A 53,628-nucleotide genomic window follows, 5' to 3' on the forward strand; every position below is an offset into this window, starting at 1 on the left:
AAACTGGATTTGCCTAATTAAAAATAGTTAACTTCGAGACTAGTTAAAATACTGGATGTTAGAACACCATGGGAAGAGTACATCTACAATGTATTTTGCTCTGTTATTCAAGTTTTTTCTTAAAAAAGGTCTTTATGATTGGATGTGATGTTAACTATAGAACACAGAGCCTCCTGAAGCAAGTCTAATTTAACAGTTCAAATGGGATGCGTTGTGCATTTTAGCCACAAATTATTTTAAGAAGTGGTTTGATACTACTGTTTTTCAAAGACGCATCAAGGTGAGTGCAACAGAAGTTAATTTTAAGAAAGTTAGTCTGTCATAATCCAAACTGACTAGAATGCAAAAACATGAAATGATGTATTGTTGAAATTTAATTTTTTCCTAAGAACCTCAACCTATGACTTTAAAAGTTATGCGACCTGCCCACCCTGAATTTGAAAATACTGCCTTGAAAACATGCTGCCTGAGATCCTTAATATTGAGGCTTTTTAAAAAAAAACCCCACATGCATAAAATCAAAGGGATTATAAAGTTAGAACAGTAAAGGAGAAGCTATACTGGATATACTATAATCTAGAAATACTATTTATCTTTTTTTCCTTGAAAAAAGCTGGTGCAGAGAATACTGCTGTTTTTATCCTGACTGTTTAATAATGGCTAAGAATAATCACTTATTTATAATAAATTAGGTCTGCAATATAAATGAACATATGAACCTTTCAAAAGAGACATACTGTTGTTACTTTTAGAGTATCTAAAATGGATTTAAACTTTTTCAAGATTCATTTAATCACTTGCAATTTATATTACTTTAAGAATCTTCTATACAGCAAGTCGAACAGATAAAAGCAAACATTCTAACAGCCCCTTTTCCCTAGAACAATTTTCATATAAGATAGTTTTAAATAGTTATTTTAGCGCATTTGCACGTGCTCTCTCTCCCCCTTTTTCTACAGGCAGCACAGCCAAAAGACAATGCAAGAACTGGCATTTGTTGACTGGCTGATAAAGATAAGGGGAAGACAGAGACTTGAGACAGAATGCCCCAAAATGGAAAATGTGAACTTGATGTTTACTTTGCCAAATCTCCAGGGATTTTGTTCTTTTCCTTGGTTATAGTTGACAAAAACCACTTGGCTCTGTGTCTGCATGTCACTCTGTGTTCAGTTACAAAAAGTTTTCAATTTCAGCTGCAGATGAATTTGTTTTGAAGCTTCCATTTTGCTTCACTGAACACAGTGCACACCAAGGCAAGAAACTTCAGTAAAATCCAAACAGGAGTTCCCATTAAGAATATTTATGAGCAGCATTTTATGTATTCTGTTTTCTACTGTCCTTATTCTGGTGAGGAAGAATCCTCATCTTCATCCTCTTCATCTTCATCATTGAATGAGCATGGAGTTTCTCCACGTGATTCAGAGTAGCGTGATGTTGCACTGCTGGACTGTTGACTGCTGGGGGCAAGAAACTGCCCAGTTGCTAAGGCCACTTCAGCATCCAAACACAACCCTGGATTCTCACTATCAAAACAACAGAAATGTTGAAGTTTAGAGGATTTCTTATGAAGTTTTAAGCTTTCTTTTTGGCCTCAGCTTTTCCTGTAGTTAAAGTAATGCTACTAACCAGGAAAAATCCAAAACTTTACATTTAACACAGGCTAATAGTTATGAAAACTGCTAAAATATTTGAAAGTTGCATTAAAAAGATTATTGGGTGGCTTTTTTCTTTTCATAATCAACTAGCAGAATTGCTCAAGCCAAAGAAAGCTTAAAGAAGAATAAATCCATCACAGTTTTGTCAATATACAGAAATGTTTGCAATATGAAATTAAGCTATTAAATGCCATGAAGAAGAACCTGTTCCAGAATAATCCCTCCTTCCACTTTTTAAGGTACAGGTAACCTCCAAGCAAAGTATGGCTGTTGAGGCGTTTTTTGGATTGGGTTTTTGTTGGTGGTGGTTATTTTTTGTTTGTTTGGTTGGTTTTTAATTTAAAATTATGATTAGACTGTGTGGACTAAACTTCTTTTGTGAGAGCTTAAGCAGTAGTGCATTCAGACACCAAATATTCTTTTTGTGTTCTTCAGAAGTATTATCAGCCTTTTTTCCACATGTACTTACCTATTTGTAGTCCATGTCCAGGCAGGAATTTAAGGTTAATCAGGAAAACTCTGTCCTTACAATAAGGGTTTGGAAGTGATTCTATTCTTTTGAAACACAGATACAAAATAGCTAGTATGTTCAAAATTCAAAGCATGTTGATTTGACCTTTCAACTATAATTACCAAGGAAGACAGAATAACAGACTTTTTCACAATCAAAAATCAACTATAATAGAAATCAACTCATTTCCTGCACGTAAATGGTATGAAATAGTGAGGTTACTGAAAGTACCACAAGCATATATCACTATCCTTGAATAAAAAATGATTTTATTTACCTTGATTTAGTGTCAGAAGTGCCTCCTGCTACCTCTAAATGTGAAATTGCTTGTGCTGAACTTGAAAGTAACCCTTGGTTTATCCATGAAAATCCTGAAGACATATCTAGAAGAAAGCATAATTGTATTTATGATAGTTACTTAATTTTTTTCTTCCTATTACAATCTTAAACTTTGTGTTCTCTTTGCAGTTAGGATTCCTTAGTTTAGAAGAGAAGGTACCAGTAGCTCAAGTTGATTTTATACTGTAGATGTGTCCTGTTTAATCAAGATGAAATTTTATATTTTTATATATATAGCCTTTGCTGTTGTACTTTGTGAAGGTATAAATGGAACTGTACTTGTCAGAATTGGAGATACTGCAATGAAGCCACCACGGCAGTACGTGTTTCAGTCGTGTGTGTTCTGATGGCCAGAGGCAGTTTCGTCTCGGTGGTCTCCTAGCTGGCTGTAACACAGCCTCCTAACCCATTCTGATGCTGAATAGAAAGACAGCAATCAGCTGTGGACATGAACAGAGCATGCCAAAGTCTTGTGCTGAGAGTATGAAAGCACGTGTGAGGTGTAAGTCAGTCTCCTCCCTAGGGATGGAAACGTTAGGATTAAAATGGTCTTGCAATAATGCTGAATTCTTCGAGGTAATTTGTTAAAAGCCCTCTGAGGGACGTGAATGGGTTGGTTACTTACAACCCTCATCATAGTACTTGTTTTCAAATTCCCTAAAAAAACAAGTAATGCCTGTCAGTTGTTTCTAGTTACGCACGTTTCTGCCAAGAAAATCAGCAAAACAAGTTCACTAACCCCATTAGATTTACAGGATTTTTTTTTTTTTTTTTTTTTTGGGGGGGGGGTAGTTGTTTTTAATTTCCTTCTTAGGTAAGGTGTTTCTACTGACCTACTCAAATTCCATCTCGACACAAGGTTAAAATCAAAATAAAGTTATCATCAGGACTGACTAGCTGTTTTTCATGGTGCTTGCATGTGGTTCCAGCTGGATGTATTAAAGCAGGAGTTACAGTCCTTATTATTATTTTCTATGCCTAACCAACCCTCTGTTCTGTAGAGCACAATGGCAGTAAAATGGGCTTGTGCTATTCATACTTTATCTAGAATTTTTCTGTAAAAGCAGGTAAGAGGAATAACAATGTGTTTGTTACATATGCTTTCTCATTTGTCCTGCATTCCTGTTAAGCTTTGGCTCCTTTAGATTTGACAGTGTACTGCCTAGCACATGGACTGTTTTAAGCAGGCTGTCACAGCCACGTTAACTGGCTCACCATCTACTAGGATTCACAGGCTACCTTGTTTTGTGCTGTGGAGACTTGTTAGCAGCGAGGTATTTAAATGACATGTTACAAAGCGAGGCTAGCAAGGTTGATGTTCCTGCCAGCAGTCTTTGGAACGTGACAGAAAACATTAGTAAGAAGTGGCAGCTTGAGGGTGATCTATGAGGATGGAATAGATGAGAATAGTTGAATATGGACATAGCTGGATGGCTTTCATTAAGATTGCCCTAAATGCAGGTTTGTCTTTACAGAGAACATGTTCTGACAGTCTTCTCCTGTCTTTGCAAGAGGAGGCTGAACCATTTGGAATGACTGCATTGTATGTAGAATAATAAAGTGGATTAGAGATGTATCATCAGTGTTGTTTCCTGATCTTTTGAAGGTGTGTACTTGTGTGTACATGCTTAATATTCCAGAAGACTAACAAGTCACTGCTAGTAGTCTTGTGTTTTATTAACATTTTGGGAAAATATCTAGTTAGCTTTTCTTTTTGAAGAGCAAGGTGAAGGAAAGTATGGACTTTATGCATAAGGCAGAAAGAAGGTTCATAGATGCACATCCCTGCCTTGTGCTTTGATTGCCTTGTATTTCTAAATTCTATTTTCCAGGGGGGTCTGAGGAGCCAGGGAAAAGAGGAAGTTTGTGAAAGATAGGGAGTTTAAGAAGCCATTTCCTGTCTGGAAAGGACTGTCAAAATAGAAGTTTGCCTACAATGAGAAGATTTACTACTTCTAGGAGAGTAGATACATTACCAATAGTTACGCTTATGAACCAGGGAAAGCAGCTTGGAAAAAACTTCCCAAGGTGGTACAGTGCAATCTAGGAGTGGCAACCTTAATATGAACTTGGCATATCTTGCAGGAAATATACTTGGTAGAAATTTGTACTTTACATGAGAAGGCTCTAAAAGAATACAGTCAATAGCCTTTAGTACTTAATCCAAAAGTAAAAGTGCTGCATAGGATTATTGTTGATAGCAGAACAAGCTCATTCATTCAATGGGTACTCTTCTCTCTTCAGTTCCAACTCCAGCCTGTTTTCCAGTCAAGGCTTGTTATGCAGGTAGATCGCAGAGCACTTCTTCATGCAGGGATGAATAAAGAAGTGTTGTAATCTAAAGGTCCGAAACTGCACCACGTCCTCTGCCCACTGCCTTAGTGAGATGGTGTTACCAGAACTATTAGTGCCTCAGAATTTTTATATTTCCTGCTTTTTCTATGTGTAGTCTCCTTTCTAGGAGTGAGGACTCAACTGACAAAGGCAGGACTTGGTTTTGCATTAACTGCCTGTAGTATATGCATGGCTTAAAAGGCACAGGATGTTACTTTGGGTATGGTTCTACAAGAGTTCATGCTTGTCTGAATCAGTGGTGTATTTCTGTTCATTCAGCAATCTCACTCCCTCCTTTACACTTGAACTGTTCTGATTTGAACCCTTAGCTAGATAGTTCTACATGCTAAATTGTCAGAAACTCCTCTGCCAGATAAAAAGCCTGCAGTTTAGTACCCTGAACCAGCTCAAGAAGAGGGCAGTTTTTTTGTCAATTTTAAATTTCTTTCATTGAAATTGTTTAGACTTGGATTCTTCCAACTGTTTCTTCAGTCCTATTAGCAAGCTTTATAATACGAACTATTGTTAGTGTTTGGAAGTCAGTAATTATCTGAAAAAAAGATTTGCTTTTCTTGTATAGCAGTAATTGAAGCCAATGAACTTAAAGGTGCCACTATGAGAGCTATGGAAGTAACCATGAATTCTAAAAACCAGTGATGAGCCTTCCATTTCACTACTCTTGCAGTGTAAGAAACAGTGTCTAAAGCGTAAAATGGGAAGTTATACTTAACTGAAAATATGTAATCAGGCAAATGCTGTTTTTTTTTTCCAAGTATTGTGCAAAACATTTAAATCTGTTTCCCTTATTTGTCAGTTACTGCCACCAGAAACCTCTACTATGCAATCCATACTCTTTAACTGTAGATTCGTGTTGTGTAATTAAGTAGCAAGCAACAGATAGAAGAAACCTTTATTTCAAAGGTACATACTCTAGTAACAACACTTCTGGACTAATTTTTTCAGAGGCTGAAACAGCTGAATGTAACCCATGTCTGAAGAGTACATTGCTTGCCTCAATGCATTTTGAGCAAAAAATAAAATCAATACATTTCTTATGATTAAAATTCTAGATAGGTTTCTGGCTGCTGGTCTGCTACTACGGAAATAACTCTAAATACAACATTCTTTAAGAATATGCCATCTTAGAATCTGGTTTTTTCTGTTTAATTTCTTTGAAACAGATTATTACTTGTTTCTCACTTGCACAGGAACATCACTGTTATTTTGCCTTTAATGCTTTCAGTAAAAAAAACCACCAGCAGTACATTAGTGTGACTGAATTTTTTTCAAAAGAAACTAAAAAGAACTACTAATCACTAGTTTAGACATGTAGTTTCATTGCTTAATCTTTAAAAGCTGGTTTTACTCAGTAAATAGTGTAACAACACAAGTTTTTTTGCAAATGTAAAAAAACCCTACTCTCTGAAGATAAATTAATGCAGGTTTAAAATGAAACAGAAATTTTAGTTTGCTCATCAATACATGGGAGCAATTAAGTAACTTTAAGACTGCAACTCTATTAAAAGATGTGGGTTCTGCTCCCTTCCCCTTTTTTTACATTGGTGGTAAAATCACGTAGTTGAATGAACCTGCAAGGAACACATCAAGATGTCTTTCAACTTCTTTTTGGCACCAGTGCAGCCTTATAAAGACTTGGTGTATAATTTCAAAATTGACCAAAATTAAAATATGAAATCTTAGTTTTAAAACCCACAGGACAAGGGGACCAGGAAAATGCAAACAAGTGTTGATAAACATAAGCACATTTGATGTAGTTTGAAATGTTAAGCCATTTAAAATGTACTAATTTTAGTGAATAACTGAATTCTAGTTTATATCCAGCAGTGTTTTGATGTCAACAATTTTAGGAAACTGTTTCATTCTAAATTCTCTCACATAGTAAAACCAAGAATACAAAACCACATGTTCAGCTTCCTGACCACTTAACTGTATTTTTCTTAGCAAAACAAAATAGCGTTTTTAATATAAAGCCTGCATTTAAAAGATCCTGACATGAAGATTAAATATTGCCAACAGAAGGGAATCAACTTCAGGAATGTTTTAAAAAAAATCAAGTCAAATGTTTGATGTTTACAACCTCCCTGTGTGAAAGACACACTTTTATACTACTATAATTTAAACAAGACCAAAGCCCAGTTAGTAGAGAAGTCAGGGCAGTAGCTTTGTTCCCCCTTTCCTCAAAAATGAAGGTCTCTATACAGTAATTCATTGGGGAACACTTCCTTTACAGATGAAGTGCCTCCAGAAACTTGAGAAAATGTTGGGCTGTTTTAGCTTTGGGTAGAGCAAGAAGAATGGCATCTGACTGTAACTAAAGGAAGTGATAACAAATTTTAGCAGCTCTAGTCCAATGATGCAACACTGAAGGAGATCTAGGTTTGAGTCTATTTTAAGTGTGACCTGTTCAAACAACATGACTAGGGGATGTAAAAGCCTCTGCAGGGGACACCTGTCCTGGAAGTCTGTGGAGCCTCTTGCTTTATTTTGAGAAGCTCGGTTTTCAGATGGCACCTGCTGGCCATGTGTTTTATCTAAGTATCACTGTTTTACATGTTAAGTAAGTGTGGAAATGACTGGACACAGGAAAGCCCACCATCCGTGTACTGAGAGTACACTGAGCATGTCTACACAGACAGAGATGAGGAGAATTCTTAGCAGAGCTCACCTACCTCAGGCAAAGTAAAGTGTGAATGCAGCTGGGTCACATTTGGATTATGCTGAACCAGTTCAAGTTGCTTTTTCTTTCCTTTTCCTCCTCAACTTGGGAAGAGCTGCCTTCTTCCAGTTTGCTCCTCCACACATCCACAGTTATTCAAAATTAACACTAACCCATGAAAATCTGTTCTTGGTGTCAATTTAGTTATTTAAGAAATAATTCCTTCATAATGCAGCTCACTAAGAAGTTTGTTGTTATAAATCAGTGTGAATTAAGTTTACAGTACCACTATGATAAGCCTTCCAAAATTAACGGTAAAACAACTCGTTTGTGTACCAACGCTACTAGCTTCCCTGTAACTTCAAACGTTACATACCTACGTAGGTTAATATCATTAAATTTGCTTCAGTTAACTAATGTTACGAATTTCATCAGGAACAAATATTTAAAAGTCTCATCTAACTTACCTGTGATGTAGCCTTCTAAAGCTTTTGGCACCAGTGATTTTGCAGTTCTTAGGTCCTCAGCTGAGCATTTGCCTGCCTCAAGCCCAAAGGACATTCCCATTCTCTTCAGCACCTCACTGTCATCATGAATCTCAAAAGTGTTATCGAAATTAAAGAGGTATTCAAATCTGTATGTAAAAAGTCAAAGTGAGATGGTTTTGAAAAGAGCACAGCTATGCTTTTTTTGACTATTTTTCCTTTTTTTTTTTTTGGTATGCTTCGTTATCTGTAAAGGGTTCTTAAGGAAAAAAAAAAGTGCAGCAAATGCTTTTTCTCTTCTGCTTCTGTGACTGGCATGCCTACAAGGTTTAAAATGGCACTTTCTCAATTAAAGTAACTTCACCAGTGCAGGAAGAAAGTCTAAAATTTTCTACCATATTAAACAGATTCAAAGGGGAAAAGGGAGGCCTTACTAAACAGGAACCTTCACTTGTACTAAATCCAATACTTTTAAGGGTCACCTGCAACCATGTCGCCAAAATAACTATTTTGGTTTTGCTTCTTCTACATTTCACTTTCTGTTCTCATGTGCAACACTCCTCCTGTGAACTGACCTATTTACCTTGGTATAACTTTGCTTTTTTTGGATATGTTTGGATGCAGCTAGCAAAGCAGTCTGTTCAGAATCCTGTATGTTCACAACCTACCATTTCTGCTGCAGGACTCTCAAAACGTTTTTCATTGCATATAAAAGTGGAAATAGTGATATAAACTTAATATAGCTTTAAGAAAAGCAGGGGCATCTAGACTGGCTTTATGCTGTGATCACAGGTTATTAAAAGCCTGGACAGTACTGGTCCAGGGATTACAATGTAAGGCTAGTTCCCAGTACCTCATTTTCTGCTGACAAAACCTTTATCCCTAGAAAAGCAACCCACCCATGAGATACGATTGTTAAAAAATAACTCACTTGTGGGTCTTCCATTAGCTCTCCAAGCTTGTGTCACATGTGGATTTTCCTGACAGCTCTTTTTAATACTCATTTTCTTATACCTGATCCAGTACGTTTGGAAAAGTTATGTCTTTTGTGTCTATACACAAAATTTTCATCTAGAAATCTACATGCTTTGTACTAGGTGTAATAGTCAGTTATAGGCATAATTTCTTTTGTGACTCATATGGTATTACTTGTAAAACATATTGTTTATGCAGCTATATTTATTTAAGCGTAACCACATTAAAGGAAGAATAAGATATGTCACTATACCTTTAATTGGTAGAATTACTTTACTGCTACCTAGGCTGGTGCAGCTAAAGTCACATAACTATGTTTACACAGAGGATGGGAGACCAGTGTCAGACCAAGTTACTACCAGCAAGCTGTGTAGTTAACTAAGTCATGACTGAATTCAGCTTTTATGGTATAGGGGTTAAAGGCTGTATTTATTGATAGCTCTGCATTGTGTTGTAGTCAAATATTGGATGCTAGAAAGGAGCGTTAACTCCTTTTTTTCCCCTGCAAGCTTCCAAACAAATAAACTTATGGTAGTATTTCTCCAGTATAGTTTCTAGCAGCCTGCAGCCTCTGTTGGAGCAAGTCCAGAGGAGGGCTATGAAAATCATCAGAGGGATGGAGCACCTCTCCTGTGAAGACAGGCTGAGAGAGTTGAGGTTTTGCAGCCTGGAGAAGAGAAGGCTCTGGGGAGACCTTATAGCAGCCTTCCAGTACCTGAAAGGGGCCTACAAGAAAGCTGGAGAGGGACTTTTTACAAGGGCATGTAAGTGATAGGACAAGGGGTAAGGGCTTTAAGCTGAAAGAGGACAGATTTAGATTAGGTATTAGGAAGAAATTCTTCCCCATGAGGGTGGTGAGGCACTGGAACAGGCTGCCCAGACAAGTTGTGGATGCCCCAAGCCTGGAAGCATTCAAGGCCAGGCTGGATGGGGCTTTGAGCAATCTGGTCTAGTGGAAGGTGTCCCTGCCTTGGGGATTGGAACTAGATGGTCTTTAAGGTCCCTTCCAACCCAAACGATTCTATGATTCTAAGACATAGGAAGTCCCTACACTTCTACCTCTGCCGTTAATAGCTATTTAGGGTTTTCTTTCAGGGACTTGACATGACCCCTTTCTGAACTTACGTAAACTCTTGGCATGAACAACATCAAACCCTACGATTTGCATAGACTGACTGTTACAAAGCCACTTACATTCTTTTTGTCTAAAACCTGTCACCTGGTATCTTCTCTTAATGTCTCTTAATTTTGACTTTAATAAGCAACTGTGCACACCTGTTGTCTGTGCACATTCCTCATGTCATCCATGATTTTATAGAAACCTGTGAAGCCACTGTCCTCTCTTTTCTAAGCCAAAGAGTCCATCTGTTCCTTCTGTGAAAGCCTTTTCATAGCTTCAGGCATTCTTCATGCCCTGTGTCTCTCTCCTGGTTATGGTATACTTTTTCCAAGAACAAGACAGCATATAGTATTCCAGATATAAAAGCACTATACATACCTGGTTTTGCACTGTATTTCTTACTGTTTTTCCTAATAACTCCCAGCATTATTTTGGCCATTATTGAGAAATCAACTTTTGTTCTAATAGAACGATCTACTGGGCTACAGTGCTAAAAGGTAGGTCCAGAGGCCAATACTGTGTATGGCAAAGTTTGGGTACTGTTCCTGTCCCTTTCCCATGGTAAGTGCAAATTTGATCAACAATGAATTTAATCTGGATTTTCTGCTCTTGCAGGCAATTCTTTCTCTAAGGGTACATTCCTACATGTTTTCTCTAGTGTATAGCATTGTACCTCCAATGGCAAAATCATCTGCATTTCCTATCAGGATAGAGATGTTCCCATTTTCCAAGTTTCTGATACATCTATTGTGTCTAAATGCTTATTTAAAACTAGGTATTCTGGTTCCTTTTTTTTTTTTTCTTTTTCCTAAGACCTACGGCATTTATATAGAAGCACCATAAACACTAAATACTTTTTTCCTGTTCAGGTGCCTCATCTTTTCAACGTAATTTTTAACTTCTTCCTTCTTATCTGAAAACTCTGCTTTTCTTTACTCCAACTTCAGAAATGTCATTCCCAGTATGCTGCTTGGCACCTACCTGCCTTCTCGAACTTTAAACAAAACTTGCCCAATAACCTCTTTGTTTTACACGTGAGAAATTTCATTCTGTTTTGCCTGGCTAAAGCCTGTTCTTGCATAGGAAAAAACTTAGAAGACACAAACCTACGTTCCTCATGATGCTAAATCGCCCTTATATGTACCATTTTTCCAAGCAATTATTTTCTTTTGGAAGATCCTCTGTAAATACAATTTTGAGTAGCTAACGCTGTGAGATTGGACTTCCTAACATCACCTGCTGTTGCATCATAAATACTGACCAACCAATGCTTTATATAAATGTTATTTGGGATAAGAAAGGAAAATGGAAGCCCATTACAACCGTGGGTTATTAACTGAGGTTGAAACCAAGTTGAAGGGCAAGCACTCAAGTTGACGAGTAATGGGGTTAGGCAGTGCAAACACTCTCCAATAAACTACAGAATTTGAATTCCCCCAAACTGAGTGACCACTTTTGCCAACTGCCTTACTTAGCAGATCAATGTAAAAGTGGTTTAAACACTAGCAGTTTCTGGCACTGTTTATCTACATACTGCTGCTGCAGTTGTAGTTGCATATTGCAACTAATCAGTTGCACAAATAATAACCACAGTGGAAAGCTTGTTTAATTTAGGTTGTACACTTAATGATTTCCAGATTACAGTAATACTGAAGTTGGGTTATATAAACTGAAATTTCAACAAATAATTTTGGTGTGCTCATTTTTAGTAGTCATGTTTTCTTACAATTTGAGATTGTAGAAGTATGTTACGCTTCTCTAGATCCCAAATGCCAGGTTAATCTCTGACAACTTCAAAGCAGCAGTTCTGAAGTTTCAGTATGAAATGGTTCAACTTTATATCGACTTTAAACCTGAATATAGAGGAGTGTTTAAAAGTGCAGTAAGAACTGTATAATATGCCTATAAAATAAGGGTATGGTTAAGCTAAATCAATATTGATCCTAAAATTCCCAGCTTGCTGAACTGCATTGCTGATGGGAGTATTCCAAAAGTTTTGTCACAGAATGTATTGGACTTCAGTCCAATTTTCTACAAAAATTCAACTTTTAATAGTATTGGTTTTTTGCATGTTGGTGCTTAGGTTACTAGAGACTGTCTATTTGTGCTGTATGTTAATTGACTTGAAGTGCAATATGGGATTTGTATACCACTGAGTGAAATCTGTAATCTACAGTATTAAAGCAAAGCCTGCTATTTTCAGCTAATAAACTAGTTGTGATCTGATTAACAGTTAACATAACAGTACCTCATACTTTCAGCCATATTTTCACAGGATGAAGAGCATAAGCACCCAAAAGTATGCAGGTGGAAGACCTTCAGATTAACGTAAGAGTGCAACTACAGCAGTTTGCTTACAAAGGCAGTATTTCAAATTTCTGTATAATTTCCTTCCCTTTTTTTTTTTTCCTTCAAAGAGCTAGGTGTAACCTTTTTGCTATTAAAAGACACTTTCAAAGTTGTTATTATCACCTCTAGGATGTTACTTTTGTGTTACATGGATCACCTTGTGTTTCTGACTAAACACATTTATGGCTTATTAGGAATAAGAATTCAGAAGCACTACCATATGGCTTCATTAAAAGCTAGTGCTGTCCTAGTATATAATTTCATTCAGTTATTTCTCCTGTGCAGTAACTGCTCTTTGAAATGTCAGTCTGAAGTGCCTTTTACAACAGTAAAAGTCAGCCTGTTTTAACTAGTCATTGTAAAGCAGTGTTGATAAACTTACTCCTATTACTACTGCAGTTGCATTAAATATTAAAAACACCCAAAACCTAAACCACCTACCTGAAGCGACAGCAGCAAATTTAAAAACATAATTACTTTCAGTAAACCAGAAAAATTTCTCATTTGTCCGAAGAAAAATTCCAGTCCACAAAGAAAATAAATTATAAAAATTGATTCCATAAAGACTCACTTATCACTTGATATGCTGCAGTCTATAACTGTTCTTTTGCTAGTGTTGACTATTAAGAAAGGCAGCTGTATTGTTGAGTTCAAAGCTGGAGGGCCTTGATTTTGTTGTTCATTTTGCTGATTTCTTTGTACCAAGTTTTTGAATGCGATTTGCTGTAGAAAGAAAGAAAGAAAAAACGATCACTGACAAGAAAAGAGAAGAAGACATCAGTGTTTCCAGGAAGTAGAACTTCATAGCTCTTATTTACCAACTCTCAATACCTCCAGTAATTTTCTGTCAAAAAGTAAGTTGTGGCCTAAGTTCCTCTTTGCATTAGTGAAGCTCACCAGGAACAGAATATAAACACAAATTTTTCACACATATCCTAATTGCTATGCCCCCCTCACAATCCCTGGAGAAGAAACAAGAAAGGAGCAATAAAGCTTGGTGGAGAACTGTTCCCCATTCCTTTTGAAAAGGCACTGGAGTCAGAGGTCTTCTCTGTTATTTTATATGCGTAATTATATCAGAATAGGAGTCTAGTTACACTGAAACAGAAGTTAACAGAAATTACAGCATTCCCCCACTTCCCATGATCCATATTCTCTTCCCCTTCTCATCCATCATCCTCTTTTCTCTCTCAAAAGAGTTAAGTTTTGGAAGTTTTTACACAGGTGCCGTTTGTGACACCACTCGCTCTCTACTGAATTCTTTTATCTGACTATCTATGTATGAAAATGTGTGTTTTTAGGAAATGTTATTTGAGGGATTGGAAGTCAGCGTACTTGCCCATGTTGAGGCACTACTTATTCCACTTAAGGGGAAGATGGGTAGACACAATCCCAAAGGACTGGTAAATCATTTGACAATGAATATAATCAAGGAAATAATGACAGTTGTAGATAGTAAAGGAGTGCAACACTGTCCTTTTTAGACTACTAGTTAAGAGGGCCTGAGTTGCCTTATTTTCACCAGGATAATTTCCTGTTACTCTTAGAGAAGGTGCTAATTTATTAGGTCAGACAGATAGAATCAGAATTATGCCCTAAGTAGAGAAACAGTTTTTGGTGATGAAAAAAGGAGAAGCATCAGATATTTAAAAATTTCAGTGCATATCTAATTACATGAAAATTGTATCAATATAGTTACACCAGGAAAAAAAAAAAAAATAGCCTTATTGCCTGTAACCTCATTAAAAAGTTTGACTGCGTTTAAATTACTGAAAGTCTGCACAGACTAAAACACTTAAGAATGCTCATAACTGTATTTATAAAATGTTACTTTAGAAGCAAAGAGGCATTTGCAATCTATTGCTGCAATCAAAGCAAAAACTCCAGTCATCTCAAAGGTGCATGTCAGAATGTAAAAGAACTGGATTTGCCAGCCTTCCATTCTTAGGATCCAGAAATGTCTATCGCCCCCAAAACAGCTCTGTACATATTTACACAAGTTCAGTTGTAAATTTCATAGCTTAGAATCAAAGAGAAATTTTCCAGTAAGAACTACTCAGAGAAGGTAACTCTGGGGCGACCTGGAGTCAACAAAGGGGACTCGTGAGTTGTTCCCATTCCCACTAATGTTGACAAAGCTTCAGCAGAACACTTACAAAAGCCTGTGGCATGCGGATGCACCATGCTGTTCTACAATAGGTAAAAATGAAGCAGAAAGTGAGGGTTAAGAAGTCCCCCTACTAGAATCCAGAAAAGGTCACAAGCATGAAACTTTTCTCCCTAGTATATCATAGCTGCTAAATAAATCTAGAAAGAACTTTGGAAATTCTAACATCTCGGATTTGCGCTTGATAATTTCATTTATAGAAGAAATAATTAAAATTAAATATACCTGCAGCAGCAGTTCTTGTAGCTGGGCTCGCTTCTGTTTTATCCTTTCAATCCGCTTCTGTTTTTCTATCTTAAAATATAAACATAAATGCATCAAGATAGTTACTTAGGTACCTTGTCTGTTCCATTATGCCAAACTGAACAGGCTTTAGAGCTACATCAGTGTGCTAGCACCATTACAAAAATCTATACTTCTTTTGTAAATGGTGGTGAATTCCATGGAACGGTAAGTAAATTGCACAAGTCTTCAGCCCTACCCACTTGCCATATATTTTCTTCTTTTTCAAACACACTAATCGCATAGTCATATGAGTTTCTCCGTAAAACAGGTCTGACAAACTGTAATTTCTCTCTTTGTCAACAATTTTAACTTCAGTAAACAATCAATTATTACAAGAGACTGTATTATTTCCCCACCCATTCCTCCTCTTTTGAATTGTGCACTGAGTGCCAGTTAGCACCAAATTAAACACTTGCTTGAGAGGGTGCTTTGGGTTGTTTTTTTTTTTTTTTTCCCCTCCTGAACTGCACTCTTTTGGAATTGTGCATCCCTTCCTCTGTTCTCCTAGCTGCAAGCTACTAGACATAAATGTGTGGAGACCTGGCTCAGGATCATCACCTGCATCTTTCCAGTGACCTCCACTTTTTAAATGAGTAGTCCAAACAAGAGTAGTTCATTAAACTAACAAGATTTCAGCAACAAAAAGGGGGTAGAGATAACATTTTCTACATGAGCACAGAATCCATTTCTTGCAACAGTTTTGTTAATGCCAGTTTATGGAGCAAAGCTATCTTCAACCTAAGTATGCAGTGTCTGGGACAGCAATAGTACTGGATGCCTACTGACACTGCAGATACAACCAACAGTATTTTCAATAGTGTCCTGGGACAAGGCTAAAGAACTGGACAGTAGTCATCATGTTTAAAAGGTATTTCTTCTCATCATCCTGTTGGTGCCAGCACTGTATCACTGCTCCCAAAAATATTAAACTCTTAAATTACCTTTTCATTACACCACTGAAACTAAATGACGCAGCCTTTTAAAACTTAGCGGGCCTAAACCCCCCATATTTTATTTACAATGTTGCTTTGCAGTGGTTCTCCCCCGCCGCTCCCTTTAATGTTTCAAATGCTTCCTTCAGAGCACAGTAGATGACTTTCTGTGCTAGGACAAATACAAGTTAACTCTTAAAACCAATAAACAGTACAGATATAATTTAGACATGGTTTCTATATGACAAGCTTTTTTGTACTGATTTCTCATTTTTGTACTGGTAATCTTATTATGGAATTACACTGTAAGAAGAGTATACAGCTTTAAAAGCAAAATTAATTCTGATTTTCACACCATGAAAATGCAGCTTTATTTTCTGTTCTTTTCTATTATGTCATAGGAAGGAACATTGTAAGAAAATGTGCATATGTAATTAGAGCCTTAAACAGTGAATAGCATATGATCATTGTAGATGACACAATGAAATTCAAGTTCCATATTTGTAACAATAACCTACACTGAAGATAATGCATTCACATGAATGCACGTAAAATGTGGATTTATCCATAATTTTTTTTAAAAAAGAATCCTGGAGTATAATGATTGAGCATATGCATACTCCTCGGGTGGAGGAGTTACTGTAATGGACAAGGATAGTAAAAGCATTTTTCTTACTACATCTAGAAAGACAATTGATGTAAATGAACCTGCACAAAAAAAAAAGTTTGTACTGGAGAGGCACCCTACCCACCTTTTAAGAGATTTAATGTCACAAGTATCACAAATATAATACATATTAAGATGTATTTAGAGACAGTCATTACAGCACTCTGCACTAAATACAGTAACTTGTGCTTTTTATTTATAGAGCATTTGGCCTGAAGGACAAGCAACATTTGTGCATGTAAATTCTGGCATCCCTGCAAAAACATGGTAACTCTTAACCTGCTGGAAAAATAATGGAAATAACCATTAAGTAAAAACTACTTCCCCCCATCCCCCCCACCAGTTCATAACTAGTATTTGACATCCTAGTAGGAATTATTTCTCAATTTAATTTCCTTTGAACAGAATTTCCAAATACAGACATTAATAGAAAATTGGTCTTCTTTCAAATGTATACCATTTTGTAAGCATAATTGCATCATAAATTCTTTTGACTTTCTTCTGGTTAAGTCAGGCTACTACAGACTTTAATCTTAAAAGTAATCCCTGATTCAATCAATGTCCATTTTTGTAAGGTAAACAGTTTTGTTTTATAAACTTCATGTAATGTATACTAAATAAAACTGAACAAAGCATACATAAACATATCCTTTCAGTTTACTCAAATATCAAAAGTTGTATTTTCATAGTGTGCAACAATCAAACCCAATCAGGTTCAAATTGAGAAAAAACCCTCTTCTAAAGTAGAGCAGCTCCATTACCACAACCTGTGAACTAGGCAGAATTTCCCATCTACCTCACTTTACCTCTAGATTCTGACACTCCTGAGCCGAGTTTGTAGGAAGGCCGATCCATCTTATCTCCTTCTTCTCCTTTGAAATGATGTTCATTGCCATCAGGACATTAAGGGCATCATAAACTCTCCGTCTAATATTTTTCTGATCATAAGCCTGCTAAGAAAGCAATGCAGCATTAATTACAACAAAAGCATTAAGAAGGAAAAAAAGATTGAACACATCCTTCATAGATATGTAGAAGATAAAAAGCCAAAATGGTAATTCAAGTCAGAGTGGTATTAAAACACGATGCCTTCATCTGTGCTAGGACCTGGATACCACCGGAGCGTGTTTGGTGGCAAATGGAAGCTTCAGACCTGCTTGAAGCCTCTCTGCAGCAAATTCCCCTCACGGCAAGTCTGTTAGAGTTGAAAAGCCTGGCAAGACCACATATGGTGGATGCAAGAGTAGCCTTTTTTGAAAGATAATTCTTCTGGCAGACTTCTCTATTTTTTTTTTTTTATAATTTAGAGGGAGTTCAATTTTTCATTTTAATTCTGTATTTTTCAATTTCAGAGGGCAAGTCTTTATATTTGGGAAGTAGTTAAGCAAGTGAAGGAATGTATGGATGTATGGAGTGTGGCAGAAAACAATGCAAAAAGAGAAGGGTTAGAATTCTGTGATAAACCAGACAATTTTGTAAAGGTATAACAAATTTCAACACATATTTGCTTACCGAATCTGTAGCTAGGTGGCTGTTAGAATTTGTGAATTCTGATACCAGCTCATCAGCGACTTCATTGTATGAAGTTGTTCCTTTACGTTGAACTTTTTCACATACTTTCATTGAAAAATGCCTCAGACCCTTCCCATTTTTATCTCCTTTTTTGCTTCTCTTACTGGAAGGAGAAAAGTCATTATTTTAATACATGGAATGTTGATAAGCTACTTTGTTACACAGCAAAAGGTCTACCTTTTGCAACAGGAATCAGGACTCAAGACATTATGCGCTACCTAAATAAAAAATAAAACTGTTCTGCTTTTTTGAATCAGTTTCTGGTTTCTTACAAGTTGGCAAAAAAGTACACTGGAGCCTTTTCCCCTTTCTCAGCGATTTCTACATGGATAGTATTTGAATGCATGCTGCTGGGCAGATGCTTAAAAACCTAGATATGTAATTCACCTCCAGGTAGTTTCACAAAAGAGCAAACAAAAAAAAAAAAAGGAGAAAACGTCACAGGGTGTTTATATGTGCCTAGAAGCCAGATTTACAGGGAACTCTCATGTTTGTGCTTAAAATAGAAAGGCTCAGACATCCCTATTTACAATACAGCAGAAGATACCTTAATTCTCCTAACAACCAAGTTTAATACCTGGTGCCATCATAGTTAAGACTGAGATACAATAATCTCTTTTGTAGAGAGTAAGTATGTATTCATTGGTTTTTATGGTGCCAAATTAATAACTGGCAACTGTCAGGGTTATTCCATTCACCTTCTTCCTCCAGAAAAGCAAGAGCTTAGAAAACGGTAATGGAAAAAACAGGAGCAATTGGTTTTATCACACAAGCTAGATTTGGAGGCATATTTCAACAGAAGCCTTTAAAAAGCTCAGCTGTGTTGTTGTTTGTTTTTTTTTTAATTACAGTTTTACAAGTTGGTTTGATAATATGTTTCAGGGAGATCTATTATTTTACAGAAAAAAGCCTAGTTCTGTCAACAGTAACAAGCTAAGGAAAACACTAAAAAGCAAGAATGCTTTTCAAAATTTTGAATGTATTTAAGAAAACAGCACACTGGAAAAAAGGACAGAAGAAAAGGAAGAGTGGAAAGCAACACCACAAGATTTAAAAAAACCCAACACTCCTAATCCCTATGCAGTTACACAATTTGAGTAACCTCTGATAGGTAAACAAATAAAACCACCTTGAATGAATTCAAAGAAGTTTTGGAAACACAGGAAAAGATCATCTGTTTACAAGTATTTGTCACACTGAAAACTAGAACAATCCTGTTTCTGAAGATGCGTTGTGTCTGTTTTTCACAACTCCCAGTACCATCTGTAATAGCAAATGTATTTATCTGGAAGTGATAAAGCAAAGAGTAATGAATTATAACTACAAGGAATAACATACAACATAGCTTTTACATGGAGTGAAAACTGCTGAAAATGGGAACTGGACACCCACCTCTGAAGGGCAGATCTGAAGAAGTAAAACAGGTATGACCATATACATGAAATATATATATATACACATGTTCAATAATACTCACCTTTCTGAAAAATCTGATTCTATAAATTCTCGAGTCCGCTTTCTGTCCCTAAGAAAAGACAATTCAAACTTAGATGATAATAGTAATATACATTTAGACCAACAAAATCAATGTATTTGGGGCCTGGCTGGGTACTAATGTTTGCTGTTACGTGTTTACCGAAAGGGGAAAACAGCACACAGATAGAGCTTGACAAAATTCGGGAGAAGGTGGTTAGGACTTTGGAGGTTGTCTGAGCTCACTGCCAGACAATTTCTATACCCAATTTTACCATGCTTTGCCCGTATGATTTTAGGGAAGTCACTTCATCTGGAACTATAGGAAGTGCTGATGTGAGCTAGATAACCAAATCCCATCAAAAAGGAGAAGCTGTGCTCCTTTGAAAAATCCTATTTAAAATTCCTCCATGTGGAAGAAAAATGCCTTTCAACAGCACGTAAGATATATCCTGTTTCAGAACATTGAAAGTTTTGGTATCTTTAAACAAAAACCAAGGTAAAACACTAAACATGTTCATATTAGGGCTGATGCATATAGAGCTGAAGAGAGATACTCTGAAGAAGCAGTTGACGTGAATTTTGCCTAGAAGTAGCAGTCACCAATCATTGTCAGTTTCCTTATTGTTCTGTTTATTAGCTACAGCAAGCAGACTTCGGAAGTTGTATTCCAAACTCGTCTTTTATTCTTGCAGCTGATACAATGCACATCGCTTGAGAACTGTCGGTAAATTACTTCACATTGTTACCCTGCCGTTTACAAAACCAGGGCTCCGATACTTACGTAGCTAACAACCTGACAATGTTATGAGGGGAGCTGAACAAAAATGATAGATTTGAAGACCTGTGCCGTGAAAGCCTGCATGTATTTGGTTGTGCGATCCAGAACCCATCAGCAGACATCTCCCTCGGCAGCAAGAGCGGGATTTTTGTCTTTGGCAGTCCCTGTCCATGGTGCTTAACCGCGCACGCTGCGCAGCTGGGGCTCCAAATGCAGCATTGCTGGGGCGGGGGGCGGGAATGGCAGTGAATGGAGAGCTGTCCCCTGGCCTGTAAGCCCTGCTGACGGAGGTTGTATGGAGCCCTGAGAATGAATATATGCTCTCGTCTCATTTGATTTTGGAAACAACTTGGAATCCGTGAAGAGGAGTAAACAACAGGTAAAGCGAGGAGCCTGGACTTGCAATCCTCTGGAACAGTCTTCAGCAAGGGCTTGCCGATGAGGTTCAGCAACACCACAGACCCTTCCTCACCTCTGTTCTGCAGATGAAAATATGACCTATCGTATAAGCTTCTGCAGGGAACAATATTGACCGGCCAATCTGGAGAACATCTTGCTCCTTTTTATGGGCGAAACAATAGGCTCATTGGAAATACTGTGTCTAGGTTTTGACGGTATACAACGGAAGGATGGTGCTTCTCCTTGGTGGTGGCGGTTGATGCACTGCAACCAGGCTTGTCTCTGGGACTTTACATCACCTGGGTTGGATGAAGCTTAAGAAAGCGAATGGGCATTGATTCTCTGGTTTAGCAAGTTGTGAACAGACACTATAGCTTTTCCCTCCTCTGGGTACTGAAAGAACTTCTGCCTGGCCTCCACATTTCACAAAATTTGCGGAAACAAAGTAATCTTTGACAACTCCTTTTTCAAGTAAAATCAGAACTAAGTGGGTTCAAAAGGTATTTGAGGAGATAGATAAACACATACTCAGCAAAAAAAATCAAGCTTAAAAACTGCTCAGCCAGGCATGCAGTTCATTAACTCTATGCTGGGAATATAGCGACGGGAAAGTACAAGTCTGTGACAGTCCTTGCTTACAGCACAGAATGAAGAAAGTCAAGGTACGAACATGATAGTCTAATTTCTGCCATGTCCTAGATGCTCCATTTTCCCACCTCTAAAGCTGGAAAGGTACTACTGACATTTATCCCCTGTTTAGAAAAATTAACCCAGATACGGAAATAAATTACTTTTTAATTTTCGGAGGCAAAGCACTACATCTGTCTTGAGACAGATAAGCTCAGCAGTGCTGGTATTAAAAAGAAATAATAATGAAATACTGTAAAGACCAGATTTCCTTAGAAAAGATAAAGATAGTCATGTTACTCTGGAGTACCTCAGAACCCCATGAAAACTTGTTGCTACTATAAAATAGTAATAACAATACAACATTGATTAGATTCAAATTTTTCCATTAGAGCTTTACTCTTAAATGCCTCTTGAAGTGTTTTTGACAGTCTCTCGCCCTGTTGGCACCCGCCGATACGCTCAACAGCAAAGCTACTTGGATATACCATGAACTTATGAAAAAAAATAAAGGCTTCTTTTAACAGGACTCATGAATTTGTGGCTCTCCATTTTCACAAAGAAACACACTGCCATAAACCAAAATTAGTGACTGGTGCTTGTACTTCCATACTCACATGCTCCAGACATCAAAAGAGCATAATATGCTAAAGAGGATACTCCTTTTAGTTGTGCAAGAACTAGAAGCCATAAGCCAACATATAGATACAATAGTATAAGTAAAGGAAAAAATCAGAACAGATCCTCAAACATCTTTCAATAAAACAAAAATCTTACCCTGGAACCCAGCCAGAAGCTTCCGTTATGTGTGTCTGTGTGACCATTGTTGGAGCTGGGTTATATGGACTCCCAATCAGAACACTCCCTGAACTGGTCAGTCTTTGTGATGTGCTTATGATCTGTGAAATTCAGAAACAAGAAGCACAGCTCTCAAGAAAACAGAGGTTACCACAGCCCAAAATTCATATTAAGCATGGTACTAAGAAAAAAATAGTAATTCTGTATCAGATGCAATCTGCAGTCAAAATATACAGAAAAGATGTCATCAGAAGATCTTCATACATGAAAGTAATTACAATGCTGTTAAGTTTTCTACTAATTGTGTCTTATTACTGTATTATACATATGGACAAGATCTAGATGAATAGAAATAATTCCTAGGTATGACAGATTACAGTATTGCAGTATTCCCTGCAGTTTCTAGCCTTCACCAGATCTCAAGGCATTCCAGCAAGCTAATGATACAACATTGTACCTATGGAATGAAATGTAAAGTCTGTATGGTATAGACAGAATTTACATTTATTCAAACCTGGTGAAATTGTATGTATAATGGTTGGTCTCAACTTTTAAATCTCATCTAAGTTCATTCTTTAAAGTAGGTCACCAGAAGAATTTAGATAGTATTTATAAATGAAACAGTATTAATTAGTTCATCTTTAAAATACAACACATATTAAATTATTTTGATTCCAGTATGGTAAGATTCATACCAAAGCTTCTTGGACAATGATTTTTACTCGTATATCTTATTTTGCTTTTTTAAACTTTATTTTACTTTACTCCATTTGTTAGTGACATTTTGAGTACCTACTGTATTAAACTTTGTAGTTTCCTTTACTACTTAACTTACCCAACACCCATGTAAGCATATGGCAGATACTTTGGTACCCATCAATATTGTTTAAACAAGTAGAAAAAAATGCTATCTGAAGAATTTCGCATTACCTTAGCTCACTGAGCATTACTTCGCATCCCTCCTGACACCACACCGTGATTACATGTATGCATTTTTTATCTTAAAGACATACATTTATCTTAATTATTTTTGCAAATGGCTAGCTTGAAAGAAACAAGCGAAAACAGAAATTTAGGAAAACCAAAACACAGATACAAGTTAGATATTGACTGGTTGATACTGGAGAACAAAAGAACCCTGGCTGGCTGCTTTTCACACTGCGTGCAGGCACAGGAAAGGTAGCAACTTTTATCAACTTACTGCTATGTTGGCTTAAAGTCAGAAACATTCTGTGATAGAATTACTAATTTCTAAAAGCTTGCTTAAGTTCAGCACTGGTGTAACACCAGTATGTAAGTGAGAATCGGTAACGCAATATTTCAATTAAACATCAATCCAATCCAGTAACTTTTTGTATCAATTTCTTGCAACACTATAAACGACATTTATTTGCAGTAAGCATGTGGTTCTGCCAGCATATGGCAGACACATGCCAGGGAGAGAAGATTTTAAATATTTTGCATACTGAAGTGCATTTCACCACATTCCACCCTCTCCGAGGTTTCACACTGCTCTACTGATGTCTTGTAAATCACAGATCAAACGTGTTGTAGAAGAGTGTTTTACGTCCAATCTCCTCACAATATTCTTGTGGAAACCACCACAATAAACTGAGGTGGCAGAATCGTCTTCGGGTGTTGCCAGGACCGGCCTGTCCCGCATCCTGCTGTCCCTGGGTGCCATCTGGCGGGGAGGGGCACCAGCAGCCCCTTCCAAACAGGGCCCTCTTCGGTGGCACCCACAGGCGGCAGTTGCACAAGCACAGAAGTCCACCTATCTACAGCTCATTGTTAAAGCTGCAAGCTCGTGGATGCAGGGACACAGATGTCATGGGTACACAAATCTGTCTTATTTCAGTGTCACTTTTATGTTTACTATTGAACGTTTACTTTCACAAAAAACACTACACTGACTATTTTCAGAGGACTAATTCCACCTTCTCTTAACAGCAGACATTCTTCCAGTGTGCCTGAAGTAATCACATAAATTCACTGCATAGCATAAAACAGAAAAAGAAAACCTCACCCTCGTTTAGCAAATAGAGCATCTGTAGGATGTGTTAAATGCTTGTAGTTAAGCACTAACATTTTATCAATAATACTTATGCTGTTAAATTTACACCTACAGGCTGAATCTAAAGAAACTATAACAAACACCGGTACACAAGAATCCAGCCCACAAATTGTGCTGATTTCACTGTTTGCGCAGCCGTACTCCAAGGGATTCAGACCAATGGTCACTGTGCAGCCAACAGCCTGCTCCACTGATCCCAGGGGTTGTGTGCTGGTGTGAAAGGCCTGGAGCAGCCGCAGGGGCTGTAACCTACAGTGGTTAAATAAAGCCAAAAACCCCTTAGGGCAGCAGGATGCTCCCAACACCAGTGAGATGCCAAAGGAGTGCTAACGTTCCCACTATTAAGAACTTGCGAACATTCTCTTTTAAATGGTCTGGCACTCAACACAGCCGTACACTGGATGTCTTAGGAGACCTGTGTTAATGGCTAGTTAATATGAAAATGTTTTCTGAATGTACACCTATCCTTGCAAAGCAGCAGACTAAAATAAAATAATTTAAAAATAAAAAAATAAGAATAAAAAATAAATAAAACAAAATGCGTGTCTCACACCATGCAGTAGTTTTTGCAACTTCTACCGGCTATAAAAACTAAACTGTTAACTAGGGTTCATTTCAACCAAAAACAGGGCCTTGAGAAGTCACTCCTAACAGTACGAACTGCATTAAGTAGCTGCTCTCCCCTGTTCTTGGCTATGATTTACTGCACTCACAAAATAAATCTTTTGTAGTAGAATGATTCCAGTGAAATGCTACAGGGCACGTGCTCTAGCAATGCTTGCATCAGCACTGATGCACTGAGGAACACTATTCTCTGACAGACAGCCTGTGGCTAGTACTTCAGATGGAGAGCTCTACACAGCGGAGGACACAGCCTGGGGGGGCCTGGCTGTAGGGCTCGTGCCCATCTGTCCAACTGGGATAAAAGCCATTGAAGAACAGTAGTAACTCCTGATGCGAAAAAGACCCACCACAATTATTTATAAAACACATTAAATGGTTCTTGTACTCCAGCTAAGTGCTTGGCAAGCAGGCATCACGTTACTAGAAACAGTTCACTGTATTGCCTATTTAGATCTCTGGCCACCAAAAAACTGAAAATTTTTCTCAAAACCAGATCCAAAATCCCTGAAACAGCAATATACTCTCATATACAGTTATCATTGACAGGAAAAGGCAGTTTTAAGAAGAGTAGTTTCAGAAGTTAAATCTCTAGTGACACATCTGAGACATTTAGTCTTTGGCAATGCTGGAGATTTACTGGTGAGAACATGACTCTAAATATTCAAAGAGTATCAATAACATTCTTAATGAGATTTTTTTTCTTAATACATTTTTGAGTAATAGTTAAAACGTCAACTGGTAAAGTTGTTTCAATTTCCATTCAAAGCCAGGAAGACAGGTGTCCCCTAAGGTGACATACAAGATCGGTGCTGGGAGTGGCAGTTCTGGCACGCCAGGATTGCTGTACCCACACGTCACCACCCTTCCACCCAGGTGGGGCACTTCAGCAGCCTTTGCAGCTGAGGCAGGAAGTGGCAAGTTCCAAGCACTGTTCACATCTTTGTTTTTCATGTTGCCATATTACATCAACAGGAAGTCATGCAGCTAGTTACACAAGTTAGCGTTACCGGAGTTGCAAAACTTACCATTTGGGGTCCAACATTCACATTGATTGGTCCTAAGGTTTTTGGCAAAATCTTAGTTGGGGAGTTGGTGCTGGAAACTGGTAATGTGATTATTGAAATATTACCTAAAAAGAGCAGTATAAAGAGAGTTTTAAATTACTTCCTTAGTAACCTGTGAAAAACACTTTGGCAAATTCTCACATAACCTTAAAGTTTTGGAATCAGGTTAGCTTTTTTGTCTTGTACACTGCAAATGTACCCTCACATAACAGCCTCCAGACCTTTTAGCAGATGTCACAAGGACAACTCACAAAACTACACCTTCATTATTTCACCTTTAAAATTATGTGTTAGTATTTTATTTCCAGAAACAATTTCTTTTTGCCTAAGACAAAGAGCACACAGCCTGCCATACCTCAGCATTAAAAGTTAAAATTAATGAGTGTACTTCCAGAAAGAAGTCAGCATACAAATCCTATTTATAATCATAAGCATGTGTACAAAATATGTATCCATATATCTTCATAGCCTTAACTATTCCTCATCTGACTATACTAAAGTATTCTACAAACACCAGCGAAGTAAGCCTGTCACAGCCTATCACCGTACACATGGGAGTAAATGACACCTTTGCAACTTACCTAAAATAACAGAGCAGGCAGCTGGATGTCAAGATAAAGCCAACCATGCCATCTCCAACCCAGCATCTTCTCATCCCAAGATGTTTATCGTCTTTGTGATCCCAGTCTGCCTTTACACAGAGAAGCATGGCTCTATGCTGAGCCTCACAAAGCTGCTGCTCCTCCTCTATTCCAAATCGTATCTTGTAATCTTGATTAATTCACACTTAATGTCTTAATCAAAACTGTCATGCAGCACTACCATTAGCCCATGAGTGTTCAAACTGCTGTACACAAGCCACTCAAAGTGGTGAACACTTACTTATCTATGGACATTGTCGCAGCAGCAGCTCCTGTCTCTGACAGTTTCATAGCAAGAGAGCTGGGAATCGATCAAACACCTCCCCCCATTCTCATGCACAGCCTTATTCAAAATGGGGAATTGCAGTGGTGGGTGTGGAAGCAGCACCAAATACAAGGAAGAGCTGCCACTGCCTCATAATCCAGAGTCAGCGTGGGTCTAGTTGTGGTCATGAGCTCTAAGGACAAGGATTGGCTCTCTGGCACTAGCAGACAGAAACTGAAGGCATCTGAGGTCACAGGTTCCTTCAGAACAGTGCAGACACCAGCCCTCACCACCGCCCTGCCCTGCCCTCCTCCCACAGGAGCTGGCCAACGTTCAGCTTAGCCCAGACGGTCACGAGCTGACTCAGTGGTGTTAGACATCTCTGTTCCCTGGTCTTTTCTCATATAACCTGTTCTCCACTGCCCGCTTTTCTCTTCTCACTTGGTCTTGAACCATGGTCTTTTTTTTTTTTTTTTTTTAGTATACCTATGTTCTGCCATGAAGTAACTGGAAAATCATAAATTCTACAGTGTAACTTCTCTGTAATACAAAGCAGAAGCAACACAATTGAGAGAAAAAGAATACTTAAAAAAGGATCTTCTGCAGCTACAGCACAGAAGTAGAAAAGATGTAGACATACGCGAAGTCTCACCTTTATAAAAAATGAACAGAGATACGAGAAATATTTACAATTTGAGACAAGGACATTCCAATGTTCTGTGTAAATTCCTTTGGCATCTGGAGTAACACTACTTAATTTTCCAAAAGGCAGATTTGTATCTGAGAACTGCTGCTTCTCTATTCAACAAATTGTGTAATTTATTCAGTCACCTAACTCTCCTAGAAAAAAAACCTTGTAAAACTCACACTCATAAACCCACCCCCACAGTAAATCCCTGCTGTATTATGAAACACCTTCTGTGAGGTAGTGCCAGAGTGCACAAGACAACAGTAATTCATGACTTACATACACCACGTTCCCATTTTGAGCTCAAAATAGTTCTCTAAACTGGCCAGTTACTTGTCAATTTTACTTTTGCTGCAGGATTTTGCCCAGGATTTGCTAAGCCGTGCTAGCATATTCTCATCAAAACCTAGCCTCCCCTCTCATTGCAGGCTGTTGTCGTCAGTGACATGCCTGGCACTTCCCAGCACTGCTGTAGGATTTTTCTCCTTTTCTGCTGCAGCTGAAACTTTTGACCCCTTTTTCTCCAAGATCAGCTCCCATGCTATTTCTCCTTGTCCATTTTCTTACCAGGGAAAAGAAAAAAATTACTTTCTCTGGTGCCGACAACATAAGGTCACATGGCAAAGTGCAGTAAAATTCTGAAATGTCAGCATTTGGCTTACAGTTCTCTTACCATGGGGCTACATCGCAGAGTCGTCCCCAGCAACACTTCCTGCCCTGCAAGAGGCACTGCAATGTCGCGTTTCACGAGGTGAGATTGAGATGTGTCAGACTTACTGCACCACACAATTAGCGCTACTGGTGTACAGTCGAATGTATGCGTCTACCCGCTGTCCCACATCAATCGCTGTGGACATGGTTTGTTTCTTTCTCAACATGGGGCATGTAGATTGTAATCTATTTGCACTGGCAGTAGTTTTTAATGTAGGTATGTATGTGTATACACATACACACGCACCTACCCTCGCACACACATGCAGACTCTGAAAACTGTAGCTTAAAAATACAATAGCCATGGCCAAAGCCACACACAACCACCAGATTTACTACAGCAGCCCTGTAAGAGCTACTGCTGCACCATGCCTTCATTACAAGGCTACCTAGACAAATGTGTATGGTCACCATTAGGGCAACTTTAGTAAATACAAGGGTTGTTCAAATTACTTGGTCTTGATTTTAAAAAGACAGTCGCTTACATATGATCACTTAGATATGACATGTTTTAAAAGTCTTTTTGGCTAGTTACTGTCAGTAAGAAAGATCTTCATCTTCTAATCCCTACATAAATCCCCCATTTGGCAGCAGCAGCATCAAAATGATCTTAAGAGTTGATCAAGTTTTCAAAGAAATGTTTCTCTGCCCTTGCCCTTCCTTTTAGATTTCTTTATGGGTAAATATAAATATATGAATGCGTAGACTGTTAAACACAGATAGGATAGTAAGGGACCAGTTTCTTTTTATGGGTGAGGTCTCTCTCGTCCACCACGAACATAAGGAAAAAGCAACCAAATTTTTCACAGTAAGAGGCCATTCTGTGTGTTTGTCAGCAGTTGAAAAAACGGTAAACAAAAGTTTTACCACTTACAAATAAAATATTCCTTCCCCATTCTCTTTTTTCCAAAAATAGTGTCATAGTCCAGATACTCATGTGCCCTCAACTGCTCCAAATATTTAATGGTGGAAACACCATCTTCCCATCTCTCTTCACTGCAAACATGACAGTTGGTTCAGTTAGTTGCTGCAAAAAGCTAATGCATTTCCAGATAGATCACATCAGCACCCCAACCTGAAGGGACAGATTTTGCAGTCAATATCACCAGCGTCACTACTCTTCTCTAACAAAGAGAAATCCCACTTGCGCAGCAGCAGCCCAGGTCTGTGGGATACAGATGCCAGCGAAAGACCTGGAGCTGGCCAGGACCAGTCCCAGCGCAATAAAAGCAAACTGCCGACACAAGTACAACCAGCTCTGAGAGCAGGCACTTGCTTGCTAAGATGACTAGCTGTATTTTACACCAAATTTTTGAGGTTAGTGCACCTCTGTTTGCTGAAGGGCTCGTAATTTCTAATGTTCTGAAGGCAAGGTAGTATTACAAAACAGCAAGCATCAACAGGAACAATGTCTTCAAGTCTTATTTATAAAACAGCATGGAAAAAGTAGAAGGAGGACTGTTCGTAGATCGTCTAAAAAATATTCAACAGATTTCTGTATTCAACTTAAAGCAGAAGTATCACCAAACTCATTATATATACTTTATCACATAGCCATTGTAAAGGCTTTAAACATGATCAAATTCCAATTAAATGCCAAGTCTTAATAACACCCATCATTTGGGGACAGAAAGGATTACACTGATTTATGTTCCACTGAAAAACAGCAGAGCATACAGTGGTAAGCTAAACACAATGAGACCCATTGGCCTCCTAGTCCCGGTAATCTTACTGCAGGGATAAAAAAGGTCAGCAGAGATGGATCAAACTGCAATGATTTGTATAATAATACTCAATTCTTATATAATGTTTCTCAGCAGTACTTTTGAAGCACAAAGGAGGTCAGTGTCATTATTCCCATTTTACCTATGGAAAACTGAGCATGTGGGAAAGAAACCCACTTAAAACTCTCATAGAGAGGCTTTAATTGCAATATATAGAAAACCACCACAAACTGAGCACCCTCGTCACTGATGCAAAAACAGAATAAAAATCTGTCAGTAGACATATGTATGTTTCTCTTAGAACAAAAGCACTTTGTTTCTACATAAATTATTTTTCCAACCCTCAGTCATGACTATTGTTGTTTCTCATGGAGAAAAAAAAACAGTATTTCTATTCTTTCATATAGAAAAACATGATCACTGTGTAAGTATTATTCTTCCTGGCATTTGCAAAATATTTTTACTTGCATGCACCAAGAAAATTCACTTTAAATGATCTTCAGCTTCAAGCAGTCACAGAACAAAGTTATTCATGTTTATGTACATGTATGCTCACATGCACGCACTAGCTAACCATCCCACAAGGCTAACTTTAAATCGTTAAGTGGCATCCTAAATAGCTTAACTTCACACAAACAACATGGACTCCTATACAAACATGAAGCTAAAGAGGTCTTAGCAATTTTTTCCTGTATAACTAAATCTGTTAGGTCTGCAGCTTAGTTGCAAAGACAATCAGAAACAATGTCAACCAGAGGATCTATAGAATCTGTCACAGCCAGTTTGAAGGAAACCATAGCTGATGGGAAGCACGGACCAACCAGCTGGGGTCACACAAAACGCGTACATCAACAAAAAAGAAGTCTTTGAATTTTTAGACAAAACACCAGGGGAGTGTTGGTAATTTGGATTTCATATTTAGAGCTCTGAAACAAATGTCCACATTTTTTAAAGCATATCAGTGAACAGCCGTTTTAAATAATACAGCCTATGGCTTGACAGTGATGGCAAAAAACCCAACCAAACAAAAAAACCAGTTCAGAGTTGTGAAATATTGGAAGTCCATTAGGATATTTTGCAATAACATATGAGATGTGTCATCAGGCTCCTCTACTACACCAAAACATAAACTGACCTCCAAGCTCAGGATACAGTATTATAAAAGGATACAGAAAAACTGAATTATTAACATGCATGTATCTTCTTGGTACATTTCTTCATTCGTTTACTGCAAAAACTTACTAGGCTATAAACCTAACTTTAAAAATTCCATAGTCTGTAGAAGCACATACATATCTAGAAATACGTGAAATCAAAGAGATCTGTAAAAAAGAAAAAACAAAACGGGGCAGATAATATTTCAGTGTACTTCAGGCTTACACTGACCAGTACATTTTCCGTTTTTTACTGTTCAATTTGAGACAAATTTATAAGAGTTAACAGTTGTATGAATCTCAAAGTACCAAGTGTAGGCCTACTGGTAACTGATTCTGTTGTCTTGGTCATTTTAGCACATCTCTTCAAGCACACAATGAACTCGCAGTGCTCTTCAGGCCTCGAGCTGGAACCCCTTAAGGCCCTGGTCAGATATTCAGCTCACTGCCACTAAAATTCATTTATGCAGACCCCATCACCAGTGATCATTCTTGCCCACAAGCCAGCACAGCCACGGCTACGGCTATGCAGTGAACTTGCTTTTTTTTTCCTTTGGCAAGGGGGAACAATGGGTATTTTTTGGCTGAATCTGTTCCCGGGTCCAGCAAACTGCTCAGCCACCTACGCAGCTATGCTAGCACTAAGCAAAGGAAAATGCTTAAAAGCAGCTGTGAGATGACCAGAGCCAACTTAACTGGCACTGCTGCCAGAGAAGATGTCTATCAAAGCAAGCAAAAGATTACATCACAAGGAAAGGCAAAAAATAGCAACTATGGTAATTAAAAAAAAAAAAAAAGGAAAGAAAAAAGAGGAAGACACCTGCTTTACTGCTTCCACTTCAGTAGCATAGGCATATGGCAGTCCTGTGCATTGAGAAGTTGCTAAAACACCAGCCATATCAGGACTTAGTAAAAATTAGGTACTGCATAAAAAAAAGCTGTATTGAAACGAAGTTCATTGTGAAGTTGTAGTAAAAGTTAAGATTCCCACCCAAAGCAACCTGGATTGCAATTTGATCTGATTAAGGGATTCTCCCTCACGGAGCCTGTTGCAAGACTGGTGGTCTAAAGCTGGACTCCCTTCTCCCTCCACAGCAATAAACAGAGAACACCATGTAAATTCATAGAATTTAAGCATATGATAACAAAGAAGTATTAACTAAGGACAGTACAATTCACCAAAACTATTGTGTTAGTCTACATGATACATTTTAAGATGAGACTCAAGTATGTCACTCATAGTCAAACAGCTGAAAACTGTTGCTTCTTTCTTCCACGCCCTGTTAACTAATAACTGTCAACTCACTGTTCATAGTCAAAAGTGGATCAGTACCCAGCATCTTGGATACAAACACACTGGGCCAGCCAATAGATTTTGTTTAGGAGACAAACAGAATGGTTAATGTGCGAAATAAACTCATTTTTTACGTGCAAGAATAAGATGAAAGATAACAAAATATGGTTTCAGTAACTTTTACAATTTTTTTTTTTTACAGGCACTTACAAATTTAGAGTTCTTTAAATTTTCAGCTCTATTACAAATTAGGCTTGTGCTCCAGGTGACTTCTCTGTGTATGGGAATATCCCTTACTTGCAGGTCACGTACATCAAGTACTTTTAAAATAAGCTAAAAGCATGCCAAAACAACACCCTGGAAACAGTATAATTAAAAATGTAACCTGTCAAATACAAGTTAATCCTTACTAGATTTTTTTCTGTTTGCATCAGATGTATGACCTCTTCATTCCTACCAGCAGCTACGAGTTTTGACTGAAACAACCTTGTTACAGCAGACATCGTGTTTTTTTCAGAAACAAATTCTCATTGGGAGTCTTTTGGCTCAAAGTCTGGTAAGAGGTTTTTTCCCCAAAACCAAGCCTTCCTGATAATTTCTACTGATTTTACTGTTATTTTCGTTGTAACTGTAATAATTCTGATCAACCCCCAACTTCTCAAGTTAACTCATCTCTAATGCCCCCCAACCTGAACTAACTAGTCTTGGTAAAATATGTACTTAACAAGCGAAGTTACAAGAATCTGCAGACAGAATCACAGAAGGGTTGGGAGGGACCTCGGGAAGTCATCTTGTCCAACTCCCCTGCTCAAGCAGGGTCAGCCAGAGCAGGCTGCCCAGGACCATGTCCAGACAGCTCCTGAATACCTCCAAGGACGGAGACTCCACAACCTCCCCGGACAACCTGTGCCAGTGGTTGGTCACACACACAGTAAAGAAAGTGTTTCCTGATGTTCAGAGAAAACCTCCTGTGTTTCAGTCTGTGCCCACTGCCTCTGGTCCCGCCACTGGGCACCACTGAAACGACCCTGGCTCCACCCTCTGTGCACCCTCCCTTCAGGTATTATAGACATCGATAAGTTCCCACCTGAGCCTTCTCTTCTCCAGACTACAGTCACAGCTCTCTCAGCCCTTCCTCATGTGAGAGATGTTCCAGGCCCGTCATGATCTTAACGGCCCCCGGCTGGACCCTCTCCACCATGTCTGTGCCTCCCCTGCCCCGGGGACCCGTACTCCGGGAGCGGCCTCCCCAGGGCTGAGCGGAAGGGAAGGGTCACCCCCCTCCACCTGCCGCCAACACTCCTCCCCACGCAGCCCGGGACACCGCCAGCCGTCCTCGTGGCAAGGGCCCGTTGCTGGCTCATGGTCGGCTCGCTCCCCGCCAGCGCCCCCAGGTCCCTTCCTGCAGCTGCCATCCGGCGCCCGCCGGTCCTGGGGCGGGGGCCGTTCCCCAGCCTGCCGAGGCCCCCCGGGATGGCAGCACCCCCCTCTGCCGTACCGCAGACAGTCCGGGCACTTCAAGTGCGTGCTTCCCAGCACGCTGCAGAGGCTCTCTGCTGCTGCCACCCGGGTTCAGCCAGGAGCTCGTCTTCTGCGCTCCCCCCCTCCTCAGGCGGCGGCGGCGGCGCCGGGCGCCCCCCCCCCCCGCCCCGCCGCGCCCCCCCCCCCCCGAAGTGCCCCCGTGCTAAGTTTAAACGAGGCAACCCAGAGCGCGGGCGGCCCGGCCGGCGATGGCGGCCCCCGCCCGCGCGCGCCTTTGTTACCCGTGGGCACCGTGCGGCGGGGCCAGGCGGGAGCAATCGCGCGCCGAGCGAGCCCTGGCGAAGCACGTGGCGGGCCCCGCGGGGGGCGCCTGTGCGGGAGCGCAGCAGCCGAGCAGGCGGCACAGCCTCGAAGCTGCCGTGAGAATGCCTCTGCTTGTCCATGCGTGCAGTTGCAAACACTGTCATTCACGCTGATAAGCCTAAATTTAAACAGCCACGTCTACTTCAGCCAGTCCCGCACCGCAGTAGGGCCGAGGAGGCAGCGCCGGGAAACTGAAGGCGCGGAGGAAGACGTTGCCCGGGCTACCGAGCCTCGGGGCGAGAACCGCCAGTACCTCCTGGGAGCGCAGCAAAGGCACAGAACCCCACCGCAGTCAGCACTGTTCGGTGTTACGCACGGGTGCTTCTCCAGAGCAGGAGCTGTACCGACAGCCGCAGACGGCCCCCTGGTGCCCCCTCGGCGGGCGGCCAGCAGGGTGGGCCGCGACGCCTCCTCTGCCCCAGCCCTCCGCACCTCGGCTTGGTCTGCGGAACTGCGCACATCAAGCAGAAATCTTTTAAATCTGCGGTTGCTTTCAAATTTGGCGTTCTCCGCGTATCTTGTTTTGTTCAAAGGAATCTTCAGGACACGCTGTCCCTTTACCTGTCACTGCAGAAGGTCACAAATTAACTCATTTCAGGTGTGTTGAATTAGAGTGCTCACCTGATGGCACCACATCTCATTGAACTTACAGCTGAGAAGCAGCAGCTTCTTTGAATACTAAAATGATTTTGCAAGTAACACCTGATTGCAAACCTTGATTTTATTACAGGGCTTCATACCCAGGCAACTCCAACGCTCTGCAGATCCGGTAGCCGTGGGACTACTCCTTAAACAAGAATGGAGCCCTCAAAGCCACAGACATCCATGTGGGTGCACAGAGGGCAGGCGAGGTGGCTTTATGGGACAAGTGACCAAGTGGTAACACGGACATGCCTTCTGTTTGCAATCAGTGGGAAAAGATTTGATTTTCCATTTTTACCGTATATGTGAACAGGATTACAAAACTGGAAGTGTTTAACTTACTGACTGGGAATGTCTCCCAAACAGATTAAATTTTAAATTCTCCTGGTTAGACACACAAGTTTTCAACATGAACTCTACAGTATGTCTGATTTAATTCATTCACAGCTTGAAACACTCACCCCAAAACCACAACTGAACTGTCACTATCCAACTCATTCACAAACCTAATTATACCTGTTTAAGAACTAACTTGAACTATTATACTTAATAATTTTAACAGAATGGGCCAACTCCACAAAGACATCTTGCCTCTTAAACCAGGATTTTGCCTAAATAATGGAGTACCTTCGTTGTCAATTAAAACCAGGATTTTGCCTAAATAATGGAGTACCTTTGTTGTCCATTAACTTCATTAGGCACCAAAGTTCTGGCTACACCCAGAAGTGTGTCAGTCTTGTTAGCGTGGCACACACCAGGAGTTTCTCCCAGCGGGCACAATCCATGATAAAACATTGTAAGAATACCTAACACATATGTGCAGATCTATCCCCGAGGCTAAGAACAGCAACAATCATCTCTGTTCTCCAAAACATGAGAGGAAACATCCCTTTTGTATTCAGTAACCCAAGAATATTCATTCACTAAAGAATGAGAACCAGAACCAATTTCTTCTGTCTGGGAGAATTAAAATGCAGGCCTCCTACAGGAATAATTTCAATCACTAGTCTGCCAGATAAGGCATATAAGGAAATGAAGCATAGTCAGCCCAGCTTGCCATAGCTGAACAATTTTGACTGTAACAGTAGGAATCTACTACCTCAAAGACTGAGTGAAAACGTGAGTGGAAACAACTTTCAGAAAGGAGATACCCAGATTGTGCTGTGTGGACTACTTTAAATGTTTTGCCCAGTGACCGTCCTTGCAACAGGCACTCCCTGGCATTAGGCCAGTACCCTGGCCATTAGTCAAGAGCCATCCGCATGTGGCGTTCCCTCTCAGATCCAATGAGTATTCATTTCAAGCAGAAGAAACAAGCTCCAAATGGAGATCCTTTAGCCAAAAGAGCCTGTTGCCTATGAGTTAAAGGCAACACATTTAGGAAAGTAAATGGACTGTCGAACGGGAATTGTTCACTAAACAAAGTGAACAACATTCTGAGTTAGTGCTCTGCTGAGCACTGTGATATTTCTTCTAGGCACACCCAGAAAGAAAAATCTAGTTCCCTTCAGAATTAGACAGTAAGTCTTTTTATGAGGATTACAAATTTGGATGTTTGTGCTTTGATTCTGCAATCATCACATCTAAAACATCGAATTCCTTAGTAAATCTGTATTGCATTTAGATACACCGGGTACTAGAAATGCTTCTTTTTCCCAGACATCATCTATACAAGGAATAAAAAAATACTGAAAGTATTCTAAAAAGTCTGAATCAAAAAAAGCTACAGCAAGAAGAACCACAGTATTCACTAACAAGCACAGGAAACAAGCAAGTAATAAAACTGAACCCCCAAATAAACCAAACAACCTGTCAACCTATTTAGGAACAGTAACTCAGAGTTAAAAATCAGCAGAAGTGACACAGCAGTACTATAAGACTTACAGAGTACTTTAAGACTTACAGATTAGATTGCAGTACCTAAGCAGTCTGTGAGCATTAACTTCTCCTGTAGCAAAATAAACCTGGAAAATATCCAGAGGTTGTGCATGGATGCTACAAGTCATTGTGGGAAAGATAAAGGAAGCCTGATCAAACACGCATTGGAACAGCAACAACAGACTGACTGCTTCAGATTGGTCAGGGGAAAAACTCAGGGAGAAAAGAGATTTTGAAAGTTAAGCCTGTGAATGGAAAAAAAGGAGAGAAAGTAATTTTAGAGTGCAAGGGTCAAGTGATTAGCTATTTTGATTACGCATTTTTAGTGTGAAAAAGCCAGAAAATTTCCCCTACATAACTATACCTAGTAGTGCTAATGCTACAGTATGAGACTGCAGCTATATGAGTACAGAAAGAGCAACAGCTCATTGGTTTCAAGACACTCTCCTGCAGTTTCAAACAGCATCCTCAAAGATCCAGGCTGCAGTCTACTGTTATTAGGCAAAGTGGCAGAGCAGTGGGTTTACCTAGAACAATCCAGCGTTTTTCAAAATTAAACGCAGTAAAACCAGGATTACACAATAGATTTCATAGTATAATAAGAGTTCATTAAAAAAAAAAAAAAAAGGAAGACCAATAAAATTTGCAAGGAATTTTCTATGTGCTCATGGCTCAGCACTGGAATTTGAAGTGTTCCTTTCATGCAATATTGGTACTAAATTAGTCTGTTTGTGCTAGAGCCAAATAACAAATACACATACACCACAAATAATTATCTTTTTGGAAAGAAGATAAAAAAAGGAACTTTTCTAAACAAAGTTTTCTAGCACTTGAAATCTGATGCTTTCAAAAAGATCCTTATCTGAGCAAATGGCCTCTCTCTTCTGCTCTTGAACATATCATAAATCCATCATGCTTCAGTCTAAGAACACTGTGAAGGCACAGTATGAACAGGCCCAGATATGTGGCAATAAATTGCCTTTATTTTTACTATAACAAATGAGTTAACTTAAATAATTGATAAAACAATAAAAACCATATTCATTAGGAAGTTCACAAAGCCTGAGAGAGACAGTGGATCTGAATGCCTGTTTGGAGTTTCTTCCCCCCTCCTTAATTTCCAGAGTTCAACAGTGGACATGCCAGAAGAGGTAAGTAAAGGATACTTCAGATTGAAAGTAAGAGACAGCTTAGATACTGGCATGCAAGTTTTCCCAGCTTTTATGGAATATTTGATTCTCCGAGAAGAATAAGCCATCATGAACAAGATGTTATATCTCAACAGAGATGTCAGTGATTTTTAATTATACCTCAAGGTTAAAAAAAAATAATCATTAGAGCATAACATTTTAGAAAATATAGAAGAATGGAGGTAAATAATACATCCAGTCTGGGATAAGGATCACTGAGGTATTACTACTAACAGTAACATCCTATACTTCATAAAGTTATTCACAGAATCATTAAGGTTGGAAAAGACCTATAAGATCATCAAGTCCAACCATTAACCCAACACCACCATGCCCACTAAACCATGTCCCAAAGTGCCATGTCTACACATTTTTGAACACCTCCAGTGATGGTGACTCCACCACTTCCCTGGGCAGCCTGTTCCAATGCTTGACCACTCTCTCAGTAAAGAAACTTTTCCTAATATCCAGCCTAAACCTCCCCTGGCGCAACTTGAGGCCATTTCCTCTTGTCCTGTCGCTAGTCACTTGGGAGAAGAGACCAACACCCACCTCATTCATTCAATTCAGTTATTCTCTGAACAAATCAATTGCTTGTCTCACAGAAATTATTTGAAAATGTTTCACTTATTTTAGTCCTTTTTCCTAGTATCATGACACAATAATCACAAAATAATGAAACACAAAGGGCACTTATCTCATCAGTGTGCAATAAATTAATTCTCAAAGGCCTAAAACCAGTCTGTAATGTTCTGCATAGTTTAGAAAACTAGGCAGATACTGTAGCTCTAGCCATTTTCTGTTTAGACACTCATTTTTTCAGACTCTCAAGTCTGATGCACGTAAACTGTCGTGATGAGCCAAAAAAATCACTCTTCCAGCTAGTACATGCATTTGTTTATTGAAGTGGATAACAGCAAACCAGAATTTACTTAGAAAGGTTGATCGAAGCATTTCCTTAATTGTAAATCCTCAAGTTTTCTAATATTGATAAGGGGTTGCAGTTTTATTTTACTGGAATCCTATAGCTGTTCTGACTGCCAACACACTGTTTTAGAGTCAAAAGTGATTGATCTAGAAATGCTAAGATGAAACAGGATAGGACAAAATATAATTATTATTGTCCAGACCGCTTATAAAAGTACAAGATATCACTGACCAGGAAGTCATGCTTAAACTTCTCTCCCATTTGGACTACAACAGAGGCTGGGAACTTCAAGGGTGGGTGGAAATCAGGAAATTCAGCACATTATTCAATATCAAGGAAAGGAAAAAAAAAAAGGGCTTATTTTGTATTGTAACTCTTTTTACTACACTCTGTTTTCCCCTCTGAAAATCTGACGATCTTCCAATTTTGTTACTGACACTTGCAGGCCAGTAATAAAACATCTACCAGCGTGGATGTATGAAATATATTTTGAACGTTTAAATTCTGAGTCTCCCCAAACTGAACCAACCCTATGCAGTGAAATCAGCAATAATACTAATTTAGTAAACATAAGAGAGAAATAAGTCTTAATGTATGCTTCTTTTCTATGTATACAAATAGAATTCTCTTACCTTTTGTTGGACTTTGGTTCTGATCTATAAATCCTTTCAAGTCTCCATTTGTGGAAGTCACACCAACCTGAGCAAAACATTTTTCAAGTCTTAAAATATGATAAACCGTTCTATGTTTTCTAGTATGCAACTAACAGTATTATGAAAGTAATCTGCTCTGCCTTTCTGAAACATCATAATCCTATGGATAGTAGAGTCTAACAAGAGCATGAGATTCAAAGCAAAGGATCCAAGACATATACTGTGTCTATATGAAGACAAACTCTACTTTAACTAAGTTCTTACCTAAAAAAAACCCCTAAATATTCTGACACTGTGCTATATATGACCCAAGCAGCACATTCTGGCTATTATGGTGTAAGTTACTGTCCCCTCCAAGTCAAACAGAGTAGCTGCCCCCAGTAACACAGCAGAAATCTGCCTCATGTCCAGTATTCTCAGTACTCAGCTACACGGTCTACAGGTCTGAGGAGATATGACTATTGATGCATTTTAAATACATTCCCTTGTCTTCAGAGATGAACTGATTTACCATGAGGGTAAATTACCAGAGACAGGAGAACTTAAATCATATACAGAAAGCTGCATCTCAGATTTTGGCATGTACACAAAGCATAGAAAGGTGGAGTTAGTACAGAAAATCGCAAGATCACTGTTCCTGGGTGAGGGAGAGAAGAGATGGAAAGTCCCTCAGATCCCAGCTAACAAGGGATGAGTCCAGCAACAGCAAACAATGATAAGGCATTCTGCAGTTTCACAGCATTATGCTGGTACCACCTTAGTAACCCCTGTTCAACAAAGCATTTTGTTTTGCTTCCAAGACGGAAGCTGTGATAAGCACTGAGAGACTGAGCTCCACTGGAGCAACAGGCAATTAAACTAAATACTACAAAATCTCTTTTTAAGAATTATAAAATTTGAGTACTTCTGTAAATAATTGAGACAAAGTGTTCAGGTATCCAAGTTAAGAAAAACCAATCATATTTGCTTTATTTTACAGATGTATGTAGGAATAATGGAACATATGCTAGGGCTGCTCATAGAATTTTAAATATATCAAATTAGATAATTGTTTGACTGCAGGCAAATTAAAGGGTAGTAATGTAACACTAAAATAAACTACACAAGAACAAAAAATACCTATTACAAGCATTCAGTTGCTTAGTTCCGCTAGAGAACTTGTATTTGGCAAGCAGTTTTTGAAGAGGAAAATCTGCACACAGCATTGTGACAGACTCTTTTGAAACTACTTCTATTAAGTTTTTTTCACCATCAGGAGCAACATATGAACATTAACTGTTGCTGCACTACTCTGATCGTAAAATACTGCCCAAATGAGCTAAGTTACGTGCTTCTGTAAACAAGCCCGTAGAGATGCTCAATATAGTTCATCAATTTATCCCAAATGTTATCTGTATCAGACTTGCTCTTTCCTGTCACACCCAACCAGACAGTCATACACTACTTTAAACGGGCAACCAAATGCTTTGGTTGTTGCAGACTATGGTATCACCAGAAGTTGCTTTTGAAACAGAGCAAGTCTGTCTCATTTTTTCCTCTCCGTTTTCCCTTCTGCCTCCCACCAGGTGGCAGCAGTGCAGAGGCAACGCAGCAAGGCTGGGGAGGACGGGAGCAGGAGCGCCTGGATTTGAGCAGGGGAAAGAGGAGGAAGACATGAAAACGAACGCAAAACGCCTCCTATCACGTTTTGGTAGCAGGTCCATATGGAAAACAGCAGCATTCTAGTATTCTTCCCCCCGGGTGCCTGGGCGGCAAGGAAAGCTCATGCGGTAAGAAGTCACTGTGATTTCTTACACTGAAAAAGTATTCTTGAGGAGATCTTTAAAATACAGGTTGGAAGGATTAGTAAGTTGTATAGCATATAGCATTGAAAGGGCATTATGACTGCAAAGCCAAGATGAAGAGCCAGCACTCTTGGATCATACTACTGCTGCCTTTGCCAATAAACAACAGTATCAGCTTCTCCCTAGGACCCCTGCTCCTGCAAGAAACAGAACACCGCAAACAGGAAAAAATTTTAATTCAGAGAAGGAACAGGGGAGCCACATGGATAAATATCAGGTGTTAGATGTAAGGGCCTTAACTCATTCCAAAAGAAAGGATCAGAATTATGATACCCATGAACATCTTCAAAGACAGCACTGCAATTTGGTCACAATTGGACCTTCAGCTCTAGATTTACGACTGTACATTTCCCTATTGATTCATATTGGTGCTTCAGTTAAACACTGAAGATGATATACATATGCACTGTCAGCCCACGATGATTCTCCAGCCATTATGAAAATTTAAACAGTTACATTTAATTCTCTGAAAGATTTAGATTATTTAACTGATTCAATAGTTAAGGGAATGTAACAAAGTACTTGAGGTGTTTTTTTTTTTATCTTGTACTTCAGTGATCTAAATTATACAAAATTACAGCAGAATTTCAGTTTGCATAGAAATATGTATTTTTATGATGATGGTCCTAGTAACACATTTATAAAGAGCATCCAGTGAACAGGAGCACTTATCTCAATTTTACAATCTTTGTATCGGAGTTTAGAAGAGCCTGAAAACAAACTTGAATTTCATGAGAACTTAAATGAGAAGTGTGGCAGATCTAAAGGAATTTGTTTCTCTTACAGAAGAATTATTACAACTAAGCCCTCAGAAGAAGCGAAGTGTGATGCATTATTACAATATTGCAGCAGAACAAGAACTTTATAGTATTCTACTTCGATGTCAGAGAGGTCCGAGGCCATGTTATTATCTGGAGACAGTACCACCCACTGCTTTTGGGAATCTTGTCTTTTAACCACTCCTAAGCTGAAACCAGCAAACGATCCAACACTTACATAGGTATCATTATTACTTTTTGTAGGGCTTGCGTGATATTTCTGCTTTATAACACTGCCCCAGAGTGTCTGGATTACGGGGTACAGCAGGAGCTAGACTCCTGCTTCTGTCTATCTGCAGCAAGATGAATCCAGCCACAAGGTAAGATGAAGCAAGCATTTGGCTGGCCTTTGCATCCTATTAAATATTTTCATTAAGTTTTTTTCCCCTTTCCTAGTAGGTGACTAAGAAGTTTCCAAATGGGGCAAGGGGAAAGAAAAAAAGAATCACAACCAGATTCTTGGATGGGGCAAACTGTCACGAGCTGCTTTTGTAGCTTATCAGTCTTCTCCACTGCTTGACATACTGTTCAGGTAGCAAGTGTCCACCTGTAATCCTTCCCTTTCCTTACAGAAATTAACTTTCCCATTAACCCGGTAAGTTTTCGTTCTCTCTGCCCTAGAATTAATACAGATTATAGCATGTAAAAGTTGTAAATCAGCAGGGAATCCATTAACTGGCTGTTTTCTTATACCTGTAAGCCCTAACAGACTCATTTGTAGACATACTGTAGTAGTATCACTTAGAGAAACAACTCAGGTAGGACCTAAAAAGGGCTCTCTCATCATAAACTAAAAAAAAACCTGCATGGACTATCAGTGCTGAACAGCTAGTGTCCTTTACATTGTTTTTGAACAGTTTCCTGTGTAAGACAGGTGTTAAGGCTTGTTTAAGGCCCTCTTGACCAACTTCAGCAGTTAAACTAACTTGTTTTCTTCCATATTGACATGTGAAAGGAGAGCTATTATAGTTATTTAACTGATCTCATCTATGACAACCACCCTCTGAGAAGCAGTGACAAGTAACTTTACAAGCACATGTATATAAATTCAGATCAGAGACTCAAAACTAACAGTCTTACTCAAATAATCTGCTTGAGTCATATTATTTATTTTGTCCTAAAAGAAAGTTTACCATGAGTATTTGCTCATTTGCTCATTTTTCCCCCATTTCTCAATACTGTTTTGGTGCCTTCTTACCTGAAGGACAGATGGGAATGGAAGTACAAAACAGGCAAGAAAAACGCATGTTATGATGTAAGCAAAGAATTAAATGACCCATTATAACAGGGCAATTTAAATTACATCTGGGTACAATGTGTATGGTAAGCACATTAACATCTCATCTCCAAAAGAATCCATAACTTTTATTCAACATTTTATTATTCATAGCTGTTTTGGTTGGATTTGTTTTCTAAGGAAGGTCAAATTACCAATAAGCAATGTTCCACAAACTGATACTGGAAAGTGTCCTGCATTTAGAGAAAGTGAGCAGTAAGCCCAGTCTTGATAATTCACCCATCAGGTACTCAAAAAGTTAGCAAGGAAAAACAGTGATGGGGAACGTTATTCATCTTAGATGCACATTCAATCTATGGAAGCTTTTTGCCATGTGCTTGAAGCGCAAGCTTCCTTGGAGACAAGGTTGCTCAACACAGTTTACGCATGTGAGATGTAAAGACATTTTAGCCTAAGCTCACTGCACTTTGTTCTTGTGATGCATTAGGAGCACAAACATCCCTAGACTACCATGTCCCAGTTGAGGGCTAGTGATTTCAGAACATAGAGGTGGCAGCTTCCTGATGCATACATGTTCGATGAAAGATATGTGCCCTTTAAGATTTTCCCAGAAGATGGTCAAATTCCAATACTTTAAAGTTCTCTTTCCTTGATGCTTCGACAGAAAGAACAAAAAGATGGAAATACTTCTGCAGAGAAGCTCTCTCCCTCAACTCACTCTGCAGATGATTAAAATATTTCAGGTAGTATAACAGACAAACACTAACCTTGCATTTGAAACAGGTTTCAGGCTGCAGAAACCCAGAGACATATGCTAAGCCCTAGAACTCTGCAAATTCAGAAGAAGCATTCTTCAGCCTTCTAACAGCAACAGAAAACACTAGGGCTGACACTATTGGCCTGAGTGTGCACTTCTGAGTAACTAAGGTTGGGAAGTCCTAAGAAGTGCTACAAATAAGGACAGAAAGCATATGACCACCCTTGTTTTTACACTGTAACTTATTTTGCAAATCCTTTGAACAGGTATACTTAACAAACATGGAAACACAGTTCTACTTTCATCTGCACCACAGTAACTGATTTTTTTAAAATAAACCCATAAACATTAGCTAAATAACCAGGTTTGCATATTTTAATATGCAAAATTTCAAATACATACTCATAAAATATGTATTCTATAAAATAACTAGAGCCTTGCATTAAAGTAAACAACAGCAACAAAATATTTCTATATTCAGCACAAGAGTAGGTTGCCTGGACTGAATGTCATATGTCTGTCCTCAGAGTTTTTCAAAACCCAAAGCCCTGAGCAGCCCTGAACAAAGCACCAAGCAACTGGGTTCTGAATTCAAGTGTCAAAGAGCTTTACGCAAAGCACCAGAGTAGATGGCCTCCTGAGATCCCTTCCAACCTATGTCACTCTATGACTCTATCACACAACACTTCATTGATTTTATTGGCATTGGTGTTTATCCTTTAACTGCCTTGAACAAAAGGTCAAAATCACAAATTATTTGGATTTGTGCAGCTGTTCCACCTACATCAGTAGAATTACCTATTTATACTACAGTTAAATATGGCCTATAAAGTAAGTAAGTCAAAGGGCTTTGCATATACGTATCAATTTATTTTCTGGCTTTGTCAGCTTGAATCAAACAGTCAAGACACAAGACATCTTTAAGCCTTACCTGGAACTACACACTAAATGAAACTAAATTAATAAAGCCAACTGAAAAGAAGTTTCTGAGACTTGAGAATTAATTTAACCAAACTATGCCCTTGGCATCAATCTAACCAAATACGCACAAAAGCTTTTGCAGTTACTGAACAGAGAGCCACCTTAGGGTTACCTGCACTTTTATTGTGGGGGTACTTCTTTAGTCATGTTGGTTCCTAAACCTGTTCAGATTTAATTAGACTGCAGGATGCCCTATCAAAGGCAGTCAACAGGTAAATTGCCCAGGGCCCAAAGTCATACTCAACTCACTGACCACCAAGCTTAATCAGAACTGTTGTCTATACAAATTGCGCACTTCAGGAAGCACAGCAGATTAGGCAGAAAATTTAGGTCAGGATGTTAAACATTTCATAAGCTTCCTCAGAACTCAGGATAAAGGAGTCAAATATAGAGCCTCTAGACACCACACTACAGTCTTGTTAATGCAACAGACAAAGAAACAGGAAGGCCCTCAGTCTTCTAGAAACCACGAGTGTATCGACATTACTAAAGAAATATGCTGTCTTTCTGTTCTTTCTTGAGTTTTGAGACTCGGGACTCAGTAGAAGGATTTTAACTCTGGTGCAAGGGTGAGATGCTTCAACAAAATGAGAAGCTCTCTGATAAGTCTGGAGCAATGTTAGAGGAATCATAGAATCACAGAATATCTCAAGTTGGAAGGGACCTGTAAGGGTCAATAAGGAAACAGCATAAAGCATTGCCCCAAGTTATCAACCTGACCTATAGCTGAGTAAACTCCACATCCTTAAAGAGCTTCTAAGCAGTTTAAATTTATCAAAATACTGCAGAAGATGATGGGGTACACATTTGTGGTATATAAAAATCGGACAAGATTTTTGAATGTGAAGGCCTTTGTGTTTGATTTCTTGCATGGACAAATGCAAGAAATCAAACACAAAGCCCTTCAAATTCTGAAAGCCCGAAGTGACAGGCAGCATGCCCATATAAGAAGTAATACATGTTGTAGAATTATACTTACATTTTTTGCCGTCATGTCAATCAATATTACTTTATATTCCGTAAAACCATAAGATATCCCTTTTCATCTTCACAGAATCTTTAAAATGAACATCCTGTAAGAAAGTTAATAACATATCTCAGTTAAAATATATTTTCAGTTACCTCTCTAGCTGAAACCTTGCATTTCCAGAGGATAGATTTTTTTAATTTTTTTTTTTTTTTTTTTTTTTTACTTTTTGATAAAATCAATCACCACAATAGTCAGGTTCTGCATGGATACTAGAAATGTACATTGCTTGAAATAGGCAGAGATGTAATCTTTTATATAAAAGGCCCAACTTACATAGAGGCCTAACTATATTAATGTGCTAGCAAAGCATGTTATACCATTACTAAAGTCTTATAATTAAAACCATGCAATCATTTGCATCTAATGCAGTTTGACTCTAAAAACTGGAAGTGAATTAATTCTCTCCATTGTGCCTCTAGCCTCCAACAACAGAGAAAGCTTCTAATTCCATCACTGCAGACATCCAAAGATCTTGATAAAAAGTAGGAAATACTGTGAAATGTACATGCACAGAAAACATTAAGTATTTTTAGGAAACATCCAAGAAAAAACATTCCAGTTCAAACTAATCTTTTTAATATTTTCAGCCTTTTTCATTAATCCTATGTAATTAGAATTATAATACTAGAATTCCAGGAAAAGACAAACATTTTGGTATACTGAAAAATACTTGAAGTGACTTCTTTTTTAAATCAAAGCTTCCAGAAGTCTTACAGAAAACAAGTTACAAATCAATACTGGCAGCAAAAACCATTTTAAAGATAGAATTGACTTGACAAAAGCATTTAAGTACTTCAAAAGTACTTTATAAGTACTACTTGCTTGTTAAAAATGGACTACAAAAGACATTGGAATTGTACTTGGACGTATAAGAGAGGGAGAACTGTTCACACTTTCAAGTGTGGAATCAATTCAATAAAATCTTTTGGAAGATGCCTAAACTAGTTACCAAATATGTCACGACCATTTACAGCAGAACTCACCACCTACAAAAGCAGGGTGCAATTCATGCTATTTCCTCTGTATTTTAACTATGCAAAGTTTGAGAATGGCCAGTGTCTTCGTCTCCCTTCCAGAAAAGTGCCAAAAATTGTTTCAGTAGTGTGCGCAGCTAAATGGGCAACTCTACCATCACTGCATTAGTGGTTTTTGACAAACCACTAATCCAGAAGAATTTTTGACAAAAATCCAGAAGAATTTAAAATTCTAGAATGTTTCTGTAGTTTTCTTGGTTTATTCAGACATCGTATCAATTAAACTGTTATTGGATTAGTGGAAAAACATTTTCTTCAACTTAGAGGTGTTCTTCATTTCCTTTTGCATGAGTTGTATTTATCTTCCTAAGTGCCTCAATTTATTGCAGCCATAATTAAGCAGTTACTCCAGCATGTGAGCACCACACAATTCTGTCTACTAAGACATTCTGCCATGAAAACTTTAGTTTTAGTTTCACGAGAAAACATCCAAGAAAATAAGAAGCATTTTTCTCTGCCTTCAGAGAGGACACCACAGTGAGATACCTATTCACACCCTGGGGAAAGGGGCTACTGGATCGGTGTAGCAATCCTCAAACCTGAGGAAGAGCCACAGAAAAGCCATAAAGCTACAGTGGTCATGGCAAAGACCAAATACTGAATCCTTCCACACAAACTCTTCAAAAATACATCATCCGGAGCTCTGGCCAAAATTAATGATGCAGTTTGACCTCCCTCTCTTGCTTTAAGAGGCTTTACAAGTAATTTACTCAAATAAAACGCAGTTAAGAACACATTTGCTAAGCAGTTTTAGCCTGTTTACAGATAAGCAAACTAGTTTCATCTTTGACAGGTTATTTGCTGTCAAGCTTAGCGATCCAGAAGGTATTGTCCATGAACTATTACAGTCCTTTGCCACCGTGCTCTTCAGCCAGTACGAACAGTTGGTATTCTTCCAGCTTTATGAACACATTTTGTCAAGCTCGAGAAGCCAGACTTTGTGACCCTACCATCTGCCATGACCTCTTGTCAGGTTCAGACAAAAGAACCTACACAGATGGCCTCAAAAGGGAGATTCTCTTCATTCCCAATTGGTGTTTGACAGCTTGCACCACACAGATAGAGAAACATAAACCTCAACCTTTTTGTTCTTTAGCTGGTTTTTACTGAAATGAAGCTGCATAAAGACAGGTTTAGAGCCCAAAGCACATGAGACACAAAGATTGCTTTATTCTGAACTAAGGTTGTCCCTTCATAATCTAAGCCTTGGTTTATAATCCACTCCCATAATTTTGCCTTTTGGTCAGATATCGTACAGTACAGTGAGCCAACCGAACTCTCTGACTTTGTAAACTTTGAGTTGTAATTTCTTCTAGAACATATGTTGCCTAATCACTTATGCCAATGACATTAAAAAGCCAGTTTGGGCATTAAATTTACAAAAGCACAGATACTCATGCTTTAGTTACAACAAAACAGTACAAGAGTGTTTACCTGTACCTATTCTCGTTACAAGTTAAAAGCCAGATCTATTCTGAAGTTTCAGTGATACTGAAGCTGAATCCCAGTACAAGAAACAATGCAAAACAGAAAACAGTTATCTGCAGAAAAATATTATATTCCTTCATAGGTTTATTTTCCATGGCCCAAAGTCTTATTTTTAAATTATCTCTTTAAGATACACATACTGGCTAAAACCTAATAGTAAAAAACAATAAAGCCCCGTACCATAACAGTCTTATTTTCTGCCCCTGAAAATTAAGCTTTACCAAACTTACCCTGGTTTTCTTTAGCTTTCTCAAATTCTTATCAGTACTTCACATATCACACCTTCACGCAGACCAGCACCACACAAAGATTCTCCCCAGTCCCAGAGGCCACTTCCACTTCACAACAGAAAGTGTCATTTATGTAAGTATTACAGCAGTATTAAACATTACAAATTATGACAACTATTGGACAGTTACCTAAATTGTTATGATGAAAAGTCTTCATGGAACACAGAATAAATTGTAGAGATATTTTAGTATACTAGAACGATTTTTATCATCACCAAGGAGCTTTTTTTTCATTTACTTCATCAAGAGTATTGCAAAGTGAAAATTTTTCCAAGTAACTGGGCCAACTAAGAGGAAAGAAAGTGTCATCAGTTTCAAGAAAAAGAAACCTCTAGAATGCCTTTACACTGGAAATTAGTTTATATTCTTCACACCCCTCTCCATAGTACTAACTTTAAAGCTACAGTACTATAAGGTTGATGTCGGAAGACAGCAGTAACAAAAAGATTCCTTATTAATCAGTACAAGCTCAGTTTTAAACCACTAATTTATGCACAGCATCTACATGGATTAGACCACCTGTTACACATATGTTGCTTGTGTCTCAGTTTTCAGACCAGTAAAATTTCAAAATTATGAAGTACTGATCAGAAATCCACCTGCTCCCAGGAAGTGTTTCCCCATCTTGTTCCTAAAAAATATTTCAATATCCAACTCCTTTTTGAAGCAACTGAGATAAAAAAGGACCAATTTTAGTGAAAATATCTGTACGTACTAGTTAGATTAATTTCTTGGTAACCCAAGAAACAGGAATACAACTTTGTTATCAAATTTCTGAAATTTAAACTACAGATTTTGCATCTCTATAAGAAGATTCCATTGATTTGTCAACTTCTTTTCCTGCATCCTCTTCAGATGATTTAGTCACAATTTTATCCTTTATTTATGTATACAAGAAATAAACTTGGCCTACAAACTGCAAAAGACAGGAATACCCATGTCCATATAACATACAGCTTGTCACTTAAAGAAGAACTTCCAAAAGCCAACCAAGGGGTGTATTCAACAACAAATACGTCCCACTCTGTGCGTACAAAGTCACCATCTTCATAGACTCACAAAACAGAACCATAGAATCATTTAGGTTGGAAAAGGCCTTTAAGATCATCAGGTTCAACCATAAATCTAACTCTGCTAAGTCCACCCTAAGTGCCACACACACACACAAACACACACACACACAAACACACATGCATCTTTTAAATACCTTCAGGGGTGGTGACTCAACCCCCTCCCTGGGAAGCCCGGTCCAATGCCTGACAACCCCTTCAGTGAAGAAGTTTTTCCTAATATCCAGCCTAAACATCCCCTGGTGCAACTTTGATTGAGGCCATTTCCTCTTGTCCTGTTGCTAGTCACTTGGGAGAAGAGACCAACACCCACCTCTCTGCAACCCCCTTTCAGGTAGTTGTAGAGAGCGATAAGGTCTCCCCTCAGCCTCTTCTTCTCCAGGCTGAACAACCCCAGCTCCCTCAGCCGCTCCTCATCAGACTTGTGCTCCAGACCCCTCACCAGCTTCGTCACCCTTCTCTGGACACACTCCAGCACCTCAATGTCCTTCTTGTAGTGAGGGGCCCAAAACTGAACACAGTATTCGAGGTGTGGCCTCACCAGCGCCGAGTACAGGGGCACGATCACCTCCCTACTCCTGCTGGCCACACTGTTTCTGACACAGGCCAGGATGCCGTTGGCCTTCTTGGCCACCTGGGCACACTGCTGGCTCATATTCAGCCGGCTGTCGACCAACACCCCCAGGTCCTTTTCTGCAGGGGAGCTTTCCAGGCACTCTTCCCCAAGCCTGTAGCGTTGCATGGGGTTGTTGTGACCCAAGTGCAGGACCCGGCACTTGGCCTTGTTGAACCTCATACAATTGGCCTCGGCCCATTGATCCAGCCTGTCCAGATCCCTCTGCAGAGCCTTCCTACCCTCGAGCAGATCAACACTCCCGCCCAACTTGGTGTCATCTGCAAACTTACTGAGGGTGCACTCAATCCCCTCGTCCAGATCATTGATAAAGATATCACATAGTAATTTTTATTTTGAAAATAATATTAGAAAGTAGCTCTTAGGAAACATTTGAAAGGAACTCCCAGCATGATGTGCATGATGAAGGTCTTGCAGGTACTACAACTTACTTTTCCAGCTTTTACTGTGAGCAACCTGTATGCCTTCAAAAAAGCCCTAGTAGATGACAAGGTGATTAGAGACAGAACAAAGGAAATCTTAGTGACTTGAATGCTAAATATCAGGAGGTTTTAACGAAATAAAATAACTTGAGAAGAGTAGTGAGTCTAAAAGCTTCATCGTTTAATCATTTTTATGTGACTTAAAAGACTGCAACCTATGAATCCAAAGTACAGAAGTTTTCACGACACAAAAACGAAATGAGCATGACTGCTTTAAACCAAGATGCAAATGGAAGCTATAACTACCTGAACCTAATTTGAAAGTGAAGATCTCATCATGTTGTTTGGAGGAACAAGCTGACACACAGAAGATCAGAAGGAACAAAACCAAGTAAGTACCTACAACTGACCAGGTTCTCCTAAGTTGCTGTGATTGAGCAAAATGCCAATGTATCCTCAGAACAAATTAACCGACGCTTCAAGACAACAGCAGTAATTATGACTCAAGTTTATACAGTACAAAGAAGCTGGAAAAACAGACAAGGCCTACATGCAATTTCAATTAGTATAAACTGTAGCACTTAAGCTATACAACGAACAACAAACATTTAGTGTGGTTTGCTAAAAGCACATCAGGGGAAACGTCCCTTTAAGAACCTCATGCAGCATATATTGAGGTAACAAATGAATCAGATCCCTTTCAATACTCAGACTTGATCCCAAACGCTACATCCCCATTACTCCCACTACTCACTGTATTTACTCTCACTGTTGTACATATTATAACATGACTAGCAAAAGCAGTGTTGATGGAGGCTACTGAATATCTTGAATCCCAAGGATGAAAACAGGTCTAAGAGGATGTGCAATTGACAAGAACACATAACGCAGGAATAAAATCCAAAGCTGTAATTGAACTCTCCCCTAGACGAAAGTGCCCAAAGTCTCCACGCACTTAACTGCACTGCTGAGCCTCAAGTTCTGTTGCTTGCCCAGTCCTGACAGTGCTGAGACCCAAATCCCATCAACCTGGAACTAGATATTCCTTCCCTTAAGTGACTCAGTTTCTTAGGCACGCTCTTAGACATGCCCAATGTCATGGAAGTACTAGTGGTAAACTGTATGTCTAAGGTTAGGAGCAGCACTCATGGATTATTTCAAAATCAGTGAGGTGAAGCATGTCCGTTATTGCTCAAATAAGGAGGCCATCACATTAAACATGTGGAATAATTCCCAAGTACTTGAACCTTTGAAGGCTCTTTTAATTCCCCAAACCAGCTCACTGTCATTTAAGATAAAGTACGTAGGGCTTGACATCAGAACAGTGGATAACATTCATACAGCACTTAGTAAGATGATCTAAAATTTCTTTTTGAGTTTTATAGAAAATTTACTTTTATCAGCACAGATATGCACGTATACATTTGGAATTAACAGAAATTTAGCTGCAGTTCTTTTAAGTAGACAATCTATTCTATAAGCTCATCTTTTGCTCTCTAACTAGGTTTCTAGCCCAGGGTTTTTTCCATAGCTGACTACTATACAGGGCACAACATTTGGGAGTCTACTGCTTCAGTGCAAAGAGGCAGGTTAAAACTTCCTTCTGGAGTAAAGAGCGCACTGTACTTTCACAAACGTATTTTTGCCTTAACAAATTTCATTTTAGCAATGGATTGACATTTGAAAAAAAATTTAGTGATCGATATGAATGACTGCAAAATATCTTGGTAAGACAGTCTTTGTGCATTGCCAATAATACACTGGCTTCTCTTTCAATTAAGTTCAGCTGAAAAGAGCATCTTTTTGACTACTGAGACTTCAAAGAAGCTTCTTGCTACCACCAGCTCATATTCTGTCTGATACGTCAGAAAATGCTCTAGATATTAATTGGGTCTTGTAATGAGTTTTAATTTTGAGATTTTAAAGTTTCCAGATCAGTACATTGACAAATACATGGAACAGTTTAACTATCCTGTTGAGATACACTTTTGTCTACACCCAGCAGGTGTAAGAAGGTTCTTAACATCCAATGAACTGAAGATAATTTTACATTTGCATTTAATTAAAGATCACCAAGTTATATAGGGATAAAGAACTTAACGATGGAGAATGACTTAGTAACTATTTCCTACATTTTCCTTATAATTTGCTAGAAGCATTGTTCTAGTTTAAAGCCATTATTAACTCTACTCTTACATGGACTGAAGGTTATGACAGTATTCACTGAAGAGTAAAGGTTACAAAAAATTTCATACTTTAGTTATAATTCAGTACAAAGGCAAAAAGGGATTTTTCTGGTGATGCACAAGCTCTCAAATACTGATTACAGCACACAAAATTACCTAAAGGGTACAATTCCATGAAACAAGTCGCACTGATGTAAGATCCTACCCCTGCTATCATTGCTAAAAGGGATCTTCCACTTTTCCCTACTTCTTCCACTTTCTGTTCCTTCCCGACGCTACATGCTCCCAACAACTCCCATTTCTACCTGACTCCCTC

The 53,628-nt window shown here is 38.9% G+C and overlaps 1 protein-coding gene across 4 annotated transcripts; it reads right to left on the reverse strand.

Annotated features, from left to right (window-relative positions):
- Positions 1 to 544: 544 nt before the first annotated feature.
- Positions 545 to 46,253, reverse strand: TFDP2 (transcription factor Dp-2). Of its 4 annotated transcripts, none has more exons than XM_059822574.1 (12): positions 46,138 to 46,253; positions 39,501 to 39,567; positions 25,870 to 25,973; positions 22,126 to 22,247; positions 19,546 to 19,593; positions 18,009 to 18,171; positions 17,303 to 17,446; positions 14,838 to 14,906; positions 13,017 to 13,168; positions 7,984 to 8,150; positions 2,444 to 2,549; positions 545 to 1,523 (listed from the first exon to the last, which is right to left on the reverse strand). In XM_059822574.1, the coding sequence occupies exons 1-12, from the start codon at positions 46,150 to 46,152 to the stop codon at positions 1,340 to 1,342; spliced, it is 1,341 nt and encodes a 446-aa protein (XP_059678557.1). In that variant the 5' UTR covers positions 46,153 to 46,253; the 3' UTR covers positions 545 to 1,339. The 4 variants fall into 4 exon arrangements, with proteins under 4 accessions (XP_059678557.1, XP_059678556.1, XP_059678558.1 ...); XM_059822573.1 differs by having other exon boundaries at positions 17,303 to 17,449; XM_059822575.1 differs by lacking the exons at positions 22,126 to 22,247; positions 39,501 to 39,567; positions 46,138 to 46,253 and having other exon boundaries at positions 25,870 to 25,924.
- Between the last annotated feature and the right edge of the window lie 7,375 nt (positions 46,254 to 53,628).

This window comes from Gavia stellata, chromosome 11 (genome assembly GCF_030936135.1).
Source record: "Gavia stellata isolate bGavSte3 chromosome 11, bGavSte3.hap2, whole genome shotgun sequence".
NCBI lineage: Eukaryota > Metazoa > Chordata > Aves > Gaviiformes > Gaviidae > Gavia > Gavia stellata.

Bases quoted from the DNA above. Each gene is read 5' to 3' on its own strand.
- TFDP2 (XM_059822573.1), bottom strand. The intron at 18,172-19,545 runs GTGAGTATTATT...TTCTCCTTCCAG, and splicing joins GAATCAGATTTTTCAGAAAG to TAAGAGAAGCAAAAAAGGAG. The intron at 13,169-14,837 runs GTATATTTAATT...TTCTTTCTACAG, and splicing joins TACAAGAACTGCTGCTGCAG to CAAATCGCATTCAAAAACTT.